General features: G+C 49.1%; 2 protein-coding genes across 12 annotated transcripts in view; one reads left to right on the top strand and one right to left on the bottom strand.

Moving 5' to 3' along the window:
• The first annotated feature begins 1,376 nt into the window (after window positions 1-1,376).
• LOC117887982 (acyl-CoA dehydrogenase family member 11-like) lies at window positions 1,377-32,840 on the top strand. Of its 2 annotated transcripts, XM_034790905.1 has the most exons (14): window positions 1,378-1,840; window positions 6,822-7,054; window positions 7,815-7,914; window positions 9,507-9,624; window positions 10,604-10,746; window positions 10,890-11,039; window positions 11,280-11,374; window positions 14,860-14,959; window positions 20,198-20,338; window positions 23,479-23,571; window positions 24,415-24,522; window positions 29,163-29,334; window positions 31,601-31,667; window positions 32,006-32,840. In XM_034790905.1, exons 1-14 carry the CDS (start codon window positions 1,538-1,540, stop codon window positions 32,130-32,132), a joined length of 1,950 nt encoding a protein of 649 aa, XP_034646796.1. In that variant the 5' UTR covers window positions 1,378-1,537; the 3' UTR covers window positions 32,133-32,840. The 2 variants fall into 2 exon arrangements, with proteins under 2 accessions (XP_034646797.1, XP_034646796.1); XM_034790906.1 differs by lacking the exon at window positions 10,890-11,039 and having other exon boundaries at window positions 1,377-1,840.
• Window positions 32,841-58,217: 25,377 nt separating this feature from the next.
• Window positions 58,218-62,035, bottom strand: part of MTMR3 (myotubularin related protein 3) — a 208,749-nt gene continuing 204,931 nt past the window's right edge. For 6 of the 10 annotated variants that reach the window (XM_034790895.1, XM_034790894.1, XM_034790901.1 and 3 more), the window contains 2 exons: window positions 61,557-61,583; window positions 58,218-58,664 (listed from right to left, as the gene is read on the bottom strand). In XM_034790895.1, coding sequence (XP_034646786.1) covers window positions 58,493-58,664; window positions 61,557-61,583 — 199 coding nt within the window. In that variant the 3' untranslated portion in view covers window positions 58,218-58,492. Of the gene's footprint in view, window positions 58,665-60,352; window positions 60,411-61,556; window positions 61,584-62,035 lie in introns of all 10 variants that reach the window. The other 4 variants (XM_034790900.1, XM_034790902.1, XM_034790903.1 and 1 more) reach the window with 3 other exon arrangements.

Here is a 62,035-nt window from a genome sequence, read left to right as displayed (position 1 = left end):
GAGACCAGTGCTCAGACCCCCCCCAGAGACCAGTGCTCAGACCCCCCCAGCGCTCTGTGCTCAGACCCCTTCCATCGCCCCCAGAACCCCGGGCTCAGACCTGCCCATGCTTGTTCTTTTGTTTTTCATAAGAACAAGGTTGTCTTTTGCATCCGTCCTTACAAAGGTGTTGCCTTCCTTTCAATTAAATCAAGATTTTCCCCCTCTGAGTTTCTGCCCAAGGCCAGCAGAGAGCGGACCTGACTTACTAGCTTTCCACAGGGCCCTAAGGAGCAATCAGAAGAGAGCTAATCTTTTTTTCAAATGAAGATTTGGGCAGGGATTTGCAAAGGAACCTCAGAGGGTTCCCGCTGCCTGGCTCCTACTGACTTCAGTGAGACTGGAATGCTGCACTCCCATTGACTCCATTGAAATCCCTTTGTTAGTGTAAGATTCCTTATCCTCACCTTGGGCCAAAAGGGGTAAAATCAGGTGGAAGGATTCTATCAGGTGGCCATCCAGTACTCTAGGGTGACCAGATGTCACGATTTTATAGGGACAGTCCCAATTTTGGGGTCTTTTTCCTATATACTCCCCACCCCCATCCTGATTTTTCACATTTGCTGTCTGGTCGCCCTACAGTATTCCTTCCATGTCTTCCCTAAGCACCACAGGATGAATGTCTGCAGCATTGTGTGGTTGGGTGCTTAGCCCGGAAAATGCTGAGATGGAATGGATGGGGCACACATTTTGTTTCAGCACCCTCTACTGTGGTGAGCACAGTCTCTGTCTTCTCACCTGTGTTATCTGAGGCTCAGCTCTTATTTAGAACCACCTGCTCAGTGCTGGAGCAGCTAATGTCACCAAAAACTACATTGTTTCTTTTGTGTTTTCTGTGACTTGGCTGACCAGCCCAGATCCCTATGCAGGAGGTCAGTTAAATGGGGAATGTGCTACAGAGGCCTTTCCCTTTGTATTGAAGTCAGAGTGGGCTAATCAAATTCATTCCCAGCTATAGAACTCTTACAGGGAAAGATGCAAAAACCTGTGCTACCACAACAGAGCCCCAAGAAACAGGCCAACATGCCTGGGAACAAGTTAATGCTGAGGCTGGGTTTTTGGTTCAGTACCTTGGTGGTGGTGGTATTTCCCCTCTTCATCTCTCTAATTGTGTGTACTTTGTTTATTTGCAGACTATCACATCACATACTATTCTCGGTAGTCCCCAGCTCTGAGAACTTCATGTGGCTTCCCCAGCTCTGGGAGTGTCACAAATAGGCGGGTTCAAATCAGTGATTTGGCAGACAGGCAAGAAGAGCCAGCATAAATGTTGCACACATGCACCCTTATTGGTGCTTCTCTCTTCTCCCTCCCCCTGACCTTTCCTCCACTATGCAGCCAGTAGCTGCTGGAAACCCAACCCCAGAGGGAGGGGAAACAAGAAGCGTTCCTTCCTGAGCCACTGAAGGGATCCTGCGATTAAATGCAGACACAGTCGTGGACTGAGTATTGAACCCAGGGCAGGTCTGAACACCAGCAATTGGACTAACCCACTCTCATGTTTTGCAGGGTCAGGCTTGTCAGTCGCTTACCTACGTGGAGCCCTGGCACCAATCACAAGCTGTGGAAGCTGGGCTGCTTCCTGCCTCAGTGCTCAAAGTTGAGCTGTAGAGGAACCAAGATGTCTGCAGGTCAGAGTCAGAAAGCTGAGACCTGGGACAAATGCACCTTACTAGAGCTGAAGGTGCCCTTTGCCAGGACTGAAATTGGGACCTTTTTCCAAGAGCAACCCAGGATTGGAAACCAGTACCTAGAAGATGCTTTTCTTCAGCGTTACTTGAAAACACACCTGCCATTCCAGGTTTGACCTGTTTGTGTATGTGTTGTGTGTGCAGTACAACCCCCTATTGCTGAGACTGTGGACACCTTTTCAGTCTGTGGGCATTGCAGAGCATAGGTGCTGGAATTTGCAGTGCTGGGAGTGCTGCTCCACCCACTGGCTTGAAGTGGTTTCCATTATATTGAGGGTTTACAGTTTGGTTCAATGGCTCTCAGCACCCACACTTAGGGTGACCAGATGGGATGAAGAAAATATCGGGACACATGGGGGGGGAGTCCCGCTGGCAGAGCAAAAAAAAAAGAAAAGAAGGCGGAGTCCTGCTGGCGGAGCAAAAGCAAACAACCAGGAGTGCGAAATATCGGGACAGTCCTGATTTTATCGGGACGTCTGGTCACCCTACCCGCACTATCCAAATTGTTCCAGCTCTCCTGCTGCAGAGTGAAAACCCTGTATATCACTGATCCCTTAGCTCCTTTATTGCTGAACCATATATCATGCACAGGTGGATTACTGGTGCTTTCTGACTATCCATTCATTTGTCTTGAAGTTGTGATGAAAAATGGTGATGGGACATGAGCATGTTCCAGCAGAAGTGAAAAGGGTTTAACAGAGTCTTTTGGGTAGGTTTGGGTGAGACATGACTCCTCTGTTCTGTTAGGCTATTAATGCCTTCACTGCATGCCAAGCATGGAGTAAACAATCAGGGGCTAAGTTAACCCATGGTAGCCTAACCCAGGATGACTACATTGTTGTGTTGTCATGCCCCCCATCAGCACTGGTGCTGCATCTGGCTCTGACAAACAATGCAGCTATCTGGGCATGTATCCCAGGGTTCACAGCACCATGTCTCTCTGTGCTGCTGTATGCTCACATTTGCAGGATGTTGTGGGACAATTTGTCTGCCTGCTCTGGTAGCTACAGGCTCCTGCACAGACTTGGTAGTGGACATTGTTGTAAAAAAAAAATATATGGAGATATACCTATCTCATAGAGCTGGAAGGGACCCTGAAAGGTCATCAAGTCCAGCCCCCTGCCTTCACTAGCAGGACCAAGTACTGATTTTTGCCCCAGATCCCCTCTCAAGGATTGAGATCACAACCCCAGGTTTAGCAGGCCAAGGCTCAAACCACCAAGCTATCCCTCTCCCCATGTCAAACACCAGAGTTGTGTGAAGCTGAAGAAATGACAAAGCAGAGGAGAAGCGATTGATTTCTGGTCACGGGACTTATGGGAAGGGATTGGAAGACCATCATGTCTTGATTGTTATGACTCTGTTGTCACTGCAGTTACCTCAGGGTAGTAATACATGTAGATAATACTTAGTTCTGCCATGAGTGCAGGGGACTGGACTAGATGACCTAGCAAGGTCCCTTCCAGTCCTGCGGTTCTATGTTAATTGCTACGCTGGGGTCTGATGTAGAGCTCAAGGAGAGGTACCTCACTGTATAGGACTGATAGAGGAGAGCAGATGTGTGAACACAAAGAGTGTTAAGGGGAAGATCCACAGGTGGGCCTGAGTTAAGTCTGCATTGAAGTGAAAATTTCCAGGAGAATAGGCACTGAGATGCCTGCAAACCCTGCTAAGCCATTCTGTTTCTCTTGCTCTTAATTTAACTACACTTTGCGAGCAGGACACTTAAAGAAGTTCCCCTCAGGAGGAAGAATGTGTCCATTTCAGTCTGCCACTGGAATGAATGCTCAGGAGTTCTTGTGTCTGCCCTCCTGCAATATCAGTCACTAGGCTTTGTGTTTGCCCTTGGACAATAAGGCCAGAGCTTGGCATTGTATGGGGTCACTGCAGATGGGGGCTGGATTTGCAGACCTTATGCAGGGTGATTGATGTTCTCTTTGTATCATTGAGCTCAGCTCTGTAGGAATCCCCAGTGAAGTTTGGGGATGGGACAGAGAAGGAATGGGGAGTGTGGCTTATTCCCCCTATAAAAGGGGGCATGCACTGGCTCCACGGGCTATTGTAGTTTTTCAGCTATTGGGGGCCAGATCCTTCCATTGTTACCCATGCTGAGTAGCACTTGACTCTGATTTGTTCCACTGCAAGTCATCTTATTGTTTCTAAAGCTAGGTATTACTCAGGGTGAAAAGGGTGGGAGAATCTGGCCCTCAGTGATTGATCTGAAGCTCTTTCTGTCACTGTTTGGTCTATTCTTTCGCTTGACCCTGCCATAAAGCCATAGTCCTGTGTCTGTAACACTGTAATGCCTGCTTTGGGGATTTGCTTTTTTGACAGCTGTGCCTGTTGCTAAAGAGAAGGATGAGGTGTCACAAAGACAGCATTGCAACAATGCTGCCAGATCAGGTGTATGAACAGGGCCTGAGAAGGAGGATGCCCTGGTTAAACATGAACACCTTCTTTACTGGCACCTGTGGCAAGAATATTTTGAAGCCCCCTGAAGAGCTGATGGATTCATGCTTTCATTCTGATGTGTGTCCCCTGGTGTGAGAGCTCTCCTCTGAAGAGAGAAAGTGGCTGGGACAGTATCCAGCAAATCGCTGCAAGATATTTCATACAGTTACATATTTGGCCACAGAGAGGCAGTGTTGTCCCACTACTGAAAGGGAAGATCCAAGCTTAAAGACCCCTTACTTAATGCAACAGGGGTCTGGTGATTGCTGCATGAGACAGGAAATTGTACAGGAGTGTGTGAAGCTCTGCACGTGCCATCCAAATACCACACTGGAGCCTGAGTCTCCATGCAGCTGTGTTCAGAGGTGATTAACAAAGAATGCTCTTAGGGTGGTGGTGGTGGTGGAAGATCTGTTGATTCCAGGTACTCTATCATGATTTCTGGCAACTGGAAGAAAGTGTATGTTCTCTTTGGCTGCAAAGTCCAGCTGCAATGAAGTCCCCTGTAGCTCCCAGCTGTGAGCTTAAATGTCTTCTTTCAATGCAAAGAAAACATGATGGCTACCATTGAATTTAACAGCCTTCCAGTAGGAGTAGTGGGGCCAAACAACCTAACTAGTCTTAAAATGGAGTTTGATAAGTTTCTCATCAGGATTATATAATGAGGTTGCCTGCAATAGCTGGAATCTGGACTCGGTGACTCAAGAGGTCTCTTCCAGTCCTGTGTTCCTATGTGTGCTTATTGTTGGTGCTGGGGGAGCCCATCTCTTTCTAGGGAAGCTTATTCTGTTTCTAGTGGTGGAAACATATCTGACTGTAGAAGTGATGATACAGATTTGTGAACACTTGGTTTCTGCATTGCTGAGCTTCCCCATCACCGAAAGAGATGGAACTCCTCCATCTCTCTGTAAAATGACCTGTAGCATAAGGGATCACCTCTCTATCATCTCTGTCTTAAAGCATTTCTAACACACCAACCATTGGGCTGTCCGAGCACTGAATACGGTTAAGCACTGAATGAGGCTGTATGGCAGTTAGTGAATTCTGCTTTGGACTAGATGGTTAGTGGATGATCCTAGTGGAAGTGCAGCATTAAGATGCTGCTGGGATGTTATAGTCTATGGTCACAAATGCAGGGGCAGTGATCTCTTTCTACTAGGTGGTAGGCAAAGAGCCTATTAGAACTCTTGGGCAACATCCTGAATTACAAAGCTAATTGTGGCAGGTCCATTTGGAGTGCGTGTAAATTACCAGGCAGGTTGCCGGTCTCTCCCTCCTGGAAGGCGGGGGTGGGGGGCACTGTTACTTGGAGGTGAACAGAGCAGTGCACTTGGGGTTTGCTGCAAGCTCACGATCATGTTTTACCTCCAATGTCCCTGCCTAGTGAGATGCCTGGCAACGTTTGGAGACTTGCTTAGTGAGGTCCTGCTCTGCTTCTCGACTGAGATTAACAGCTACCGAGACCCAGGGCTCTTGCATTTCCAAAGCAAATTCCAGAACAGTGAAGCACATGCAACTTGGATTCTTAGACTGTGCCTGTAAGGCACAGGCCTGTTTAGGGGTCATGGAAGCCACCTGGCCCTAAGAGGCCCTTGTCAGGGGCTGCCTGGGTGCCCCAAGTGTCCAAGGCCACTCTGCCTAGTGGCTATAGTCCCCAGTATCATTGCCCAATGGCAAGAGTCAAGATCCGCTCTGCCTAATGACTGTAGTCCCAAGGCAGGGGGCTAGGGGAACCCAGGCTCACCCTACTCCACTGGGTTCTAATGTAGACCATGTCCGTGGCCTAGGGTCTGGTACCTTTATTTACACCCCCAAGTTACTTCCTATCCCTGGTATCTGTACTTCCATTGGGGTCACAGTGTCTTGGGATCTCTCCTGGCTTCCTCTCTAGAGCTCCTTCCCCTGGTGACAGCAAGTTGTCACCCTTGGCTCCTACAGTTGATGGGCTTCCAGTGACTTGGCTAAGAGGCTCAGTCCCAGCGGCCCCTGTTACCCTAGTACCAGCGTGTCTCACAAGCTTGGCAGTACTTAGCCTCACAACACTTCTGTGAGATAGGGCAGCCTGATCCCCATGTTATAGATGGGAACTGAAGCACAGGGAGAAGTGACTTGTCCAGGTCCACACAGGGAGTCACTGGCAGAGCTGGGAATGGAACCTAGGTTCCCCAAGTCCCAGGCTAGGGCCCAAACTACTGAACCATCTTCCTTTCCTCATCAAATGGAGCGGTAACTGCTCCTTCCTCTCCAGATGGCGCTGGCAGACTCTCCCGCTAGGGTCCCTGTTGTCAGTAAATGAGTGCCTGTGTGCTGCTCTCTCAGGGTCTGGTGGATGGTAAAGCTCTGTTGTCTTCTGGAAAATCCAGAGGGGCAGCCAGGGTGATTTGCTTTGCGAGAGGGGAGCATGGAGGCAGTGTGACAGTGGAGTGACACTCTGATCCTAGGCTAAGAGAGAGGCTGCTGTCCCAACTCGTAAGAGATGCCATCAAAGAGCAGGCCAGAGGGGACAGGATGGGCAAAGAGATGGTTAGTGCCATCCAGGAACAGGTTCCATCCTTTGCTTTGACAGATATTTTAGGGACTGCCTGCAGGTTCCTCACCCCACCGAGTGTGTTCTGAGGTCTCCGTGGGGCTGCCTTGCAGGTGCTGGAGAAGGTGAGTCTGGATCTGGAGAGGTTTGGGGCCCGTGTGGCGGCCGAGATTGACTCTCTGGGGCGTGAGTGCGAGTTGAATCCTCCTGCACTGCAGCACTATGATGCTTGGGGGCGGCGTGTGGACCACATTGTCACTTGCCCAGCCTGGAAGAGGATGAAGGAGATTGCAGCGGAGGAGGGGCTGATCGCTGAGGCCTACGAGAGGAAATACTCCATCTGGAGGTAACCATATGGGTATCAGAACCACTCCACAGTCTCAAGCATGTGCACCTTCTAGGGCCCAATCCTGTGCATGGTGCTGGGCGCCTCTTGCAGGTTAAGCTTCGAAGGTTGATGTTCAGCACATCACAGGATTGGGTCCCCTGTCTTCTCATGGGTAATAAATGCTGTATAGGCAGACTCACCCCTACCCCGCCAGAAAGAACAGCAGTGTTTCTGCCCACTGTAACACACCACCTCATTATCAATCAGTCTTCACTGCCTATAATTTTTCATAATCTTCTATCATGTCACCATGCTCCTTCATTGCTCCGGGGGCCTAACTCACCCACACACTCCAGCTTGACACACACACACACACACACACACTGCACTGGAATACTTGGACATAAAACTGGAATAACACAGGGCTGGATCTGGCTCACCGGTAATTTTGAGGAGCTCCAGCCCCAAGAGAGAGCTCTCAGTTATTACCATGCTCTAGAACTGCACTCATTGCATGCTATCTACCAGGGCACAAGCCTGGGGCTCATTTGTGTCCTGGTTCTACCAGCCTTTGGGCCAGGACTCTGGTTCCTGCTCTCTCTGTCACAAACAGGTTTGGATTGGAGACTGTTCCTCCTCTACTCGCAGAGCTGGGTAGCCCTGATACTCTCCAGTTTTTATGGCTGCACCCACTTCTCTCTCCATATTGGGAACCTTTCTCCTTGCTACAGCTGAATTGCTGTGGGGCATGTTTATCCCTGATTTCTTTTTTTGGTAGCCGTGTGCAACAGGTTGCCAAGCTGTACCTATATGCACCTTCTGCTGGCCTCTTCACCTGCCCGCTGGCCATGACTGATGGAGCAGCTAAAGTCATTGAGGTAAGAAAGCAGCTAGTCATTAATCAGCACAGGCTATTTCATTGCAGGTGTCTGCATTCATTGCAAAGGCAGCATGGCTAGGGTGGACTGGGAGATCCTCTAGGATGGACCAGTTGATTGTGACTGACCAATTGGTGACCACTGCTCTAGCTGTTACTGTAATGCAAATAATAAGTCTTCCAGCCACTTTCATTTCAAGGCCATGAGTCCCTGATTCTCCATTGCCTTGCATCTTGTTCATAGAATATCAGGGTTGGAAGGGACCTCAAGAGGTCATCTAGTCCAATTCCCTGCTCAAAACAGGACCAATCTCCAGACAGATTTTTGCCCCACATCCCTAAATGGCCCCCTCAAGCATTAGAACTCACAACCCTGGGTTTAGCAGGCCAATGCGCAAACCACTGAGCTATCCCTCCCCCCTTCAATCATTTACACTTGGGCAAAGTGGGTGCTAAATGCCATGGCAAGATCCTCAACTGGTGTAATTAGCTGAGCTCCATTGATTTTCCTGGGCTGAGGACTTGGCTGGGTTTGCACAGGTGTCTGTGCCTACACAAGGTACAGAGCAGGGGAGAATCAGGCCCTGAGCTCACCAGCATAGTTTGGCCTTTGTACAGTGAGCAAATAATCCTAAGGGCCTTGTCCTCCCTCCAGCTTGCTGTGTGCTGGTGATGTACATTGTACCCTGGTGCACAGGCTGCTGGGGAAACTCTTGGGCCAAATCTCTAGAGAGGCTGAAGTCAGGGGGAGCTGAAGGCGCTCCCCCTGACGTCAGCACCTCCCAGGACATGTCCCTGTGTAATGGAGTCTGGATCTTATTTCTGTACAATGCTACTGTCAGCCCTCTCCCATGGACACGCTGGGCCATTTCCGAGACTCTCTGCAGCAGTCACCAGACATACAGGGATTCAGGACATTGAAAGATTCCCTGCCCTGGTTGGAGTTTGCCTATTCTGACCCAGGGACAGGTTCCTGGATGACCCTCTGCAGCTTGTGAAGGCAATTGTTTCACAGTGTTTAAGGCCAGAAGGGACCATTAGATCACCTAGTCTGACCTCCTGTATGTCTCAGGGCGCCATCCCCACCCAGAGATGCCTCTATGGAGACTACTTAGACTAAAGCATTTCAATCCTAAATTGTGTGTCACAGTGAGAGAACGGGAGACACTGAAATGCCACCAGTGCCCGAGGCCCTGCAATGGCAGGAAATTGATTAGGTGGGATATGCCCAGGTGGTCCCAACAGGTGATCCATGTGCCATGCTGCAGAAGGAAGTGGAAAAAAACCCCAAAGCCCTTGCCAATCTCACTTAGGGAAAAACTCCTTTCCAACCTCAACTCTGGATATCAGTGTGACCTTGAGCACGTGAGCAAGACCCAGGCAGGCATCTGGAAATAGGATTCTCTGTACCACCTCAGAGAGCTGGGCCAGCCTGTTTGGTGTCCTGTAACTAGCTGTGGCTGATCTCCGATGCCTCAGAGGAAGGTGAAATCCTCTCCCCACCCCCTCTATGAGTGTGGTCAGTGAAATATGTAGATTGCCTTTCTGGATCTTTCTCTCATGAAATTCTTGGTTTTCTTCCCCCCGCAACAGTCTCTGGGTATTTCCGGGCCCCTAGCGAAAGCTTTTGGCCACCTGACATCACGCGACCCCAAGAAGTTCTGGACCTCTGGCCAGTGGATGACGGAACGCAAAGGAGGCTCTGATGTTGGTAAGTGTCACAGGTTGAAAGTGGCTCCAGTGGAAGCGCTCTGTATGGCCGCATTTCTTTAATAACTGACAAGGCCGATAAGACCACAGTAGGCCGTGTTAACAATAACGTAAAACAATTGGGGCTGTTTTCAAAACCATGTAGTGGATTAAAACCAAGGGAAACCATGCATCTGACACCCCCTGCGCCCCCAGATGGTCTGACAATCTCTCTTGTTGCCATCAACACACAACAAAACAGATCTTCCAGGCCACTACCACACACCCACTCAGCTGTCTAGAGCCACGGACCCTCCACAGAGAATGCCCTGCACCCACCTCTAGAAGCTCAGCCCTGAACACAGGCAGCAGAGGTGTTCTAGCCAGCATCTGTTGTGATGGGACAGAGAACTCTGGAAGACCCTGTTTCAAATGCTAGTCCTCTTCTCTTGTTCCCAAGCAAATGTTGGCGATATGGGGCTTTAAGGATGCAGAGAAACCTCAGTGCTGCATATTGGAGACAGAGGACTTTGGGAGGGGAGTGTTCCCCTCAGCAGATCCTGGAAGGTTAGGTGTAATTCCCTGCTGGGAGAAATGAAAGGGCCAGCTGAAGAGTGAACACTGTTGGGCGAGGCAAGACTGCAGGGCTCCTGGGTACAGAGTGCCCGTTGCCATTCTTGGTGGAATGGGAGCCGTGGTAGTGTTGCATCATTATGCCTATAAGTCAAGCTCATTCCTCTCCTATCAGTGCTGCCAGTATTTGCTGTTAACCTGGAGCAATTGGTCTGAGCTGCTAACACTCTAGCTGGGCTCCTTTTCTATGGAGGTGTGAGTATTTCACCCTGGTTGCACTTCACCCAAGGACAGTGAAGAGGATTAGTTGCTGATCCGTGTTTCATCTTGACAGCGCAGAGCAAAGAGGTGCTGCTTAAGCCACAAGCCAGAATTGCCTGTCACAGATGCTTCCCCTAAAGTCAAGATCTTGTGCTCTTTTCTTGCAGCTAGTGGCACAGAGTCAGTGGCCAGAGAGCAGCCAGATGGCACATATTGCCTCTACGGCTTTAAATGGTTTACATCAGCCACTGATTCAGACATGACGCTGACCCTGGCAAGGATCATGGATGCTCAGGGACGTGTAGAACAGGTGAGTTTCCCAGTGGAGCCCGGGAAGGTGGCAGAGAAATTGTTTTCCTCCCCTTCCATTCTTCATCACAGCCAAATACTCCTCATTCAGCCTATGTAGAACTCCCTGCAGTGAAGGGATCTCTCACATGTCCTTCTACATAGGGCTCCAGAGGCCTGTCCCTGTTCTTCTTGGAGGTGCGAGATAAGGAGGGGAAGCTGAATGGCATTGAGGTGCAAAGGCTGAAGGAGAAGCTGGGGACAAGGCAGGTGCCGACAGCTGAGCTGCTGCTGGATGGATCCAAGGCACATCGGGTATGCAAGGGGCAGCAGTGGAGAGATCAGGCGGCTCTCCCCTACTCAATGGGCTGGGCTGGCAGACACACACGGTGACACGAGGGTGGGGCTTTCAAGGCAAAAAGTCAGATTTTTCAGGTGACTGAGGCAGATTGAGATGGAGGGAAGAGTCCATTTCCACCAGCCCATTGACACACTCCGCTTCCAAAGAGATTCCTGGGGGGATTTATTCTAGCCTTTGTTCCTTGATGCTTTCAGATCTCTGCAGAGGGTCGGGGTGTGGCCTCCATTGCCAACATGTTGACCATAACTAGGATCCACAATGTCATCTCTGCAGTGGCTGGCATGAGGAGGTGAAGCCCACATGGATCTCCATGCCCCTTGGGGAGCAGCCAGGCGGACAAAGGGGCTCAGCTTTGCGTGCTGTGGTGGGGCCGTGTCTGGGAGCTAAGTGATGCAGGGAAGTGGGAGGAGAAGGTTGTTTCTATCTCACAACATCCTGGCTTTCAAACTTCCTATTTGCTGTTTTTGTTTCAAGTAGGACTTCCTAATGTTGGCTCAGCTTGTGAGCTGCTTGGGGCAGGGTCCGCCTCTTAGCTCTGTGTTTGTAAGTGCCTACCAGAGGGGGGTCCTAGGCAGTACAGCAGGGCAGATAATAATGTGCAGCAGAGCCTATGCAAGAGGCCACACTTGCTGGGCAACCTCCTGTCTTAAGAGTCGTAAAGAATGCCCCCAAATGTACATTGTTCCCATCAATAGTTCTTCAGGTGAAGAAATGTAAATTGACAAAGCTCCACTGACTTTCCACCCGGGGAGGGCTCCCAAGTGCTCTGCTGTCAGCGGGACATGTAGCAGCTCAAGCTAGATCCTGAGCCACACTGGCTGCTGCTGGTGTTATAGCAGCGCCCCAGGGCCCCAGTCAGAGATGGACAAGCATCCGGCACAACAGGGCACCAGCCACCTATGAATACGTGGGAGCCCAGCTGGATCCAAATGGGGGGATAGTGGAGGTTCCACTCATGTCCCTACTGCTGGGGAGCGGTGGAGAGAAGACACCGCTGTCACCTCCCCCGAGTCAGGGGTGAGGTTGGGAAGGGAGGAGTGCAGGAGCACCAGGGATGAATGTGGCGTGTGCATGCAGGTGTGGGGAGCCAGCAGTGGCTCAGGGACTGGCTGTTTCTCCTACTGGTGTTGCTGGGACAGCCAGGGAGTGCAAGAGAAGGGTTTGTCACTCCTGTCCCTCCTGGTGGGATTGGGTAGGCATGTCAGCATCCACTCAGGGTAGGAGCTCAGGAGGTGGTGGGAAGATGTGAACTAGCAGGTGTGGAGGGAAAGAGCATGACAAACTTCCCAGGGACCTGAGGGATGGTCGCAGCAGAAGCTGGACTCAAGCCCTTGGCCTACCTAGAACTAATCACTGACACTTGTTCTCATTGAGGATCAGGCCAGCATCACCTGAGCAATTCTTGGCTGAGCTGGCATTGAGACTGACATGCCAGAGCCATGTTAGACCTCTCAAAGCATCTACTGGGGCTGGACTGGGGGCCAGAAACATCCTCCAGAGAGACTTTGTGCTAGGACCCAGGCGCTGCCTGTCCCCATCCCTGCCATACGGCCTTGGGGAGAAGACAGCCAGCCAGAGACTCCAGTGGGCATGGGCAGAAGCCACCAAGGCAGGCACCTCTGGACATTCCAGCTAACTCTGTAGGACCTTCGGTGACTTTCTCTGCTCTGTGCTGATTGGTTGTTTGCTCCAACCCTCCCCTTCCCCTTCCCCTCCCTCACCCGTTCTTCCCTTTAGCGGCACTCCATGCCTGCCTCTTATTCTCCTCTCCCCTGCCCCCTCTCTTTCACGGCACTAACATGCCATGTGCTGCTAGTGCACGGCTCATTCGACTGGCATGTTCTGCCTCCTCTCAGCCCGCATCTGTCTGATCTGCTGAGACTGGATGCTGTTCGGGGCAGGGACTGTCCACTACTCAGTACAGTGCCTAGCACAAGGAGCCCCCCTTCTTAGTTGGGCCTTTGGCACTACCATCCTAAGCATGATTACTAAGAACAACCGGGAGCTAGGTGGTGTAATAGAGAGCCTGAAGCACTGGGCCTGGTGCCAGATTTGAGGCCTGAACCAAAGGCTGTAGGCCTGGCCTTGGCAAAAGAATAACACACTAAATATTTATGCAAATACCTTTCAGAAGGCTAGTACGGATACATCCCAATCTTGTACAAGAGCAGATGGTTTAACAGAACAATGAATAGGGATGTTGTGTCTGAGATATCAGGCACAAGGGGAGGTAACAAACGTGTCAAGAAACTGGCAGGGTGGTAGGTAAGTTGTTTGTCTCAGGCTATAAATGTCAGGGTCCCTTGCCTTAACCCTTTGTATGGCCTAGGGGACAGCAGAGACTCTTGCTGCTGACTGAGCCACTCCTTGCCACAGGCACTGGTGTTAGCATACCTGTAACCATGGAGCCAGGGCGCTAGGACTGCAACTTGAGGGCAATACACCAGGCCGAGTGCCTTTGTCACCCTGTGCCTGTGCGCTCTCTTTATAAGTAACATCGAGGTCTGCTAAATTAGCAGGCTGCATGAGCTGCTAGTCCAAGGACAGATGCATTGAGCAACCTAAACAGTATTACCAAGGCAACAGCATTCCAGCCTTCAGCACTTGACAACAGGCAAGTGAGCAGGAAGAGGTTTGCTGGGGTGATGGGGAAAAGTAAGCACTGCTGCGGGTTAGCTGTCTCCTAGGCTGACTATACAGTATCACTTCCATCTGCCATGGCAGGGTTATTCTGCATCCCCAAGCTGTGAATGGCTCAAAGGGGAAGTTAGGAAATGGGTTTAATATATATGGGAATGTAAAAGCTGCAGCCACTAACCCTCCATGCCTAGGGTGACCAGATGTCCCGATTTTATCGGGACTGTCCCGATATTTGCTTCTTTGTCCCGCGTCCTGAACAATGTTTGGTCAGGACACTGGACAAATAAAAAATTTTGCCCTCCCAGAGGGACTCTCGCCCCCCCCCACACCCTTGCTCCGCCCCCTCCATCCCCCATTGGCTCCCTCCCCAAATCCCCGCCCTGGCCCCACCTCTTCCCCAACCACGCAGCATTCCTCCTGCCTCCCAGGCTTGCAGCTGCATGGCAGCGCAAGCCAGGAGGGATGGGGGTGGTGGCGGTGCCTGGATCCTGGAGCTGGTGAGTCAGCTCCGGCACCCTGGCACCGGGCAGGCGGGCAAAGGGAGGGAGACCGGGGGGGGGAGGGGATCAGCTCTGAGCCCCCCGCCGCACCAGAGGGCTCCTGCCCAGCCCCCGGGCCGCTGCACACCAGGGCCCGGGAGAGCAGCACGGAGGCTGCTCCAGTCCTGCAGCCCGCGGGGCAGCGCAGAGCAGGGGTGGGGCCAAATCCCCGCTGCTGCCAGTGAGCCCCGTGCCTCTCCCTCGTGCTCACGGGTTCAGCTCCTTCCCGGTGGGACGTGCCTCCCACCCCCTGGCCTACCCTGGGCACATGCGGCGCACGTCCTGCGCCTCTCCCATTCAGCTGCACTCCAGTGGCTCCTTCCTGGTGGGAGGGAGACTAGGCACGGGGGACGCACCCCACATATGCCCAGGGTGGGCCTTGGGCAGCGGGAGGCGCCTCCCACCGGGAAGGAGCCGCAGCCGCAAGCGGGAGGGAGAGGCGCGGGGCTCCCTGGCAGCAGCAAGGATTCGGCCCGTGCCACCCACCCGGCCCCTGCCCGCTCCGCGCTGCCCCCGCCCGGACCCACTGCGTCCCGATATTTTATATCTCTGATCTGGTCACCCTATCCATGCCTGACTGCCCTTTCGTCCCTAGGATGATTAACCTGGCCAGAGAGTATGCCAGCAAGCGTGTCGTCTTTGGGAAGCTCATCAAGGACCATCCCTTGCACATGCAAACCATGGCCCGGCTGGAGGTAAGGCTTCCTCACACTCAGCTAGCTCGCTCGCTCACTCAGACCGCAAGGCAAAGATTCACCACTGCTGCAGGGAGCTGTTAATCAGCGAGGCCACCTGCCACAGTTGTTCATAACCAGACTGGTCAGAGCTCTGTGGAGTTTTGTTACTGACACTCTCAACCCTGCTTTAGGCACAAGGCTGCCAGAACTGGCTAGTATCGATCCATGGCACATTAGACAGGGATGTGACACGTACTCCAGCAGGATTTGAGCTGAGCTGAGCAGGGATTCAGCCACTCTGCAGGAGCCTGGATTTGCTCAAACAGCAGACAGGTGCAGAGCTATTCCTCCTAGAAGTACATGGATGCCCATGTAACCTAAGCGCATGTTATACCTTGCCCTTGGGCATGTAATTGAGCCTGGGACCTCTGGATCTCAAAGCATGAGCCTCAGAGGCCTGAGCTAAAAGACCCAGCTCCATTAGCCCAGGCCATAGCAGGCTCATTAACTTTGACAGGAGACCCAGGCACCAGTAGAGGTGGACAGAGCACCCGAGTGGGTTTCACCCATGTCCAAAATGGTCCCTGAATGATTTGTGGAATCCCTGGTGCAGTACATGGTGCTCTATTATTTAAATTCTATGGGGACTGTAAGCACTTCAGAGCAGTGGGTGCCTCCCACTCTGTCTGTGCAGCACCTGGCACAGTGGGGCCCTGATCCTGCTCAGGCGCTCTAGGCCTGCTGTAATAGAAATAAATAATAACAATATACAGACAAACAGGACTGAGGACTATAGAAGCGAGCTGGGTGTGAATCATAGAATATCAGGGTTGGAAGGGACCTCAGGAGGTCATCTAGTCCAACCCCCTGCTCAAAGCAGGACCAATTCCCAACTAAATCATCCCAGCCAGGGCTTTGTCAAGCCGGGCCTTAAAAACCTCCAAGGAAGGAGACTCCACCACCTCCCTAGGTAATGCATTCCAGTGCTTCACCACCCTCCTAGTGAAATAGTGTTTCCTAATATCCAACCTAGACCTCCCCCACTGCAACTTGAGATCATTGCTCCTTGTTCTGTCATCTGCCACTACTGAGAACAGCCGAGCTCCGTCCTCTTTTGGAACCCCCCTTCAGGTAGTTGAAGGCTGCTATCAAATCCCCCCTCATTCTTCTCTTCTGCAGACTAAACAATCCCAGTTCCCTCCGCCTCTCCTCATAAGTCATGTGCTCCAGCCCCCTAATCATTTGTGTTGCCCTCCACTGGACTCTTTCCAATTTTTCCACATCCTTCTTGTAGTGTGGGGCCCAAAACTGGACACAGTACTCCAGATGAGGCCTCACCAATGTCGAATAAAGGGGAACGATCACGTTCCTCGATCTGCTGGCAATGCCCCTACTTATACAGCCTAAAATACTGTTAGCCTTCTTGGCAACAAGAGCACACTGTTGACTCATATCCAGCTTCTCGTCCACTGTGACCCCTAGGTCCTTTTCTGCAGAACTGCTACCTAGCTATTCGGTCCCTAGTCTGTAGCAGTGCATGGGATTCTTCCGTCCTAAGTGCAGGACTCTGCACTTGTCCTTGTTGAACCTCATCAGGTTTTTTTGGGCCCAATCCTCTAATTTGTCTAGGTCCCTCTGTATCCGATCCCTACCCTCTAGTGTATCTACCATGCCTCCTAGTTTAGTGTCATCTGCAAACTTGCTGAGAGTGCAGTCCACACCATCCTCCAGATCATTAATAAATATACTAAACAAAACTGGCCCCAGGACCGACCCTTGAGGCACTCCACTTGAAACCAGCTGCCAACTAGACATGGAGCCATTGATCACTACCCGTTGAGCCCGACGATCTAGCCAGCTTTCTATCCACCTTACAGTCCATTCATCCAGCCCATACTTCTTTAACTTGGCGGCAATAATACTGTGGGGGAGACTGTATCAAAAGCTTTGCTAAAGTCAAGGAATAACACATCCACTGCTTTCCCCTCATCCACAGAGCCAGTTATCTCATTATAGAAGGCAATTAGGTTAGTCAGGCGTGACTTGCCCTTGGTGAATCCATGCTGACTGTTCCTGATCACTTTCCTCTCCTCTAAATGTTTCATAATTGATTCCTTGAGGACCTGCTTCATGATTTTTCCAGGGACTGAAGTGAGGCTGACTGGCTTGTAGTTTCCCAGATCCTCCTCCTTCCCTTTTTTAAAGATGGGCACTACATTAGCCTTTTTCCAGTCATCCAGGACCTCCCCGATCACCATGAGTTTTCAAAAATAATGGCTCTGCAATCTCATCCGCCAACTCCTTTAGCACCCTCAGATGCAGCACATCCGGCCCCATGGACTTGTGCACGTCCAGTTTTTCTAAATAGTCCCGAACCACTTCTTTCTCCACAGAGGGCTGGTCACCTCCTCCCCATATTGTGCTGCCCAGTGCAGCAGTCTGGGAGCTGACCTTGTTTGTGAAGACACAGGCAAAAAAAGCATTGAGTACATTAGCTTTTTCCACATCCTCGGTCACTAGGTTGCCTCCCTCATTCAGTAAGGGGCCCACACTTTCCTTGACTTTCTTCTTGTTGCTAACATACCTGAAGAAACCCTTCTTGTTACTCTTAACATCTCTTGCTAGCTGCAACTCCAAGTGTGATTTGGCCTTCCTGATTTCACTCCTGCATGCCTGAGCAATATTTTTATACTCCTCCCTGGTCATTTGTCCACTCTTCCACTTCCTGTAAGCTTCTTTTTTGCATTTAAGGTCAGCAAGGATTTCACTGTTTAGCCAAGCTGGTCGCCTGCCATATTTACTATTCTTTCTACATATCGGGATGGTTTGTTCCTGCAACCGCAATAAGGATTCTTTAAAATACAGCCAGCTCTCCTGGACCCCTTTGCCCTTCATGTTATTCTCCCAGGGGATCCTGCCCATCTGTGAACCTGCACTCTGGCTCTGATGAACCAGCTGGGCTGTGGAAGGGGTTTCAAATCTTGGTCTGGATTAGCAGTTTGGTCCTTCTCTACTTTACAGAGATCAGAGAAGAAAATATTGTTTGTTATGGTAAATCACCAAAAAACAACCTGCAGAAACTTATTGTCCAAAAAGGATCTAAAATACAAAGGGCCCTGCTCACTTCCCCAAACCCAATCAAACCTTCCGTTTCCTTCTTGCTCTGAGCAATGTAACATCATGCAAATGCTTGGCCCCATGGTGGGACAAGTTCCTCTTTCATCCCCACCTAATATATAAGAATCCTTTTTCAGGGTGATGGTGGTGGGGGAGAGACAGCTGTATCTCCAAGCTATTACTATCAAACATAGAAGTTGATGTTCTAGCATCTCTGAGTCTGTCCTCAGAACAGTGATATGGCCAGCTGGTCTAAATGGCCTCTGCAGAGCACATCAGAACAGATGCATGCAGAAAAGCTTAATATCATGTTGCCAGGGAAATGAGCCACTTATCAAGCAATCAGCCCGAGTTTTTGCAGGTCCTGACAAGTGGTTGCACCTGCAGTGCTCCTGCCTCTCTGCAGATCATAGAATATCAGGGTTGGAAGGGACCTCGGGAGTTCATCTAGTCCAACCCCCTGCTCAAAGCAGGACCAACACCAACTAAATCATCCCAGCCAGGGCTTTGTCAAGCCTGACCTTAAAAACCTCTTAGGAAGGAAATTCCACCACCTCCCTAGGTAACCCATTCCAGTGCTTCACCACCCTCCTAGTGAAAAGGTTTTTTTCTAATATCCAACCTGAACCTCCCCCACTGCAACTTGAGACCATTATTCCTTGTTCTGTCATCTGATACCACTGAGAACAGTCTAGATCAGGGGTCTCAAACTCAAATGATCAGGGGTCTCAAACTCAAATGATCATGAGGACTAGTACATTGGCCCGAGAGCCACATTACTGATACCTCCCCCGCTGCTGCCCTCAGCCCCGCACCCACTCCACCCCTTCCATGAGGCCCCGCCCCTGCCCTGCCTCTTCCCACCCCTTCCCTGCCCCCATTCCAACCCCTTCCCCAAAATTCCGACCCCAACTCTGGTGTGGGGTGTGGTGGGGGCTCAGGGCAGGGAGTTGGAGTGTGGGGTGCAGGAGGGGTGAGGGGTACAGTAAGGGTGTAGGGTGCGGCAGGGGGCTCAGGGCAGTGGGATGGGGTGCAAGAGGAGTGTGGGGTGTGGCAGGGGGTTCAGGGCAGGGGGTCAGGGTGCAGGAGGCCCAAAACTGGACATAGCAGGGCTGCCCATAGGATTCAGGGGGCCTGGGGCAAAGCAATTTTGGGGGCCCTGTGTTGGAGACCCCTGGTCTAGATCCATCCTCTTTGGACCCCCCTTTCAGGTAGTTGAAAGCAGCTATCAAATCCCCCCTCATTTTTCTCTTCTACAGACTGAACAATCCCAGTTCCCTCAGCCTCTCCTCATAAGTCATGTGCTCCAGCCCCCTAATCATTTGTGTTGCCCTCCACTGGACTCTTTCCAATTTTTCCACATCCTTCTTGTAGTGTGGGGCCCAAAACTGGACACAGTACTCCAGATGAGGCCTCACCAATGCCGAATAGAGGGGAATGATCACGTCCCTCGATCTGCTGGCAATGCTCCTACTTATACAGCCCAAATTGCTGTTAGCCTTCTTGGCAACAAGGGCACACTGTTGACTCATATCCAGCTTCTTGTCCACTGTAACCCCTAGGTCCTTTTCTGCAGAACTGCTGCCTAGCCACTAACCCTAGTCTGTATCAGTGCAGGGGATTCTTCCATCCTTGTTGAACCTCATCAGATTTATTTTGGCCCAAACCTCTAATTTATCTAGGTCCCTCTGTATCCTATCCCTACCCTCCAGCGTATCTACCACTCCTCCCAGTTTAGTGTCATCTGCAAACTTGCTGAGGGTGCAATCCATGCCATCCTTCCATCTTTGGAAGGATGTCATCTTGTGTCCTGTGGGATGTGGACTTGTGATGTCGTGGTATAGCTGAGAATTCTATCAGGTGCCTGGAAGGAGTATTGATCTGGTGCCTGATGGAGCCTAAAAAAGTGGCACTGTCCCACTCCTAATACTGGACCATGGTTACAGAACTACCAAGGGAACGAGGACCCCACACCTGGTCTGCAATACCTGGGCAGAGCAGCCTTTGCCTCTGCAGCTTTGGCAGGGGCTTGGTCGTGATTCAAGGTAATTCTCCCAGTACAAGGTCAGATGTGGCTGATGCATGCCTGTGCCCATAGGGTTTGCACGTGAACGCTCCCTGCTTCTTCTTTCCCTGCAGGTGGAAACTCGAGGGGCCTTTCTCATGCTCATGGAGATAGCCAGGCTGCTGGGATTAGAGGAGACCAAGATGGCCAGTGAGCAGGACCTGCATCTTCTCAGGCTGCTGACGCCAGTTGCTAAGCTCTACACTGGGAAACAGGTATTGGGTGGCCACATTCGATCAGCCTGGGATGGGCTCTGTGCCGCATATCACTGACCTTGAGCTGGACGGAAGAATGAATTACAGGGAGAATACAAATTGCAGCAGCAATACAGTGTCCAGGGCTTGGGGTAGAAAGAGGAAAACCTGCTCCTGCAAGGCTAGCAGAACAATGGAATGACTGCTGCCAGTTAGGGCAGGTGGGTTAATTAATTGCTCTGCATTGTGAGGAGTGGAGGTCAGCTATAGGGCACGGGAGAGGTGTGTTCCGATCAGTGATTGGTGAATGAGGCACATGTCTGATCAGAACAGATGGAACAGTGGTGTGGGTTTTTTAAAGTGTGTGTACACTTGGCCATAGGCATGCGCACGGGGTGTGCCCAGGCACACCCTAATCATGCCTGAGCTCGGTCTGGGAAGGCTGCTCCTCCCCCTCCCCCGCTGGAGGCTTGGGGCGGGGAGGAGGACAAATAGACAAATAGGCTGCTTAGCACACCCAGGGAGATCAGCTGTTGGCAACTGCTAATCAGCTATTTAGCATGCTGCAGCAGCCCTCATTACCCCTTTGGCTGGCTGCAGCCAATCAGTTGTTCGGTGTGAAGTTGGACCTATCAGCTGTTTCCCCTACCCCTACTGCAGCTTGGAGATTGCAGGCAGAGGTGAGTGAGTCTTTCTGATTTTCAGGGTAGAGGAAGCTGGGGTACGGGGGACCAGCAGCCAGGGCACAGCAGCTTCTGGGCTAGCTGCAGAGGGGTGGGCAGCCTCTTGGCAGGGGGCTGGGGGGAGATGGGCAGGCAGCATCTGGGTTGGCTCCAGGGGACTCTGGGGGGTGTACGGGCCAGGGGCTTTCTCAAGGACTGAGCCAGCCAGTCTCAGCCCACCCTGGTGTTTCCCCCAGGACCTGTGTTGCCCCTTCAGTCAGGAGAAACCAGCTCCAGACTCCCTTAGTGCTGGGCAGGGGGGCAAACCAAAGGACATAGCTCCTTTAAGAAAAGTTCTTCCTTGTGTCTTTTGAGTGAAATTGGGCTGGGGCCTGCAGCTTGCCCCCCTCCCCCTTCTTTACCTGTCCAGAGGGGCTTCACTCCAGGCCCAGCTGCAAATGAGCAGCCTCCCCAAGCCTGGATGCTGTCCAGCCCCCTCCTATGTAGGCTCTGGGAGCTTCCAGCCCCTGTGGTTCCCTTATGCCAGGGAAAGTAATGCTTTCTAGGTCCTCGCTGGAGGGTAGGGATAGGATACAGAGGGACCTAGAAAAGCATGCTCCATGCCTAGATCAAGCCTGCCTGAGGGGCTTTTCCTCCAAGAGGCCATTTATCCCCTCCCCTGCCAATCAGCAAACTTCCCCAGCAGCTGCACGAAGTTGTTGTAATTGTGTCACACAGTGAACCCCATGCTGCTACCAAGACCCCCCCTTACTCCCCCACCCGGGCCCGCCCAGCCAATCGCTGCCTCCCCAGCGCTACACATGACCTTTGACTTACGTCAGTCATAGCACTCTTTCACCATTGCACTCCAGCTTGGTTGGCGCTCCCAGTGCCTGCCCTGTAAGTGCCATCATGTCATTGGTCAAGGGGATGTCCAGTTCTGGGGATCCTGTCAGGAGGCAGGGAGTGGTTGGATGGGGCGTGGGAGTCCCGGGGGTCTGTCTCGGGGTGGGGGTGTGGATAAGGGTCGTGGCAGTCAGGGGACAGGATCCTAGGGAGGCAGTTACAGTGCGGGGGGGGGGGTCTCAGGGGAGGGCAGTCAGGAGACAAGGAGCATGGAGGCTTAGATGGGGGTAGGGTCCCGTGAGGGGACAAGGAGCAGTGGGGGTTGGGGTTCTGAGGGGGGCAGTCAGGGGACAGGAAGTAGGAGGGTGTGGATCGGGATGGGGGTGGGGCTTGGGTGGGACTCCCTGGGTGCACACCCTAATGAAATGTGCTGCGCATGCCTGTGCACTTGGCTGAAAATATTTTGCTAAATTAAAAAAGAGAATTCTCCTTTGGGCAGAGACCAAGCAAAGACAATTCACTCCCCAAAGGAATTTGTTTCCTACAGTTATGAGCAATTGAAAAAGGGGCTTGTGTTTGTGTAGAAGTTCAGTTTCAACCTTAACTCTATAGAAGTCAAGTATCAGAGGGGTAGCCGTGTTAGTCTGAATCTGTAAAAAGCAACAGAGGGTCCTGTGGCACCTTTGAGACTAACAGAAGTATTGGGAGCATAAGCTTTCGTGGGTAAGAACCTCTTGCATCTGAAGAAGTGAGGTTCTTACCCACGAAAGCTTATGCTCCCAGTACTTCTGTTAGTCTCAAAGGTGCCACAGGACCCTCTGTAACTCTATAGAAGTCTCCCCTGCTGTTTCTCTCTCTCTAAACGTGTGCAGAAGTTTGAATGGATCCACTTATCCAGGGAGGGAGGTAATGTGTTTGTCTTGAAACAAATTGCTTTACTTCCAGGCACGATTTTTTGCATTATTTATCAATGGAGCATGGGGATTACTGTCTGCTTCTCAGGGCAACTTGTTGGCCTCTCACAGTTGACACTCTAAGCTGCTGAACTTCAAGATTTTGACCAAGTGGCCCTTTGACTAGGCGCGTTTCCCAACCTGCTCTACACACACTACTTACAAAATCAGACATAAAATACAAAAGTGGCACAGCACACTGTTACTGAAAATTTACTTTCTCATTTTTACCATATAATTATAAAATCAATGGGAATATAAATCTTGTACTTACATTTCAGTGTCTAGTATATAGAGCAGTATAAACAAGTAACTATGAAATTTTAGTTTGTACTGACTTTGCTAGTGCTCTTTATGTAGCCTGTTGTAAAACTAAGCAAATATCTAGATGAGTTGATGTACCCCCCAGATGACCTCAGTGTCACTCCAGGGACACATGAACCCCTGATTGAGAACCACTGCCCTAGATCCTCTCCCCAGAGAGTCCCTCCAAATCCCTTTATGTCCATGTAGGGTAACGAGTCACCTGCCTCACTGAGTCAGCATAACCCACTTAACCCTTTCCCTGCAGGATCAGCACCCAAAACTGTTTGGCTGCAACATAGTAATTAGCATGGAGGACAGCATGAGCCATTTCTCCATCTGGGTAATTTGGATCTTCCAGTTCAAATCCTGGAGTCTTGTGCTCTGTGTTTTGCAGGCGATTGCTGTTATTTCTGAGGGACTGGAGTGTTTTGGAGGGCAGGGCTACATGGAAGACACAGGCTTGCCAGTCGCACTGCGAGATGCCCAGGTAAGAAAACACAAACTAAGCACGACAGTTCTTCTCCATAGCTCCTCACTTGGTGCCCCTCAGGCATCCCTTTGCAGTGCTGCACTGCAGTCTGGCTCTCTGCCAAAGACAGATTGCCAAATGTGTACGCTCATGCCTAATGTCATGGCTGTCCTCTGCCCATTTGCCAGCCCTGCTCTTGGACCCCACATCACCACAGAGCTCTAACACTGTGATAGAACTGACCAGTCTGTCATTGTTCTTCTCGTCTTGATGGGCCATTCCCCGTCATGTCACTCGTGATTGACTCCTGCCCAGGGGCGCTATTGAGCTGTCAGCCACATACTGACTTCCTCTGCCTGTTTGCCCTCATATGGACTCACTCCTTCCTTAGAGAACCGACCCCTCCTGCTTCACACCCTCCCTTGGGCTGCTCCCATAAACTTGGTCTCCCCCCTCTCATCTCCCCTACAAGCCTTCCTCACCTCCCTTCACAGTTCATTCCCTCTCCAGCCCTTGTCTCCTCTTTGGGCTTTGCAATGCCAACCTCCCGTACCCCATTCAACCCCAGCCTCGTCTGCTCTTCACAGCACTCCATCTGCCCTAGCCACCAGCCTTTAACCCCGTCCTCCTTCCCCAGCCTTTAACCTCGTGTTCTGCAAGCACCGTGAAGTCCTGGCTCTCCCCCCACGTACATCTGCTCTTTCTGACTTAGCAGTTCCACTTCTCCTTGCTCATCCACTCTCCTGACTCTACGCCTAGCAGCTCTACCCTTCAGTCACTATGGGATGTGTGGAGGAGACCAGTCTGAGAGTTCCTGTCATTGGTAAGAAATCCCAATAACCTGTCCCTCCTCCTTCACAGGTGCTGACCATCTGGGAGGGAACAACAAATATCCTCTCACTTGACGTGCTGCGCTCTCTCACCAAAAGCCAAGGCCAGGTTCTAGATGCATTCTGCTCTGGAGTGCAGGTGTGTTCACTCACGGCAACATTGATCATCCAGAGGTACCACCTCCCTGGACCTGGCTTCTTGCTCCTACTGCAAGACCTGCTGGGAACACCACTGCTTTAGAGTGCTGAGTTGATTGCATCCAACCAGGCATTTCCCCCACTCTCACTCAGGGCTGAGGCTGCTGCTGCCTGGCACCCCATGTTCCTTTCTTATGGCTGTGGTTTGGGAAGGGGAAGACCCCGGAGGGATTTGACAGCTCTCCAGCTATGGCTCTTGGTTTCAACAACCATGAGCTACTTTATCTGTTGCATCCTTGAGCTGTAGGTGGTGAAAAAGGTTTGACTTACTGAACCAATTCTCCTGTCAACATTTCCCATGCCCGCATGGCTGTCCCACAGAAGAGCCTCAACAATGTGAAAAATGCCCCAAGACTTTCTCTGGAGTGGACTGAAGCCCTTAAAAAGCCCACCCAGCTTTGCATTTCGTTTAACACTATTCCAGTAGGTTCGAGTGACACCAAGCAAAGCATGGCGAAATGGCTGTCTCATTGCATCTCTCCATGCTGCAGCCAGCTGAGCCTGTCGAGGCTCATTCCACTTGGGGCTTCCAAGCGCAGATCTGGCTAGTCAGGAGACAGTCGGGCTTCTCTGCATCCAGGTACCAAGCACTATTGATTAGACTGGGCTTCTAGACAAGAATCCTGGTTTGACATATGGGTGTAACATGACCTGCTTCTGAGCTGCCGGTGCCCCAACTCTCCTGGCCTCTAGAAATTGGATTTATTTTGGGTTTTTATATTACCCACTGTTTTCACTCACTGCCATACCACTCCCTGGCATCAGAGTGTGGAGCAATATGTGGGGCCAGTTTTATTGGCTATGGCTTTGCTACAGTACTTTGGATGCATTTTAAAATCCACTTCTACTCTGAGAAGTGACATTTTAAAAATGGTGGTATGGGGTTCCAGGATTCTTGTATGCCAACAAGTTCATATCAAATTTGATCAGCTCACAAATGAAACAGGCTCTTTCTGAATGTCAGCTGTGCAAAACTCAGCCTGGGCTATGTACAAATAAAGCCGAGTGTTCTGCCTTTTCATGCATCATCAACAGTGATTCTGCAGACCAGTTTGTGCCCTCAGTGAAATCTGCGCAGCCCTATTGAAGTAAATAAGTAAATATGATTTGCAAGCAAAGCCCCCTGTTTTTGGTGTCCTCCCTCTTATTTTTAAATATGCATAACCTTGAAAATGATTCTCCATTATAAGAAACAAGTCCGGTTCTGGCTGTATTGTTTGTTGTTTGCAGTAAGGAGAGGCTAACCAAAAAGAGTGGCAGCTTAAACAGTTTCTGATGGATTCAGAAATACCTAGATTCTAAAGGTCATTCCCTGTTTGACTACATCAGTCAGAAAAGTGATGGTAAAAATGGCCCCCTTGATGCTGTCCTCCTGTCAGTTATACTCTTATGGACTTAGAGTAGGTAGACAGGGAGGAAAGCCAAGCTGGAGTTGTTTCTGCCTTTGACATGATCACTGAAGCTGCTGGCTGAGTTCTTATTCCAGAATTTTTTTTCTCCATATAACAGAGGAAGGGGAAAAAACCCAGTTTGATTTTCCTGTACGTTGAATTTACACCGCTGGCAGTTGGGGGGGAGAAAAAATCACCTGTGTGTGTATGTTTAAAAAAAAAAAAAAAAGCCAATGAGAGATGAAAGGATTTGCTGCAGAACGCACCTGTCGTTGTTCTGCCCAGAACCATGCTTTGAAGCTGATCAGATTTTGGATCTGCAGTACCTGGGTCCCTTTAAACACACAATTTGGGCCAGGAGTCGGCGACCTTCACACACAGGCCAGCAGGGTAATCTGCTGGTGGGCTGCCAGACGTTTTGTTTACATTTACTGTCCGCAGGCACAGCCGCCAGCAGCTCCTCATGGCCACGGTTTGCCGTTCTCGGCCAATGGGAGCTGCGGGAAGGGATGTGCTGGCCACCGATTCCCACAGCTCCCATTGGCCAGGAACGGCGGAACTGCAGCCACTGGGAACTGCAGGGGGCCGTGCCTGCGGACGGTCAAGGTAAACAAAATGTCTCTCAGCCGCCAGCTGATTACCCTGATGGACCGCATGCTGAAGGTTGCTGACCCCTGGCTTAGGCAGTAGCAGTTTGTTACACAGCCAGTTGTACCAAGGTATTACAGTAGAACCTCAGTTATGAACACCTCGTCATGGTTGTTCTTTCAAAAGTTAACAACTGAACATGGACTTGTACAGCTTTGAAACTTTACTAAGCAAAAGAAAAATGCTGCTTTTAACCATCTTCATTTAAATGAAACCAGCACAGAAAGTTTCCTTACCTTGTTAAATCTTTTTTTAAACTTTCCCTTAATTTTTTAGTTTACATTTAACACAGTACTGTACTGTGTTTTTTGTGTCACTGCTGCTGCCTCGTTGCGTACTTCCGGTTCCAAATGCGGGGTGTGGTTGACCAGTCAGTTCGTAACTCTGGTTTTCGTAACGCTGAGGTTCTACTGTAGTGTGGTATATGAATCCAGTGTGTTTTGAGAAACCTATATACCTTTGGCTTCGCCCCAGCCTGTTATGCCTGTGTTCTGCCTTTGGAGTCTATGCTATTTGTTGGCATCAATCTCTAAGTTACTTTTGCAAAAGGCTTTAAAAACATCTCATTAGTATGCTGTGGGCTTGGAGGTTCCTTTGGGCTTTATCTTGGCAACAGACCTAACCTGTACTTAGGAAGGTGGTAGTGCAAGTAAGTTTTATAGAATACAAAATTGTGTTGAATTTTCACAGGCTGACTCCTACTGAGCTAACAGGCTGTGTTTTCCAGTAACAAGAGTAGGAACTGCATGATTACCTCAAGTATTAGAAGCCTAAAAATACACAAAACTACTTTTTAGTAGGAGATCAGCTACTAATAAGTGTCAGTTTCACAAATAATATGCAAATAAGATTAATTCACATGACAGTCTCTACGCAAAAGAATTAATGGACACAAATCTGACATCAGGAATCATAACATTCAAAAACCAGTAGGAGAACACTTTAACCTGTCTGGTCATTCAATGACAGACCTGCGGGTGGCAATTTTGCAACAGAAAAGCTTCAAAAACAGACTCCAACAAGAAACTACTGAGCTTGAATTGATATGCAAACTAGATACAATCAACTTAGGCTTGAATAGAGAGACTAGGAATGGCTGAGCCATTACAAACATGGAATCTGTCTCCCCATGTAAGTATTCTCACACTTCTTATCAAACTGTCTGTACTGGGCTAGCTTGATTATCACTTCAAAAGGTTTTTTTCCTCTTAGAGTTGGTAAGACAACTCCCACCTTTTCATGCTCTCTCTCTCTCTGTGTGTGTGTGTGTGTGTGTGTGTGTGTGTGTATATATATAAAATCTCCTCAATATATGTTCCATTCTGTGCATCCGAAGAAGTGGGCTGTAGCCCACGAAAGCTTATGCTCAAATAAATGTATTAGTCTCTAAGGTGCCACAAGTACTCCTGTTCTTTTTGAGGATACAGACTAACATGGCTGCTCCTCTGAAACCCTTCTACAAAATGCTACTCTAAAATACCAGCTCCTCTTTGCAAATTAACCATTGTAACCCTTCTGTCATATTGTAATTCAGCAGAAAAGCACAAATTGCAGAACTACTGGGGTAAAGATGGACAGTTCTGTAAAACATAGTGCCCCAGATGCTTGGGCCAAGACCCCTGGCTTCAGTGAGGTCCATGTCAAAACACTTCAAAGGGGCCAGGATTTCACACACACACTGCAAGTTTTTCAACCCATTGACCATGGAAATGCAGATCCAAACTCAGCATCAGTAATATGGTGTAGTGATGCATAAGGACATTTATATATTGGATACAAATACATGCTATGTGAATCAAGAGCCCTTCTGAGAGCTCACCCTGTGGCAGCATGGGAAACCCAGATTAAAGGCTACACTCGATCTCACACACCAAGGCAGCAGTGTGCACGCTGTAGTATTAATAGGAAGCCAGTGTAGAGTGGTATTAAGGTCTCACCGCTGACCTTCTGTCATGTTTTCCACACTACAGCTAGGCCACTGGGAAAATGGCAGCTTAATCAGAGGAGCAGCAAAGCCCCTTGGAACAGCCAGAGCCCTGCCATCCATTCTCAGGGAGTTGAGCACAGGCCTGGCTGCTTTGGGCTTTCCCACATATATGTGACTCGTAAGGGACGGATTCTTCAAACCTGCCTGTTAGCTCAAGGAGAGCAGTAGCTGCAGCCACGCTCTGAGCACAGCTCTAACATCTTCATGAAAGTGGAAATATTTGGATGTAGAAGGACAGATCAGATACAGTGGTGATGGGCATGTATAATTTCTGCCTGATACAGATATGTAATTACAGGGTAGTGTGTACACTAGTTGGTATCCACACCTTAGATCTAGCTCAGTGTTTTTCAGTTAAACTAATGCTGCAAGTTTCCTTCAAACAATTTTCTCCTGAGTGCAGCTGAGCAGCGTTCTGTCAATGTTGGCTGGTGTGGTATAAGCTTCCCCATGGCAGCCTCAGTGAGAATTGCAGTGGTTTGAGCTCTTTCATTAGGATTTCAGCAGCTGTGTTTCCCTACAGGAGGCACTCGATAACTTTTCCTTTCTTTGCAGGGGAAGCTGGAGCTGGCTTCCAGCATTTCAGAACTGGAATCTTCTGTGCAGCTACTCCAGGATGCTCTCCACAGGCTTGGCCAGTTCACTCAAAGAGTTGGCTCAAAGGGGGCAGTTGCGATGGAGTTAGCAGCAAGAGACTTTGCCTACACTCTGGCAAGGATCTACACAGGTAATGGAGAGAACTGACAATCCACTGCAGACTCCAAAATGACTCTGAATTTGTCCTAGGGTGTTCAGTTTCAGGGATCCTGGGGTAGGTTTCAGCTGGAGGAGATTGGTTTTCAAATAAAAAGCAACAGAGGGTCCTGTGGCACCGTTAAGACTAACAGAAGTATTGAGAGCATAAGCTTTCGTGGGTAAGAACCTCACTTCTTCAGATGCAAGTAATGGAAATCTCCAGAGGCAGGTATAAATCAGTGTGGAGATAACGAGGTTAGTTCAATCAGGGAGGGTGAGGTGCTCTGCTAGCAGTTGAGGTGTGAACACCAAGGGAGGAGAAACTGCTTCTGTAGTTGGAAAGCAGTCTTTGTTTAATCCTGATCTGATGGTGTCAAATTTGCAAATGAACTGGAGCTCAGCAGTTTCTCTTTGGAGTCTGGTCCTGAAGTTTTTTTGCTGTAAAATTGGCTACCTTAACATCTGCTATTGTGTGGCCAGGGAGGTTGAAGTGTTCTCCTACAGGTTTTTGTATATTGCCATTCCTGATATCTGACTTGTGTCCATTTATCCTCTTGCGTAGTGACTGTCCAGTTTGGCCAATGTACATAGCAGAGGGGCATTGCTGGCATATGATGGCATATATAACATTGGTGGACGTGCAGGTGAATGAGCCGGTGATGTTGTAGCTGATCTGGTTAGGTCCAGTGATGGTGTTGCTGGTGTAGATATGTGGGCAAAGTTGGCATCGAGGTTTGTTGCATGGGTTGGTTCCTGAGTTAGAGTTGTTATGGTGCGGTGCGTGGTTGCTGGTGAGAATATGCTTAAGGTTGGCGGGTTGTCTGTGGGCGAGGACTGGCCTGCCTCCCAAGGTCTGTGAAAGTGAGGGATCATTGTCCAGGATGGGTTGTAGATCACTGATGATGCATTGGAGAGGTTTAAGCTGAGGACTGTAAGTGATGGCCAATGGAGATCTGTTGGTTTCTTTTTTGGGCCTGTCTTGTAGCAGGAGGCTTCTGGGTACATGTCTGGCTCTGTTAATTTGTTTCTTTATTTCCTTGTGTGGGTATCGTAGTTTTGAGAATGCTTGGTGAAGATCTTGTAGGTGTTGGTCTCTGAGGGGTTGGAGCAGATGCGATTGTACCTCAGTGCTTGGCTGTAGATGATGGATCGTGTGGTGTGACCAGGGTGGAAGCTGGAGGCATGAAGGTAGGCGTAGTGGTCGGTGGGTTTTCGGTATAGGGTGGCATTAATGTGGCCATCGCTTATTTGTACGGTGGTGTATAGGAAGTGGACCTCCCATGTAGATTGGTCCAGGCTGAGGTTGATGGTGGGGTGGAAGCTGTTGAAAGCATGGTGGAATTCTTCCAGGGTCTCCTTCCCATGGGTCCATATGATGAAGATGTCATCAATGTAGCGTAGGTAGCGAAGGGGCATGAGTGGACGGGAGCTGAGGAAGCGTTGTTCCAGGTCAGCCATAAAAATGTTGGCATATTGTGGGGCCATGCGGGTGCCCATAGCGGTGCCACTGGTCTGGAGGTATATATTGTCATCAAATTTGAAATAATTGTGCGTGAGGATAAAGTCACAGAGCTCAGCAATAAGTTGTGCTGTGTCATCATCAGGGATACTGTTCCTGACAGCTTGTATTCCATCTGTGTGTGGGATGTTTGTGTAGAGAGCCTCTACATCCATGGTGGCTGGGATGGTGTTTTCTGGGAGGTCACCAATGCATTGTAGTTTTCTCAGGAAATCTGTGGTGTCACGGAGATAGCTGGGAGTGCTGGTGGCGTAGGGTCTGAGTAGGGAGTCCACATATCCAGACAGTCCTTCAGTGAGAGTGCCAATGCCTGAGATGATGGGGCGTCCAGGATTTCCAGGTTTGTGGATCTTAGGTAGTAGATAGAATAACCCCGGTCGGGGCTCTAAGGGTATGTTAATTTGTTCCTGTGTTAGTGTAGGGAGTGTCCTGAGTAGATGGTGCAGTTTCTTAGTGTATTCCTCAGTGGGATCTGAGGAAAGTGGCCACAGGACCCTCTGTTGCTTCTTACAGATTCAGACTAACACAGCTACCCCCTGATACTTGATGGTTTTCAAATGTTGTTCAACAATGGTGGTGTAAGGAATGCTGGTCACTGCCTCCTTTTTGAGCAGAAGGAGATTCAGGTATGAACCAGCAAGATGCTGTGATGGAGTAAGGAATACCCAACCCTTCCATTACATTTTGCTATTGGGATGGGAGTCTGGAAACATTTATACCTAACATGTGCTTTTTGCAGGGGCTCTCTTACTCGAACACGCAGCCCATCCTGATGCCACCTCCACAGACACTTACACAGCTCAGAGGTAAATGGAACCCCTTTCTCCAGCCGCCTCTTCCAAGCAGATCCCCTAGGTGTATTCAGCAGGCCCCGCACCACACTCCTGTGATCCGATCCCTTCCAGGTAGTCGGTCACAGCTTCTTCTGTGACAGACCCAGACCTCAACATCCGCTGCTGATGGAGACAAGTATCGGTCCTGCTGTGGTATTAGTGAAATCTGATCAATCCCCTCCATGGTGTTCATGGGGATTGCCTGTCCACAGCATGCCTTTCTAGAGACTGTAATACTACTAGGGGTTAGGTTGCAACAAGTATTGTCCATACAATGGTTTGGTTAAAAGTTATTTGCATTCCCTATTCAGGTGGTGCAAACAGGATCTCTGCCCCGTAGACCCAGAAGAAAAAGCTGGCTGTTATGATGACAAGGCAGCTTCCATGGATACCTACTTGGTTTATGAGGGAAGCCCAGTTTTGAAAGGAAAGCTATGACTTAACTGAAGCTAACTGAGAAAATCCATACCTCACTTTGGAAGAGAAATTGGATTATAATCCTGGCCAGTGCCTGGTGCGTCCAGTACAAATTGCATTTGCTTATAGTGTGCTTAATATTTAGGGTTATGCTAAACAAATGGGCTATGACCATCTAAGTATCACCAATGGTCTCTTTCAGGAGGTGTTGAAAAGAAACATGCTTAGAATGTTTTAGGGAAACACCTGGTGGTCAAATGCAGATAATGAATTGAATAAGAAGACTCTGACGTGCTAATGAGTATTCTTTTCAACACTGAGACAAGGAAACAACCAAAGCTACATCTGAAGCCTGGTCTAAAACACAGATGTTGCAGAAGTTTATAAAATTGTTTTTTAGCTTTGCAACACCACTTCCCTACCCCCTCTCTGAGCCCACACCCTACATCTGCAATGCTGCCTCCAGCAGCTTTGTGTCAGTGGAGAGTTCCCCTCCACAAGGGCATTCTCCACTGGCCTCTTTAGCCACCAGCATCTGGTTCCAAGGCTGTAGTATAAGTTGAGAACATAAGTTCTGTCTACACTGTGATGTAACCAGGTTTCTCAACCAGGGCTGGCTCTGGCTTTTTTGCTGCCCTCAGCAAAAAAGCCTCCCGCCCCCCCAGCGGGGAGCGCGCCGGGGGGAGGGTGGCGAGCCCGGCCGCGGCCCCGCTCTCCCCGACCGGCCGGAGCACCAGGGGGAGGGCGGCGAGCCTGGCCGCGGTCCCACTCTCCCCGCGTGAGCGCCGCCCCCCTCCAGGTGCCGCCCCAAGCACATGCTTGGAGGGCTGGTGCCTGGAGCCGGCCCTGTTCTCAACTCAGCAGTTGCTAAGTGCAATAGGTCCTAGCTGCAGCTGGGTAGGACAAAGGACCATATCATACATTAAGATGAAAACTGTATCTTATCCTGTAACTAAACCTATAGCCAAGCTAGCTAACCATTGTGTAGTATTTCGGCTAGCGGTGCTTGTGATTTTCTCTTTAATTTCTTCCTTGTTACAAATTTTTGCTTTAACTTAAGATACTTGGACTTGAACATGGAGACTCTAAGCTGGGGGCCTCTTGTTGGAGGCCCTGGAAAATAGGACACTGACCTCTGAGGAAGCTGAGTCTGGAGCAGATGTAATGGTTTGAGCACCTGGCCAGAAGAATAAAGACGAGATCCTCTTTCCCAGGCAGAGATGGGTCAGCATGGTTATAGGGGGGTGCTTGGTAGAGTTCCAGTTACCCTAGGGATGGGTCTGAAAGAAATGGTTACATTTGATTAGTGAGGAAGTGTACACAAGGAATTGTTAAATAGAAACTTGATGTTATTGAGACATGCATGTCACAACACAGCCTCGTGCAGAGAAGTACTTTAGGGCAAGTCTACACTACAAAATTAAGTCAACCTAAGTTATGTCGACGTACAGCCATCCCGGTAATTGAATCTGTTTTCATGTCCACATTACGCTCCTTGTGTCGGCAGTGCACATCCTCACCTGGAGTGCTTGCACCAATTTAACTGCCAGTATGGGACACACTGGGACAGTTCCTGACAGGCAGTAACAGTCAATGTAAGCAACACAATGTCTACAATGACACTGCATCAACCTAACTACATTGACTTAAGCACTACACCTCTCGCGGAAGTGCAGTTATTAATTTGATGTAGTGGGCGAGTTACATCGGTGCGAACTACATTGTAGTATAGATGCTTATAGAGTTAGGTCATTGTAAGCTGCCTCTGTAGTGTAGACCAGGCCTCAGTGTATTAGAAGTTGAATTGTTAAGGTACGCGACTGAGCCAAACTTATCCCTATATGCTGTTTAAAAATCAAACTTTGGTGAGATCAAATACACAACGTAGTTGATAAAATTACATCAGAAATGTAAGATCTAAGCAATTTTTTTTTTATAATCCTTATCAAATCAGTGCAAACAACTTAAAATGTGAAACCATTTCTTTGAACAAGATGGTTGAGTGATTTGGCTATTCTGCAATAAAGGAGTTGGGAAAAGGTTCAATACACATTGCATTTGTCTTTTTAAAGTACATCTAGTGCTCAACATTTAAATGAGACCGAGCAGGTCTCCTTGCCATACCCGGTAAGTAGAACTCCCTATTGAATTGAACTTCAAATTATAAAGAGGGCAGATGTGGGGAAGGAATCATAAATACACTGCACCTACGATAGCCTTTTCCCCCACCCAAAAATTAGAGACATGCAGTGTGCTCATTGCCTTACCCAGCCCAGTGGGTAACTCTACCTCTGAATACAGTTAGCATGTCTTTGGTAACAATAGTTATTTCTTGGCCAATGACATCACAGAATCTCAGGGTTGGAAGGGACCTCAGGAAGTCATCTAGTCCAACCCCCTGCTCAAAGGGGGACTAATCCCCAGACCCCTAAATGGCCCCCCTCAAGGATTGAACTCACAACCCTGGGTTTAGCAGGCCAAGGCTCAAACCACTATAGCGAGGAGGGCTCTATGCCTTCTATGATAATCACTTGGTGCTGAGGCATTCAGAGCCTCAGAAGTGCACAAACACTGTCAGCCTAGTTCTACTAAAGCTACTGCATAAAAAGCTACTGTGGGATGAGACAAGTCACTTCAATATGAATCTTGCTCCAGGCTCCCAGAATGAGAAAGTTGCTTCCTACTGGTAAAGGAAATTAATCTTTGCCCTCCAGAGAGCTCATTCATTTCCCTTGCACATGTGCCTTAATGGTACTGCAGGACACAGGACATGAGGTTTCCAGTTTTAGGTTAAAATCAATAAAACTATCAAGGCAGACATGTAGGTGTCGTTACTTTGGAAAGAAGGGAGATAGCTGTATTATTTTGTATGAATATATGTACTGCAGTTTATCTCCTTGATATCATTCTGTCTGACTACACAGAGTCAAATGAAAGGGGTTGTTATGAATAGCCAACAGGAAATGACAGAATGGTGGAGATCAGACATCTGGGGTAAACACCTTCAAGGGAGTTAAGATAATATGGGTTAGGTTATTAATTGGGAAGATCTTTTCTGGGCACCAGCAACTTCATACAGTTGTTTTGCCAAGGCCACAGCCTAGATATCAAGAAGGACCTTGGCCTAGAGAGGAAGGGGGATGGGGAGCAGGGAGACACACACAGAAAGTTGTAGGGACTGTCTGTCTGTCTGTCCCAGGCCAGGAGTAGGGGTGTCTGGGCTAAGAAAAAAGAATAAATTTAGGTAAGCTCCAGACATTTAGGTCTTTTGTTATTTTACCCTTTTCTCTGCTTGCTATCTGCCTTTGGCTGAATAGATTTAAAATTTTTATTAAAGTTAATGTTTAAAATTAAATATACACAAGTTAAGAGGGAAGGTACTGTATGAACAGCTGGGGTCGGGCTTGAGTTATGAGGGATTACAGGTATTGGTTGCAAGGGTGAAGGGATACAGACATATCACATAACCAGCATAGACCCAGATTGGGGTGCGGGAGTTTTTAAAGTGTCAGTGGCTAAGTGGGCTTGGGTACACCACCCTGGTATATATAAAGAGTCCAAGTCAGTGTAGCGAATAAGTACATGGGTGGGGTGCGTCCCTTGGTTCATCAGGGAAGGAAGGTTATTTCCCTGGTCAGCAGTCTCGATTATTCAACCTGGTATTGGTGTCCTGTGATGTGTTTCGTATAGATGTCTCTGGATCACCTGATGGTGTTGGACACCAGGAGCCGTCTCATGTGTCGGGCGTAGCGCTAACTCTGCACGCTCTCAGTACCGGCTCGTTGTGGGGGTCCCAAGAGCCCAGGGCTCCCACGATCAGGGTGTGAATCTGAACCTTGTAGCCCTGGGCTCTCAGGGTGTCGGCCAGCGGGGTGTACTTCAACGCCTTCTGTGCTCAGGCCTCGTGGGAGGCCAGTGACCTGTTTTGAAGAACCTGTTTTTCAGTCACTTTAATCAGTTGTCATCACAGACTCCTAGAGGAAAGGGGCTCACACACGCCAAACAAAAGGGACTGTTGTACTACAGTTGGTATCCAGAGGGGCTGCAGCCCACACCACTTGTGAGGCATGTCTACACTGCAAGCAGGGGTGTGTGATTTTGGCACATGTAGACCATGCCTGAGCTAGCCATGTCTAGTTAGTTCAGGTACTAACAGCAGTGAAGTTGTGGCAGCACAGGCTGTACAAGCCCATTCAGGATCCTGGGTACTCACTTGGATAGTCAGCATGTGCTGAAGTCTGGGCTGCCGTAGCTTCACTGCTACTGCTACCCAGGTTAGCTAGATTCAGGCTAGCTCAGGTATGCCTACATGTGCCAAAATCACACCTCTGACCTCTGTAGATCTGCCCAAAGAGTGGTAGGACCGTATGGTGCCATGCAGAGAGGGGTGAAAGTACTGAAACCCCTCACCAGAGAGATGCACTTGAGAAGGCCTAAAAGGGGGCTAAAGCACAGCTCACCCTGTACGTGTGCTAGATCCAATATACAATGACCCACATTTAACTTCTAGCATGAGGAGTTGTTTGCAGAGGTGATTAACAGACCACCAAGATCCTGATGCTTGCTAGGAGCCACTCTCCTGGAGTGCAGGGCTTTGGAGGCTATGACAATCCATGTTAACTGGGAGCTTGGGCTTTTTTTTTTGTGGCGGCAGGGGAGGAGAGGGATTTTCAAAACAAAAAAATGTTTAAGCCCTACATATACACTGAGTTACAAAACACAAGGGACTGTACAATTGTCACTGTGTATGTAAATGACAAATTTATTAATACCTGAATAGTCACTTGGAGGTGACAGCAGAACAAATGGTGTTACAAACAAGTAATCCCTAGGCTCTAACAATTTGTACTGCAGCTAACCCGCTCTCCGGTCTGAGATTTGCATTTGTTAAGACACTTAATGTCCTTGAAGCAACTGATCAGATTTCAGATGCTATTTTAATAAAAATTCCATTCCGAATGTACAACCAAATGCATCATCTGTGACCACTGCAAGACAATTAATTTAATAATATAACTCTGGGAATTAGGTAAAAAAACATACCTCTTAAATAGTAAGATAAAACTCTAGCAGCATTTCAAAAAATTGAAAGTCCAGAGGGTGTGCTGACCTTAAAACCCCAAAAGCAACAATCTCTCAGCCCCAGAGCATAAAATGAAAGGATGGAGATCATTCTTAACCTGTCCCTAATGTTTGTACACTGTACAGTTAGCCAGACAAATGTTGAGACTCAGGGTTATAACTCATCTTTTCCAAAAATAACACACTAAGCAGCACTGACAAACATCCCCTGCTGGGTCCCATCAATCAATGGACTCTAGCTGAAGAGAACATTCTAACATTTTAGATAATCTAAATCTTGCTCTGGATCCTGAATGTGAACCAAACACACTCCAGAAACTGAATTTCATACAGCAGTGGTGGCAGCAGTTCCTGTACATCATCATCATCATGTTCCCATTACGCCTCTGGCATTTAGGGCAGCGACAAAGCTCCTCCACTCCTGTCTGTTTCTGGCAAGTCTTTCCATGGTTCCCAGCTGTGCCCCAGGTTTCTCAGCTCGGCTTCCACAGATCTTCGCCGTGTTGTTTTCGGGCGGCCTCTTTTTCGCTTGCCTTCAGGTGCCCATATTATTGCTACTCTGGTGATGGAATCAGTTTCCATCCTAAGCACATGACCGATCCGTCTCCAATGCCTCCTGGTAATGATGGTGCTCAGATCCTCTTGGCTGCACCGTGTCAATAGATCTTGGTTTGAGATTATTCTGGGCCAAAAGATATGGAGGATTTTTCTGAGGCAAGTTGTATGGAATGAAGACAGTTTGGCCATGTCATATTTTCTCATTCCCCAGCTGTCACGGAGTGTGGGGGACTCAGGGCCCTGCACCCCCGGCTTCCTGCGATTCACCATGACTCTCAGCCAGTCAGTAAAGCAGAAGGTTTATTTAGACGACAGGAATACAGTCCAAGACAGGTCCCGCAGGCACACACAACAGGACCCCCCTCAGTTGGGTCCATCCTGGGGTCTCAGGGCACCCCAGCCCCTTGGGAGGTCAGAGCCCCGTCTGCCTCCCAGCCATTCCACCAGCCAGCTCCTGAAACTCTCCCTTCAGCGACCCCTCCCACAGCCTTTGTTCAGTTTCCCAGGCAAAGGTGTCACCTGGCCTCTAACCCCTTCCTGGGTTCTCATGTTACATGCTCAGGTATTCTCCTTCGGTCAGTCTCCCATCCCCCAATGCAGACTATCCTAGCCACACTCCCCTGTCAGCATTCAAAGACCACAGTAAGAACAGTCCCAGTTCGTCACACCAGCATTCTGCACGATAAAGTAATGTTGAAAGTACGCAGCTCTGATAAATATTGAGTTTGGTTTTGGTGTTGTATTTTGATGATTTCCAGACTGTATTTAAGCTCCTGAAGGTGTTCCTGGCTTTATTGATTTTGTTCCGGATGTCCTGGCTTGTTCCACCATCCTGGCTGATGGTGCTGCCCAAGTATATAAGTGTTTCTACATTGGTGAGAACATGATCCTCTATGCGTACTGGTGATGGTGAGGCAATATTAAAGGTCATGATATCGGTCTTATTGCGGTTGATTTTCAGTCCAATTTGCTAGCTGAATGCGTTGAGTCAAGTTGTTTTTTCTTGTATATGGTGTTGGGTATGTGACAGGAGAGCGACATCATCTGCGAACTCCAGGTCTTCAAGGGATGAGAAGAGTGTCCATTTAATGCCTCTTGGCATGTCTTCTGTTGTACGCCGCATTACCCAGTCGATGGCAATGTTGAAGAGGACTGCAGACATGACACATCCCTGATGTACTCCTGTTTTGACTTCAAAACTGAGCTCACTGTGATCAAGACTGAATGTAAAGTAGACATAGAAGCTTTTGATGACGTTGATTATACAGAAAGGAATTCCATATGCCCGCAGAATGCGCCATAGGCTGGTCCTGTGAATGCTATCAAAAGCCTTCTCAAAGTCTATGAAATTTATGTCAAGTTGCCGTTGCCATTCTAAGCACTGTTCTATGATGTTTCATAGAGCAAAGATCTGGTCTGTGCATCCATGCCCTTTCCGAAAACCAGCTTGTTCTTTTCTGAGAACGCTGGACTATGCTCTTACACAATACTTTGCTTGGCACAGATAAAACTGTGATGCCACGCCAGTTATTACAATCACTGAGAGTTTCTTTCTTTGGTATCTTCACTATAACCCCAATGGTCCACTCATCTGGCACTTTTTCCCTTTCCCAGACTGATGAAAAATAGAGGGGCCAGGATAGATGCTGCTAATTTAGGATTTACCTTGAACAATTCTGCATTCAAGTTATCCTTGCCAGGAGCTTTCCCATTTTTTAAGGATTTGATGGCTTGAATGATCTCTTCCTTAGTTGGGGTGTCTGTGTTGATATCAAGATCTTCTTCTGCCTCCTTGATGTTTGCTTCCTCTTTAGGTGGCTCCCTATTTAGCAATTCTTTGAAATGCTCTGTCCAGCCCATTTCTTGTTCTTTTTTGGTTATTAGTAGGTGTCCTTGTTCGTTCCCGATGAGAGTATTTGTTGGTGTCTGCCATTTACCACTGATAAGCCGCGTCATTTTGTAGACGGTTCCTTGTTCACCATGAACAGCTGCATCCTCTGCTTGTATTGACAGATTACACTGGTCTACAATTTTTGAGAAGTCGTCTGCTTCAGAGATAAAATGTGCTATTTATTATGTATTTTGATGTGCTGAATTCAAATATGACAATTAAAACAACTGATTGGCTACTGTTTCTAAGATATTTAAGTTTTTATATTTTATGTCTATGTATATTGTGTAGATAGTAGAGTTTTAATCATAAATTGTAAACCTAGGTCTTTTCATGTGTTTATGGTTGCTTTACATGATAATATTTCACCTGTCCTGTTTATGTAACACTTTAAAAATCAGCAAAAGGGTTATATAAATAAAATTTATTATAAAACAAAAGGCAAAAAACTATTATGTACATAATTTAGTCCTATTCAGTGTCTACTCGGCGCTTCTTGGCTTGTCTCTTGTATTCATTAAATGGAGCATCTCTTGTCACTGTCCAGCAATCGTCTGCAAGCATTGATGGGCTCCATTTGCCCTGATAGCGTTTCTCCATTGTTGCAATGTCCTGGTGAAATCGCTCGCCGTGCTCGTCGCTCACTGCTCGCCGTGCTCGTCGCCACAAAGCTGCCACTGATGTTGGTCATAGTTTATGCACCTCAAAAGTTGTTTCATGTTGTCCTAGGTTTCCTTCATATGGACTGCATGACCAACTGGAATTGGTGGCAAAACATTGCCATTATGCAGTAAAACAGCTTTAAGACTCGTCTTCGATGAATCAATGAACAGTCTCCACTCATCTGGATCGTGAACGATGTTGAGGGCTGCCATCACACCATCGATGTTGTTGCAGGCTACAAGATCATCTTCCATGAAGAAGAATGGGACAAGGTCCTTCTGACGGTCACGGAACATGGAAACCCTAACATCACCTGCCAGGAGATTCCACTGCTGTAGTCTGGAGCCCAACAGCTCTGCCTTACTCTTGGGTAGTTCCAAATCCCTGACAAGGTCATTCAGTTCACCTTTTGTTATGAAGTGTGGTCAGGGCCGGCTCCAGGGTTTTGGCTGCCCCAAGCAGCCAAAAAAAAAAAAAAAAAAAAAAAGCCGCGATCGCGATCTGCAGCGGCAATTCGGCGGGAGGTCCTTTGCTCCCAGCGGGAGTGAGGGACCGTCTGCCAAATTGCCGCCGAATACCTGGACGTGCCGCCCCTCGCCGGAGCGGCCGCCCCAAGCACCTGCTTGTCAGCCTGGTGCCTGGGGCCGGCCCGGGTGTGGTTCAAAGGAGGAGGATGGGAAAAAATGTGGGTCCTGTGACATTGATGGTTCAGGACCAGAAGTTTCATCCTCTTCCTCGTCTGACTCAAGTGAGAATGATTCTGGTGCATCAGGAACCGGCAGTCCTTCTCCGTGGGGTACTGGATGTATGGCTGATGGAATGTTTGGATAATGCACAGTCCACTTTTTCTTCTTTGACACACCTTTCCCAACTGGAGGCACCATGCAGAAGTAACAATTGCTGGTATGATCTGTTGACTATCTCCAAATCACTGGCACTGCAAAAGGCATAGATTTCCTTTTCCTGTTCAACCACTGGCGAAGATTTGTTGCACAAATGTTGCAGCATATGTGTGGGGCCCACCTCTTGTCCTGATCTCCAATTTTGCAGCCAAAAGGTGATAGGCTTTCTTAACCATAGTGGTTATACTGCGCTTTTGTGATGCAAAAGTCACTTCACCACAAACATAGCAGAAGTTATCTGCACTGTTCACACAAGTATGAGGCATCTCTGCTCACTTTGGCTAAACAGAAATGTGTCCCTTTGCAAAATCAAACACTGACAAATAAGAGAGCACGACACTGTATGATTTCTAGAGCTGATCTAGGGCAATTTGTTCAGCAGAGTGCTGTAAGCTTCGTTATGATTGCATCATCCATGACTTCTAGGAATAACATGATGCAATTCATATCATGTATGACGTAATACCAGCTTCAGATTGCATCATTCATTGTTTTGCCTAAAAAGCAAGTACTGTCCAAACCCAGTCATAGATTTATTCATAGATCCAGTCAAAGATGTATTTTAGTCATTTCTGGTTTAAATTGAGATCCCTTCCCTTTATAACTCACTTATCCTCCACCATTCCCAAGTCAAGGGTCATATATACTGACCCAATAGCATATCTTGAAAACTAGAGCCAATCAACAATTTTAAGCATCATTTTCGTTCTTAGTGACCCAGAATTAGTAAAGTTTGACTACATTTATTTCAGAAGCATTTTGGCTGTAGAGCAGTGTTATCAATATAATGCCGTTTGTCTGCTCTCACAAGGTGTTTGACTTTGCCTTGCTCTACTGCTCGTGGTATTTGTCCTTTAGCTTCTGGGATTTTGTGTCTAAAACTATTTTCTTCAGGGCTCATCTGGTTTCTCTGGCGTTCCATGTGCTGGGTGTAATCCACTCCTTTCTTCTCTTCTGCCTGTAGCCTAGACAGGCTTCACTGCTCTGTTTACAAATTACTGTTACTTTGTCCCATTTCTTGTTGATCTCCTCATCTGCATTCCCCGCCTCTTCATCAAGGTCTGCAAGAGTTTGAAACCTGTTCTTTAACTGCAGAATGAAGACTCTGTATTTCAAGGGACTTTAGTTTGTCAATAACATAACTTCTATGTCCCTTTTTTGGTGGACCCACACTTCTCAGTTTTAGCTTGATGGAGGCTGTCACAAGATGGTGGTCGCTGCCAACATCTGCACCCCTTCTCACTTTCACATCTGTCAGTGAGCGTCACCATTTGCCATTGATCATGATATGGTCAATCTGGTTCTTATCTCTGTCATTTGGAGAACACCATGTCAGCTTGTGAATTTCACTATGTTGAAATAGGGTTCTGCGATGACTAGGTCATTCGTATTACAGAAATTAACAAGCCTTTCTCCGTTTTCATTCATGGTGCCACACCTATGTCTTCCCATTGCTCTGTCGTTGTTTGTGTTGTCCTTCCTGACCTTGGCATTCAGGTCTCTAATGAATTAGGTCGTGGTGTGGTACTCTCTCTAACTCTGCCTGTAGCGTAAAGTAGAATTTGTCCTTTACTTCTTCATCGCTGTCATTTGTCGGAGCATAGCACTGAATGAGGATGATATTATTATGTTTCCCTTTCAGTCTGGCTCTCATAAGTCTACTGCTGATAGATTTCCATTCAATCAGGGAATGCTCCACTACCTTCTTCAAAAGGATGGCAACACCCTCATGGTGTTGTCTATCATCCTGTCCAGAAAACAGCAAAGTTTCTCCAGAGGCTGTTGTTAATCTTCCTGATCCCATCCATCCGCTCTCGCTGACACCCAGGATGTGTAAGCTTAGCATCTCATCTTTGCTGTGACCTGAGCTAGCTTCCCTGTTTCATACATTGTCTGTACGTTCCAAAAAACAAGTTTGGTTTTTGTCTTGGTGTTGAGCACTTCAGTCTTCATGCCAGTGGCTTCCTTTCAGCTTTCCCCACTGGCAGTCATACGGGTCATTGACTCCCAATGGCTATCACACACAGAAATGGTCGATTTCTCCATTGCTGTTTCCATAACATATTTTGTTTTTTTATGGGACAGGGTTGTTAGCCTTGTGCCTAACCCCCAACCTGGAGGACCAGGGTGTCTGTTTTGTCTGGTTCCCTCCCCCACAGACCAATCTGGCATGGTTGAACCCTACCAGGAGCAAAAAGCCCCCACCGACACAGACTCTGGGGATCGTTAGAGCACGCAAACTATCCTGCCACGACAAGACACGGACACCAGAGGACAGAGGTCCTGTACACCTGCCTCCAAAATACCTAGTTGTTGCCCTACTCTTTACCTGACTCTAGAGCAGATCTCACAACAAATTTATTGGTGGCCTCCAAGTGCGGCCACCAACTCTCCCTTAATTAATTGTAGGGAAAAAAAGTAAATATTCACAGATTCACGTCCAAATCATTGTAATGTATATTTGTAGGGTTTTTTGGCAGAGTCAATAACAAAAATAATGCTGCCTCCCCTCCCCCATCCAGGACTTAGTGGGTCCTGGGGCTTGCTGCGAAAAATGGTATTTGTATATTTGTTAATATCACAGCATATTTAGTAGCTACCTGGGAGGCTATGGAAAGTGATAAGTGATATTAACGAACATAGAAGGATCACTTTTCACAGATAGCTAGTAAGTCTGCTGTGAAAAGTGATACTTGCATGTTTGTTAATATCACTTTTCTCAGCAAGCCCCAGGACCCATTAAGACCTGGATGGTGAGGGCCGAAGCGGTTAGGCTGCAGGGGCCAGAGGCAATGGGTGCGGAACAGGGGGGCCCCAGGGCAATGGGGGGGAATGGATGCAGGGCTGGGGAGACAGCAGGAGCCCAGGGTAATGGAGGGGGAAGGGGTGAATGCGAGGCCAGGAAGGCAGCAGGGTCCTGGGAGGGGGAGATGGATACAAGGGCATGGGAGGCAGCGGGGGCCGGGGCAATGGGGGTGGATGATGAGCCCCACTGTTGCGTGGCCAGAGCCAGGGCCTGGTGTCTGCGGCCATGCTGCCAGGGCCAAGGCTCAGTGCCCACAGCCAGAACCCGGAGCTAGGGACAGGAACTGCATGGCTGAACCCAGGGATCAGAGCCTGCTGCCAGGCAGCTGAAGCTATGGGTCAGCACCCAGGGCTAGTGCCTGCCGCCACACGGCCAGAGCCCGGAGCCGGGTGCCGGAGTCCAGGAGCGCGTGGCTGGAGCCAGGAGTCAGGGCCTGCTGCTATGTGGCTGGAAACAGCACCTGCTGCTGCGCGGCCAGGGCCAGGGGTCGGCACCATGTGGCAGGAGCCTGGGGACAGAGCTGTGGGTTGGCGCCTACTGCTGTGCAGCTGGAACAGGGGATCAGCACTAGGCCCACGTGGCTGGAAACTGGGGCCAGCACCTGCCACGGCATGGCCAGAACTGGGGGCCAGAAGCCGACTGAAGCTCTGCGGCTGGGGGTCAGTACCTGCTGCCCTGCAACCAGAGCCAGGGGTTAGTGCCCAAAGTTGGTTGGAGCCTGCTGCCGTGCGGCTGGGCTGGGGGTCAATGCCTGTGGCCAGCGCCTGCCACTGCGCGGCCGGAGCTCGGGACTGGAGCTGGGAGCCAGCACCTGATGTCACGCAGCTGGAACCAGGGGCCGGAGGCTGAAGCCCCGCAGCTGGAGGCCGGGGCCATGTGGCCAGAGCCAGGGGAGGGGGGGTGTCAGTACCCGCTGCCCCACGGTCCGAGCCTGGGGCCGGAGCCAGGTTCCTGAATTCCCACTACTGGAGCCTGCCGCCCAACCCCCGCTTCCTCCAAGGTGTGTCAAGAACTCACCTTGCTCCTCCAGTATTGTGCCCCAACTCTCTCCAGAGGCAGTGCAGGGCTACGCATCCAGGAGCAACAAAGAGGGAGGGGGAGGGGCCGATGCTTTGCTTCCCCTTAGAGTACATGGAATGAACAGCTCTTCCACCACCACCCTAAGAGACACATCTTTGTTAATCACCTCTGAACACAGCTGCATGGAGACTCAGGCTCCAGTGTGGTATTTGGATGGCACGTGCAGAGCTTCACACACTCCTGTACAATTTCCTGTCTCATGTAGCAATCACCAGACCCCTGTTGCATTAAGTAAGGGGTCTTTAGGCTTGGATCTTCCCTTTCAGTGGTGAGACAACACTGCCTCTCTGTGGCCAAATATGTAACTGTATAAAAAAGCCAGTTACCTTTTCCGTAACTGGTGTTCTTTGAGATGTGTTACTCATGGCCATTCCACAGCAGGTGTGCGTGCTCGCCATGTGCACTGGTGCCGGATGTTTTTCCCCTAGCAGTACCCATAGGGGAGCACCCATAGCGACCCCTGGAGTGGTGCCTCCATGGTTTTGGGGACCCCCGCCCTCAGTTCCTTCTTGCCAGACAACCCCGACAGAGGGGAAGGAGGCCGGGATGTGGAATGGACATGAGCAACGCATCTCTAAGAACACCAGTTACGGAAAAGGTAACTGGCTTTTCTTCTTCGAGTGATTGCTCATGTGCATTCCACAATAGGTGATTCCAAGCTGTATCTGTCAGAGGTGGGTAGGAGTTCACAGACACTTGGGATGGAGCACAGACCTGCCAAACCCTGCGTCCTCCTTGGTTTGGGAGACGATCGCATTATGCGAGGTGAACGTGTGAACCGAAGACCATGTGGTAGCCCTACAACTGTCCTGAATGGGGACATGGGCCAAAAAGGCAGCCGACGAGGCTTGCCCCCTAGTCGAGTGTGCCCTCACAATTGGCGGCGGGGGGACTCCCATCAGGTTGTAACAGGTACGAATACACGAGGTGATCCAGTTGGAGAGCCGCTGAGTGGAGATCAGCCGGCCTCTCATGCGTTCGGCTGAGGACTTCCTGAATGGCTTTGTACGTTCCAGGTAAAAGGCCAGAGCCCGTCTCACGTCCAGCGTGTGGAGGCGGCGCTCCTCACTGGACGCATGGGGCTTGGGGCAAAGGACCGGCAGGAAAATGTCCTGACCCATGTGGTAGTTGGAGACCACCTTCGGGAGGAACGAAGGATGTGGGCGGAGCTGGACCTTATCCTCCTGGAACACAGTGTACAGGGGTTCAGAGGTCAGGGCCCTGAGCTCCAAGACACGTCTAGCTGACGTGATCGCCAACAGGAAGGCCACCTTCCACGAGAGGTGCGACCAGGAGCATGTAGCTAGTGGCTCAAACGGCGGACCCATCAGCCGGGCCAGTACCAAGTTCAGGTCCCACTGCGGGACTGGGGGCCTAATGTACCGGAAGAGACGATCCAATCCCTTAAGGAATCAGCCAGTCATGGCATGGGAGAACTCTATGTGGCCCTGCACTGGTGGGTGGAAGGCCGATATGGCCGCCAAGTGCACCTTGATGGACCAGGGCGCCAGGCCCTGGGCTCTAAGGTGAAGGAGGTAGTCCAAAACGAGCTGGATTGGGGTAGCCATGGGGGAAACCCCCCGCTCATCTGCCCATCGGGAGAACCAAGACCACTTTCCCAAGTAGGCTCGGCGCATGGAGGGTCGCCTGCTTTCCAAGAGGACGCGCTGAACCTTTCCTTCTGGCCTAACCATTGAGCAGCCATGCCATGAGGTGGAGTTCCGCTAGGTTGGGGGGAGGAGGTGGCCCTGGCTTGTGAGGGTCCCATACCAATGCTGCCTGGGCCATGCCAGGGCAATCAGGAGGACCTGGGCCCCGTCTGTCTTTATCTTTTCCAGGACCTTGCTGATCAGCGGGAACAGGGAGAAGGCATAAAGAAACTGGCCTGACCAGGATAGGAGGAAGACATCAGAGATAGCGCCCCATCCCAGCCCCTCGCCTGGAGCAGAACCGGGGACATCGATGGGTCTGCCAAGTCGTGAACAGGTCCACCTGGGGAGTTACCCACTCCAGGAAAAATCTTTGCACCACCTCTGGCTGAAGAGACCACTCGTGCTGAGAGAAGAAGTCCCTGCTCAAGTGATCCGCCCATGAGTTCCGGGCGCTTGCTAGGTGGTAGGCCTGTAGGCAAATGTCGTGGCCTATACAGAAGTCCCACAGCTTGAGGGCTTCCAAGCAGAGGATCGGGCCCCACCTTGCCTGTTGATGTAAAACATCGAGGCCGTGTTGTCCCTGAGAACCCTGACCACCCTCCCTTCAGGCGTGAGTGGAAGGCCACTCCTGAGCTCCTTGACGTTTATGTGGAGGGCCAGGTCCTCTGCAGACCACAGAACTTGGGTCTGAACATCTCCCACATGGGCTCCACACCCAGGTCTGATGGGTCAGACACCAGTTCCATCGACGGGGGCCTGCCTCTGAACGGGACCCTACGGAACATGTTCCCCGGGGAGGACCATAATTGTAAGGAGGCAATCACAGGCTCGGGCACAGTGAGGACCTTGTCCATCCTGACTGGGAGAACACCGAGGACAACCAGAGCTGGAGGGGCCTCATCCTGGGTCTGGCATGGCGAACCACATATGTGCACGCCGGCATGTGACCCAAGAGCTGGAGAAAAACAAGGAATCTGGTGGCACCTTAAAGACTAACAGATTTATTTGGGCATAAGCTTTCGTGAGTAAAAACCTCACTTCTTCAGATGCATAGAGTGAAAGTTACAGATGCAGGCATTATATACTGACACATGGAGAGCAGGGAGTTACTTCGCAAGTGGAGAACCAGTGTTGACAGGGCCAATTCAATCAGGGTGGATGTAGTCCACTCCCAATAGTAGATGAGGAGGTGTCAATTCCAGGAGAGGAAAAGCTGCTTCTGTAATGAGCCAGCCACTCCCAGTCCCTATTCAAGCCTAGATCAATGGTGTTGAATTTGCAAATGAATTTTAGTTCTGCTGTTTCTCTTTGAAGTCTGTTTCTGAAGTTTTTTTGTTCAATGATAGTGACTTTTAAATCTGTAATAGAATGACCAGGGAGATTGAAGTGTTCACTTACTGGCTTATGTATGTTACCATTCCTGATGTCCGATTTGTGTCCATTTATTCTTTTGCGGAGGGACTGTCCAGTTTGGCCAATGTACATGGCAGAGGGGCATTGCTGGCACATGATGGCATATATGACATTAGTGGATGTGCAGGTGAATGAGCCCTTGATGGTGTGGTTGATGTGGTTGGGTCCTCTGATGCTGTTGCCAGAGTAGATATGGGGACAGAGTAGCCAACGAGGTTTGCTACAGGGATAGGTTCCTGGGTTGGTGTTTCTGTGGTGTGGTGTGTAGTTGCTGGTGAGTATTTGCTTCAGGTTGGGGGGTTGTCTGTAAGCGAGGACTGGCCTGCCTCCCAAGGTCTGTGAGAGTGAGGGATCATTTTCCAGGATAGGTTGTAGATCGTGGATAATGCGCTGGAGAGGTTTTAGCTGGGGGCTGTATGTGATGGCCAGTGGTGTTCTGTTATTGTCCTTGTTGGGCCTGTTCTGTAGTAGGTGATTTCTGGGTACCCGTCTTGCTCTGTCAATCTGTTTCCTCACTTCCCCAGGTGGGTATTGTAGTTTTACGAATGCTTGATAAAGATCTTGTAGGTGTTTGTCTCTGTCTGAGGGGTTGGAGCAAATTCGGTTGTATCTGTAGACAATGGATCGTGTGATGTGTCTTGGATGGAAGCTGGAGGCATGTAGGTACGTATAGCGGTCAGTAGGTTTCCGGTATAGGGTGGTGTTTATGTGACCATCACTTATTTGTACTGTAGTGTCCAGGAAGTGGATCTCTTGTGTGGACTGGTCCAGGCTGAGGTTGATGGTGGGGTGGAGATTGTTGAAGTCCAGGTGGAATTCTTCAAGGGCCTCCTTTCCGTGGGTCCATATGATGAAGATGTCATCAATGTAGCGCAAGTAGAGGAGGGGCACTAGGGGACGAGAGCTGAGGAAGCGTTGTTCTAAGTCAGCCATAAAAATGTTGGCATACTGTGGGGCCATGCGGGTACCCATAGCAGTGCCACTGACTTGAAGGTATAAGTTGTCCCCAAATCTGAAGTGGTTGTGGGTGAGGACAAAGTCACAAAGCTCAGCCACCAGGCTTGCTGTGGCTTCATCAGGGATACTGTTCCTGACAGCTTGTAGTCCATCCTCATGTGGAATATTGGTATAAAGTGCTTCTACATCCATGGTGGCCAGGATGGTGTTTTCAGGAAGAACATCAATGCATTGTAGTTTCCTCAGGAAGTCGGTGGTGTCTCGAAGATAGCTGGGAGTGCTGGTAGCATAGGGTCTGAGGAGAGAGTCCAAATAGCCAGATAATCCTGCTGTAAGAGTGCCAATGCCTGAGATGATTGGGCATCCAGGGTTTCCGGGTTTATGGATCTTGGGTAGCAGATAGAATACCCCTGGTCGGGGTTCTGGGGGTGTGTCCATGTAGATTTGTTCCCGTACTGTAGCTGGGAATTTCTTGAGCAGATGGTGTAGTTTCTTTTGGTATTCCTCAGCGGGATCAGAGGATAGCGGCCTGTAGAATGTGGTCTTGGAGAGTTGCCTGGCAGCCTCCTGTTCATAATCTGACCTGTTCATTATGACTACAGCACCTCCTTTGTCAGCCCCTTTGATGATAATGTCAGAGTTGTTTCTGAGGCTGTGGATGGCATTGCGTTCTGTACAGCTGAGGTTATGGGACAAGTGAGGTTGTTTGTCCACAATTTCAGCCTGTGCACGTCTGCGGAAACACTCTATGTAGAGGTCCAGTCTGTCATTTCGACCGTCAGGAGGAGTCCACGCAGAGTTCTTCTTCTTGTAGTGTTGGTAGGAGGGTTCCTGTGGGTCAGTGCACTGTTCAGTGGTGCGTTGAAAATATTCCTTGAATCGAAGACGACAAAAGTAGGCTTCCAGATCACCGCAGAACTGTATCATGTTCGTGGGGATGGTGGGACAGAAAGAGAGTCCCCGAGATAGGACAGATTCTTCTGCTGGGCTAAGTGTGTGGTTGGAAAGATTGACAATGTTGTTAGATGAGTTGAGGGTACCATTGTTATAGCTCCCAGTGGCAGGTATTAGTTTAGATAGCTTACTGTCCTTTTTCCTCTGTAGAGAAGTGAAGTGTGCATTGTAAATGGCTTGTCTCATTTTTGTAAAGTCCAGCCACGTGGAAGTTTGTGTGGAAGGTTGGTATTGTATGAGAGTCTCCAGTTCTGAGAGCTCATTCTTGATCTTCTCCTGTCTGCTGTACAGGATGCTGATCAGGTGGTTCCTCAGTTTCTTTGAGAGTGTGTGGCACAGTCTCTCACCATACTCAGTGTAGTATGTTGATTGCAATGGATTTTTTACCTTCAGTCCTTTTGGTATGATGTCCATCTGTTTGCATTTGGAGAGGAAGATGATGTCTGTCTGTATCTGTGCAAGTTTTTTGTCGAGGTTGATGGATTTCCACTCCATACGGCTAAATTTCACTCTATGCATCCGAAGAAGTGAGGTTTTTACTCACGAAAGCTTATGCCCAAATAAATCTGTTAGTCTTTAAGGTGCCACCAGACTCCTTGTTGTTTTTGTAGATACAGACTAACACGGCTACCCCCTGATACTTTACACCATGCAAAGAGCTAGAGACATGCTCTGGCTGTTGTCACTGGAAACTTTGTGACTGTGTCGATGAGCCCTTTCAGGGTCTCGAACCTGTCTGGTGGGAGGGAGGCTCTGGCCGACATGGCGTCTAGGACTGCCAAAATAAACTCTATGCGCTGTACCGGGACTAATGTGGACTTGGTGTCGTTCACCAACAGGCCCAGAGTGGTGCACGTGGACAGAAGGAGCGCCACATGATCCTGCACCTGTGACCGGGAGCTGCCCTTGACCAGCCAGTCGTCCAGATAGGGGAAGATCTGGACCCCACGGCACCTGAGGTAGGCCGCCACCACAGACATACACTTTGTAAATACCCTGGGGGCAATGGACAGGCCAAATGGGAGGACCGTGAATTGGTAGTGCTCCTGCCCAACCATGAAACGGTGGAAGCGTCTGTGCCCCTCGAATATATGGATGTGGAAGTACGTGTCCTGCAGATTGAGGGCGGCGTACCAGCCCCCGGGATCCAGGGAGGGAATGATGGAGGCCAGGGAGACCATGCGGAACTTGAGCTTCATCATGTGCTGGTTCAGACCTTGCAGGTCCAGGATGAGCCTGAGTGCCCCTTTGGTCTTCGGGATAAGGAAATGGCGGGAGTAGTACCCCCTGCGTTTGAACTCCACTGGCACCACTTCCACCGCTCCTAGGCCAAGGAGCCGCCCCACCTCCTGTTCGAGCAGGGCCTCGTGAGAGGGGTCCCCCAGGATGGACTGGGACAGAGGGTGGTTGGGTGGGGTAGAGGTAAACTGGAGGGTGTAGCCCCAGGAGATGGTGCTGAGGACCCATCAATCTGAGGTCAGCCGCGACCACTCCAGGAGAAAAGCACACAACCAGTTGGAGAAGGGAAGCTTTACTGCAGGTGGATCCCTGATGTGAACTGGTAAATCGCCCCCGGGCGTCCTGTCAAAACTGCCATTTCCCTGCCTGTTTGCCCTTGGAGGACCCAGGCTAGGGGGCAGACCGGGACTGCCTCTGCAAATTTTTTTATAGTCCCGCGAATTTTTATAAGGGGGCTCGTATTTAGACTGGGTGGCCTGGGTGGGAGCCTGCTATGGCTTAAACTTAGGTCTAGCTAGAGCCGGAACATAGAGGCCAAGAGTCTTAAGTGTAGTGCGGGAGGCTTTCAGGCCATGCAGTTTTATGTCTGTCTGTTCTGCAAACAGAGCCTTGCCGTCAAATGGGAGGTCCTGCAAGGAGTCCGCGCCTCACTGGACAGCCCAGACAGATGGAGCCACGACACCCTTCTCATGGACACCGCAGAGGCCATGGACCACGTGGCTGTGTCCACCACATCCAATGCTGCCTGCAAGGTTGTCCTGGCAGCAGCTCTACCCTCCTCCACCAGAGCTTTGAACTCCTTCCTGTCACACTCCTGGAGGGAGTCCTCGAAACGGGGCAGAGACAGGGCTAATGCTTCCATTTAGGCAATCTAGGCGGTTGCCTAGGGTGCCAGGATTTGGGGGGATGGCATTTTGCCACCCTTGGCGGTGGGGGGTCCTTCTGCGCTCCGGGTCTTCAGCGGCAATTCTGCGGCGGGTCCTTCACTCGCTCTGGGACCCGCCGCTGAAGTGCCCCGAAGACTGGGAGCGCGGAAGGACCCCCCCGCCGCAGAATTGCCGACGACGACTGGGAGCACGGAAGGACCCAATATTATAGGGGCCAAAAACCCTGGCGCCATTCCTGGGCAGAGAGCCCCACAGATTTAACTCATACTGGCCCAGGAGAGCCTGATGGCTCACCACCCATAACTGGAAATTCGAGGACGAATAAATTTTTCTCCCAAATGAATCCAGCCTCCTTGAGTCTTTATTTTTCAGAGTAGGGACTGGGTGGCCCTGCCACTCCCTGTGGTTGACCGACTTGACCACGAGGCAGTTGGGGCAGGGTGGGTGTATGTATAGGTATTCATGCCCCTTGGCAGGAACAAAATACTTGCATTCCGCTCTCTTAGAGATGGGGGGCAATGAGGCTGGGGTTTGCCACAAGGCATTTGAAATTTTTGCCACACCTTCGTGGAGTGGAAAGGCCACCCTGCCCGGTACCGAGGTGGACAGGACGTTAAAGAGGGAGTCCGAGGGCTCCTCCACCTCTTCTGCCTGAAGGTTGAGGTTTGATGCCACCCTTTTCAATAGTTCCTGGTGGGCTTTAGAGTCCTCCTGCGGGACGGAGGGAGGAGGGACCATAATTGCCTCATCAGGGGAGGGTGAAAAGGCGGGTGCGGTACTTTGCGTGTCCACCGGCACTGGAGGATCCACCCCCTGGTTGCTCTCCGGGCACAGCGCCGAAGATGTATGTCCCACCGACTCCTTCCTCGGAGGCTGGGAGAGGGAGGCCTACAGCTGTTCCAAGGCTCTGGCCACTGAGCGAGCCCCCACTGGGGGCTGTGTCGGGGCCATGGTGGCCACTTGTACCATTGTGCCGGTGCCACCGCACCTGCTGTGGCACCAGCAAAGCCAGCTGTTCGGCCTGGCTAGCCTGTCCCATTGATGAACGACTACGAAGGGAGGCCGGGCTGACCTATGACCTGCCGCTGTTCCTGGACCAGGAGGAGCAGTAGTGCCAGGAGTGGTGCCAACCACGAGATCGTGATCCTGATGTGGAAGAATCGTACTGCCAGTAGCAGCTGCTATGTGATTGCCTCTGGCGGGCAGATCCGCGATGGCAAGGTGCCGGCGATCGACACCCAGGGTAACGGGAGCAGTGCCGGGGCGGGGTCCTGGAGTGAGACGACGAACGGGAGCTGTGTCAACATTCGTGTCACAACTGGCTACGATAGACCCTCAGAGACGAGGACCTTTGGCGTCGTCTGCCTCGGTCCCATCGGTGTCCACTCCTCGAGGTGGAGCGGTGCCTGCAGTCTCTGTCAGTCGGAACCCAGCTAGACAACTTGATGGTGGTCAACGGTGACTGTGTGGACTATGCATGGGACAGTTGCTGAGTGGCGAATGGCATCGGGAACATTCCCTCAACCATGACCGGTACCGAGTCAGGGACGACTGCGGAGATCCCAGAGTTCAGCTTGCCTCTGGACCGTGGGGCCAACATTGGCGGTGCTCCTGGTACCGGCATGGACATAACATCCCGGGCTGCTTGCAGAGCCTCTGGCATGGAGGACATCCGGACATCCAGGGAAGCCTGCTCCGAATGGGCAGGGCTACTCCGCTTGACCTGAGTCGGAGGCCTAGAGGCTGATGGGGACCGAGGACTACCCAACATACGTCTAGCCTCTCCCCCAGTCTTGCTCCAGTGCCGCGGCGGCGAAGGCCTCTTCTTAGCCTTCTTGGTGTGCCCAGTGGACAGGGAGCGGTGCCGACTGGTAGATGGCACCGGGGGGGTCCCTGTGCACTGAAAGCGTGGCACCCGGTGCCGACTTGGAGCGGCGCGCTGGAGTCAGGGTCAATGCCGACTCCATCAGGATGGCCCGGAGCCGAATGTCTCTCTCGGTCCGAGGCTTGAAAGACTTGCAAATCTTACAGCGATCACTGAGATGGGTTTCACCCAAACAGTGTAAACAGTCCGTGTGCGGATCACTCACTGGCATCGGGAGCCTACAAGTGTGGCACTACTTACAACCCAGGGCACGGGTCATGCTCCGGCCTGGCTGCACTAAACTAATCTAATCAACTACTTAACTACAGGTAGTTGATTAGATTAACTGTAAGTAGTTAAATACAGGTAGTTAAGTAGTTGATTAGAACAAACAAACAAGGGTTCTGGAGGAGAACTGCAGCAGAACTGGAACAGAGCAGTTCCGAAGCACTTTCACTGGCGGTAAGAAGGAACTGAGGGTGGGGGGAGTGCGCAGCACCCCTTATATCGCGCCATGGAGGCGCCACTCTAGGGGTTGCTAGGGACGCTCCCCTACGGGTACTGCTAGGGGAAAAACTTGCAGCACTAGTGCATGTGGCAAGCACGCACACCTATTGTGGAATGCACATGAGCAATCACTCGAAGAAGCGCCGCCCAGCACCCGTCCCGTACCCCTGTCCCCTCACACACCCAAACTCTGCTGCTGCTGGGGGGAGGGGAGGGGGAGGGAAGAAACGGTGGCCTGCGACTTCCCCAGCAGTGGCCGGTGTGACTGGAGCAGGGGTTGCCTGAGCTGCCCCTGAGCCAGGTGCACTGGCCGCTGCAGAAGTCACTGAGGTCACGGAATACATTACTTCTGTGACAAACTCGCACCCATAATAGCGCACAATATTATATGGGCTTTTTTATTTTGTTCTTGAAGCTGTGAGATACAGCCAATGGTTTTGATCCCTGCTCTGTCCCGAATCTGCAGTATTATTTAATTTTCAAAGAAAAGGCAATAAGAAAAACTTATAAAACAACTGTGCACCACACCGGTGTGACTAGAACAGGGCTGTCCCTAAATAACCAAGAGATGCTCAGAGAATACTTCAGTCTCCCAGAGAGTTCAATAAAATAATCCCTTCTCTGACTTAAAATATGGAAGACAAAAATAATAACAAAAGGAATAGAAGTTTGTGTGATGGAAAGTGACTAGGTATGTAGTAAGCCTGGGGTGCTGAAATGAACTAGCTGCCCTAATGGAGGAACATTACTCAGGCCCCTAAGTAGGTTAGATTTGCAGAACTAGCAGATGAGTTCTCCACCTTTGGGAGAGATGAAGAGAGTTTTCAGCGTTAAACCTGAGTCCGTTTGGTTTGTTCCCAAAGAGCCACAGCTGCACCATCAACATTGAGAATAAGGAGAAAGGTTGCAAGTAAGAACTGAGCTTTAACTTCCCCACCAACATTGTCAAATGGTAAATGTTAAGGCATGGTTACTGCAGAGGATAGAAATGCACAGATCTCCTGTTTCCAAACCCCACTGAAACCGGATGTGAAGACTGTGGTGACCTAGGCCATTCTACACTGATGTGGTTGTGGTAATAAAGTCATTGGCTCAAACTCTGAAATTTGATGGTCCATTCAGGGTAAGAGAAATCTGAGGTACAAAGGTAGTTTTAACTCTCTTAACACCCAGTACTCCTGCCCAAGAGAAAACTGTATTGATTGTTATGGAGCAATACCTGATGCTCCATATGTTTTCATACCAGAAAAACTAAGTTTAATGTTTTTCTTCTAAATTTAAGAGCACCAGTGTGCTCCTTGCAAAGACTCTCAGTGGAAAAGAAAGCAAGAGGAGGCTTATGACAAGCTCCTTTATGAAAGGTTTCTTGGTGTTTCTGTTGAACCTCAAATATTTCACCTACAAAGGACAGCAAGAAAAATAAATTAGGAAGTGTATTAGCAAATGCTCCCATGCAAAACTCTAAACTTTATTCACCTTTATTTATATATTTAACATTTCTAAAGTATTTACTTCTTGCTTTGACAAAAATGAAAAATATAGGAGCACTTTACTCCTCCTTAGGAGAGAAGGGTTATATATACAACTATGGAGAGATATCGGTTCCCCCTTTACATACAAAGAAAAATAATATTAATAAAAAAGTGCTTCATTGATCATAAAAGACTAAGAGCTGCAAGCATTCATTCACACTATATATCACATACCCAAAAAACCCGTATCATAACCTCTTGGCACCTGTCATTAGGAACTGCAGAATCTGACTTATTCCGGACTCTGCACCACAAAACCACACAATGTTAGTGTGTAGAACTACACCATGTCCACTAAGGTCGAGCTTCTAATCACTAGCCTCAAAGGAAAAACCAGAGAGATAGGAGCTGGTTTCTGTTCCAACCTTCTCAGCTGTACCTGGAACTGTAACCACTGTAGCAGTTCTAGTCAGGATTTTTACTGCATTTTCCCAGGAATAATTCATTTTCGATAAAACTCGAATTGGAGACCCTAGATTTTTCTTTGCTTTTCCCCTGATGATGATTTCCAAGTGTTTCAAAACATGTACCAGGGAGGAGCCCAAAGAGCATTGTTACCAGACATCCTGCCCTCTAGGCACATGGGCTCCTATGCTAAACCAGCATCTTGGAACATTCATTTTCATCTTGTAAATCTTCAGCTTACACTACAGCAGTGTATGCGCCTTTCACAAGCAGTGTGAAAAGTTCAGACATCAAAAATAAAATACTTTGACATGTCTTTCCCCTAAGGTTCTACCAGCTATTCGGAGATGCTTCTCTCTTTATGAAGTTCACTCTAGGAGGTGTCATTTTGATGTTCTACTGAAGGCAAGTACCCCTCTAGCCCAAGACCCATTATAATTCCTTGCACCTTTGTACTCAGAAACTTTTACATACTCCAAGGGAATCTGTTCTACTTGAGCATGTCAGAAGTAGAAGCTGTCACAGCTTAGCCTAGATAATATATTATACATTATAATGTACATTTCTTCCTTCTCCAAACTGCATTAAGCATACTGTATCAAAAGGAAAAGGGTGTGTGAGAGTACCAAATGGTCTCATTAAGAAATAGATATTCCAAAGGCTCACAATTTAATGAGGTGGTTTTAAAAGTAGCTTTCAAATTGGGGGGAGGGGAGGATCCATGATTTGTTTTGGTTCTTGATTATATGCTTGTTCAGGATTATCAAGTCTACAGTATACAGATCACAGAATGAAAAGGAGGAAATGTTCCACAGACATGACAAGCATCAATGTACTTATTTTCACTGACTGGTAGCCTCAGGCCAGTGAAATTTTACTCAGCAAGATATCACAGCCATTCTATAGTTGCTTTGAAATCTCTCATTAAAGTGTGAGTCTGATCATGAGTATGACATTCAGTCTATGTTTGAATGCACCACAGTGAGTGCCCGATCAATGAACCAGCTCTGTATTCTGGATAAACTATTCTAAAAAAATGGGACAAGGGTAGTAGTTTAAAGGTCTACTAATTTCTCTGACACAGTTTTCTTTATGATGAGTTACATTTACAGAACCTTACATAGAAGCACCTGTGTAAAACCAGTCCTGAACAGGAAGCCATTCAATGCCCTTCCCTTTCACTTCCCTTAAACAAGCACATACTTTCCTTAGCCAAAGGTGTCCAGGTGTTTCCACTCAAAGCCACAGCCGGCTTGGCTAATGGCAATAAAAGATGTGGATTACATATGTAAATACAGAGCCGCTGAGTATGGTAATCTGTGATTGATTCCCCTTTTATGCAGTGAGGCTAACTAAACCCACTCTAAGAACAGAGGAAGAGTCCTCTCTTGGGAAAGAGATTCCCATTTTTTCTAGCAGCAACAGTTTCCCAAACAGCAGTTTCTTGTTTGGAAGTAACAGGAGTGACTGAAAGCACTAGCACTGACACGACAGGTATTCACACTCCGCACGCTGTCTCTGGACTGATTCCCCTCCTCTCCTTTCCTCCATAAAATTGAGAAGTCTGTCTGCAGCACAGTTCAATGGTGGTGCAGCTAGAAGAATGAGGGAGACCTGGTCCTGGGCCCAGCCCCTTTCCCACCTCCCCAGTCTTCCAGAAAAACAAAAAAAACAAAAAAACAAACAAAAAAAAATACATACATACATACATACATATATATATATATATATATATATATACACACACACACACACACACACACACACACACACCCCAACAGGATAAAAAGGAAAGGGGGGAATAGCTGGAAAAGAAGAATTCCACAATCCAGTGGTACGTCCTAGAGTTCTGTCCCTCTGAGCAGTGATCCATGCCCAAACTCCAAAGTGCACGGCTTCTCCAGTCCTACCAGCCTCTGTCCACCAAGCATGTCTGTTTAGGAGAAGAGTCAACATGGTCTTTTTCACCCTTCCTTCTAGGCTGGAGCTTCAATTTGAAGAGGCAGCGATGGGTTTATCCAGTTCAAGGTCAAGGCTGGAACTACTGGGATGCAAGCTGCTGTAGCAAGATTTGCAGACTCTGCTGGGTTCAAAGAGCTGTTGACTGGGAACTGGCACCTTCTGGTTACAGCAACTGGAGCAAAACACATTCCCACAATTCCTTGGATCAAGAACAGAAAGAGAGGAGAGAAATGGAAGAAAAAACAATTAGAAGCAATTTGATTTAGCGCGACAAGTTTTAATATTACAGTGTGCCTCTGCAGGTGAACGAAGTGCTAGTGAAAGGGGTCAGACTGATAGCCCTGGAGACTGCAGGTATTCTCTAGACAACAGAGCAGAGGCAGAGACAGGGCAAGCTTCCCCTTCCAACCACACCCCTGTGTTTCACCACTGATGGGACCACCTCTAAAGCAGATAAGAGATTGAGTCTCCCATTTGTGATTCAATCACTGGCCTCTACTAAGACTTAGGTGCTTTTGAAATTTTACCCCAAGTGACTTGGGCAGCTATGTCCCATTTTCAGTGGGACTCACAGGTGTTTAAGGCTACAGTTGCACTAGAGGGTTTACAGTGGCAGAGCTGCACTGATGCAGCTTGCAACGTTGTAAGCTCCCTAATGTAACCCACAAACAGTGCTGTCTACACTGATGCTTAGGTCGGTGTCACTTACATCGCTTGGGGGGGAGAAGGGGGGAGAAAGGGGGTGCTTTTTCCACACCCCTGAGTGATATAAGTTACACCGCAGTACGTGCTAGTGTAGATATAGCCTAAGTCATGTGACTTTGAAAATTTTATCCTCATGTTCAATTGTGGGGTGCACTAGGAACTGGACTGAGACCCCCAACTCAGTGGAAGTAGGTCAAAGAGCTGTTGGATGGTGAAGCTTCTGTTTACTACCAATCTTGTCCATATTTGAAACAGTGACCTAAAGGCTCCATGTCCCCATAATCCTCTAACACTACAGTATTCCTTTTTGGGAAGTGAGAGTACAAAGGGGTAACTAAGCCTTTTTTCTTGTTTCTTACACGTATATGCTTTGAAAGATTTAAAAATGGGCCAGAGAAAATACGATAAAACTTTAACAAATGTAGTCTACCCACTACCTCCAAGATCCAATAAAGGTCTGTGCTGCGATGGTTGTAGCTCAGTGGAACCATAGCGGCATCATACTTCCGCACACAGAAAATGTGAAAATCAACCAGAACCATGCAAAGCCATGGGATGAGCAGCCATGTATTCCATGCTTAGAAAGTGACACTAACAGTGCAGCAGAACAAGCAGTCTTATACACATTCCTGTCAGGTGTCAGTTGGCGGAGGCATGCTGGCTCATGCACCTCAGGGGAGTCATGGATAAATTTGGAATCTTGAAAATGATTAAATTTTTCACCCCCACCCGCCCAAATCCTGGCTCTGATCATTCTAAGCTGATGAGCACTATAGTTCACACCCCTGCCCTCCAAACTAGGCAGGCATTATTAAGACGTTAACACTGTACTTCAGGGACCTGAAATTTTCAAATTTTACACAGAAGTTTCCAGAGTTTATCTGCTTGGCTTATGTTTTTCTCATTAACTCTTTGGTGTTAGGATTTTGTGCCGGTAGGGGCTTATGGGGGGAGATCTTGATTTCCTGCTGCCTAGAGACTGATGGGCAGAAAAGTCTGAATGTGTCTAGCAGCCTTGATTAATCTTTCAATGCCAGGAGACAAGATTTCCTGATGCTAGTAACTGGTGGAGTGACAGACAGCAAAGGGAAATCCCATTTCTCACCTCAATGGGCTAATTTCCCCAGCTCTGCACAGCAGCTTCTGGTTATAAAGCTCTAACCTTAGCACTAGGAAACTCACTTTGGCTAGACTCGTACAGTGGTTTTTGAAGTCTTCGTATGGACTCCATTAGAAACTGCTATTAGAAAAAACCGCAGGAGTGAAAACAGTTTAATGCAATGCAATACCGAGAAGCCCGGCAGGAAAGCAGTTCAGATATTCTAGAGCTCTGTTTCAGAAAGGACAATTATCCAGCAGAAACTTACTTTTGACAGACTAGAACAAAATGGTTTTCTGGAGAAAAGCAGCAAAACATTTTTTTAAATCTGTTTAGATCAGCAGCTTGTCTCACACACCTGATCTGTTTTCTCTTAGGGTTCTCCCCCTAACTCCTGAAGGGCCTTGTACTTTGCTAGAGGTTCATTCAATCTCATCTATCTTGCCTCTTTAACAGACACCAGAGGCTCAATGGAAAATGTCATATTCCTCCTCTGAGAGACGACCTGACTTTTGCTTTCCCAACAACCTGCTATCACTCCCACCTTCTCTTGCCAAGTAATAAACATCTACCCTTACCCTTTCTCCACCAGGCTCTACTTACTTGCTTCCCCCACGGTATTTTTTACTACTGATAAAATGGCACAGCCACACCAGCACTCTCCTATATCATTCACACTTCACAAAATACTCAGACATAAAGGAAAAGGGTTCAAAATAAACTGGTAACAACTAAATTTGTAGGTTGCTCCTTGCAATTAGAAGTGAAGCATTCACAGATTCCAAGGCCAGAGGGAACTATCATGATCATCTAGACTGATCCTCTGAATAACCCCTTGTAGAACTTCCCCAAAATAATTCCAATCTTGGTTTAAACATCCAATCTTGATTTGAAAATTGTCAATGGAGAATCCACCACGAACCTTGGTAAGTTGTTCCAAGGGTTAATTACTTGCACTGTTAAAAATGTATGCCTTATATTCAGTCTGAATTTTGTTTCTTGTTTCTCAAACAAATGACTCACTGAAGTGGGGGTTAGTTTGAACTGTGATGTGGATTACATAACAAAAAGCTGAGTCCTAAATGCCTTTCTGTGGAAAGAGCTGCTTGATCAGAGTCATATGAAACTAAACACCTGACAGGCTGTATTATCCACCCAGGATTCATTTCTGGTGTTTTCTGGACACGTGAAGAACAAAGATGAGGGCAGGGAGAAATAAAGTTAGTTTGGAAAAGTTATCAAAGAAATGCAGATAGACAACAGACAGAGGCTGTTGCAAATGCTCACCAGGTTTGATCAACACGTTCAATGTCCCTGCAGGGAGGGGAGAAAGAGCTCAGAGGGGAAACTAGTAAAAGACACAAATGGTGCCAACAAGGGACACTGAAGTTTCTTTAACTTGCTCAAGAGTACAGAATATGTGGTTTTCAACCTCATTTTTGCCCTCACAGGGACAGGGTGAGCAGGTCCACCCTGTGCAGTAGGATTAATGAAACATTAACATATGAAAACATTTGATCTTCTTGTTGTAGGTCACTTATTTCTTACTAGTCCCTTGAAAGCTATCTCAACCAATATGGATGGCCTGTTCCAACCAGGTTGGAAACTCTGAGAATGGCATGCAATGCAGGAACTAAATGGCAATTTGCATTAAAACTTGAATCCCTGAAGGGATTATAATTCCCAGGGTCCTTAGGCATGTCTTGTGTACACACCGAACAGGAGCCCTCTAGAGCCTAGGCCTGGAAAGTTGTAGGCTAAGTGGC

This window comes from Trachemys scripta, chromosome 15, assembly GCF_013100865.1.
Source record: "Trachemys scripta elegans isolate TJP31775 chromosome 15, CAS_Tse_1.0, whole genome shotgun sequence".
In the NCBI taxonomy this organism is placed as follows: domain Eukaryota; kingdom Metazoa; phylum Chordata; order Testudines; family Emydidae; genus Trachemys; species Trachemys scripta.
Note: the sequence above shows the minus strand (reverse complement) of the source record. Positions and strands in the feature narration are given on the sequence as shown.

What these genes read in the sequence shown, in the direction of transcription:
- LOC117887982 (XM_034790905.1), top strand. Translation starts at nt 1,538, where the DNA reads ATGTTTTGCAGGGTCAGGCTTGTCAGTCGCTTACCTACGTGGAGCCCT. An exon ending in AGCTCTACACTGGGAAACAG is followed by an intron (nt 20,339 to 23,478) that starts GTATTGGGTGGC and finishes TGTGTTTTGCAG; the next exon opens with GCGATTGCTGTTATTTCTGA. An exon ending in TCGCACTGCGAGATGCCCAG is followed by an intron (nt 23,572 to 24,414) that starts GTAAGAAAACAC and finishes CCTCCTTCACAG; the next exon opens with GTGCTGACCATCTGGGAGGG.